Consider the following 72,089-nt stretch of genomic DNA (forward strand, 5'->3'; position numbering starts at 1 on the left):
ACATCTTCATCCATCGCGGGGGCGTCTTCAATCTTCATCCCGGCGGTGCAGAGGGAAGCTATCCAGGACCGGCGATGACATCCTGCGCGGATCGTCCTCCATATACGATCACCGCTGAACACTGAAGTTGAATGCAAGGCACCTTTAAAAAATGGCGTACCTTGCATTCCTATTGGCTGATTTGATTTTTCAAATTCAAATCAGCCAATAGGATGAGAGCTTCTTAAATCTTATTGGCTGTTTAAAACAGCCAATAGGATGAGAGCTACTGAAATCATATTGGCTGATTTGAACAGCCGATAGGATTTCAGTAGCTCTCATCCTATTGACTGTTCAAATCACTGTTCAAAGCACTGTAAAAGAGCTGAATGCCCTTTTAAGGGCAGTAAAAGAGCTGAATGCCCATTAAAATGCCCCTTTAGTGGCAATATGTAGTTTATGTTTTATTAAGACTTAGTTTTTTTGGGGGGGTTAGTTGGGTGGGGGGGTTACTGTTGGGGAGACTTTGTATTTTTTTTTCTAGGTAAAAGAGCTGTTTAACTTAGGGAAATGCCCTACAAAAGGCCATTTTAAGGGCTAGTGGTAGTTTATTGTAAGTTAGGGGGTGTATTTATTTTGGGGGGCTTTTTTGTTTTTTATAGGGCTATTAGATTAGGTGTAATTGTTTTTATTTTTGATAATTTTGTTTATTATTTTTTTGTAACTTAAAGTTTTTTTATTTTTCGTCATTTTAGTGTTTTTTATTTTTTGTAATGTTAGATTTTTTTATTTTTGTTGTTGTATTAGGTTTTTTAAAATTTGTAATTTAGGTTTTTTTATTTTTTGTAGTGTTAGTTTTTTTTAAATTGTAATTTATGAATTTTAATTGATAGGTTTTTTTTTTATTATTTTTTTAATTTCACAGGTAAGTTTTTATTTATTTTAAGATAGTTATATTGTAACTTTTAATTTAAAGTTTTGGGGGGTGTTAGGTTTAGGGGTTAATAGGTTTAGTTTATTAGTTACAATGTGGGGGCTAGTTTAATTTAGTTTCGGCGATGTCGGGGAGCGGTGGATTAGGGGTTACTAGATTTATTTAGTGTTGGCGATGTGGGTGGGCACGGCGAATTAGGGGTTAATAGGTTTATATAGTGTTGGCGATGTGGGTGGACGGTGGATTAGGAGTTAATAGGTTTATTTAATAGTCGTGATGTGGGTGAGCGGCAGATTAGGAGTTAATAGGTTTAATATAAGGTTTGCGATGCGGGAGGGTGGCGGTTTAGGGGTTAATAGGTAGTTTATGGGTGTTAGTGTATTTTGTAACATTTTAGTTATGAGTGTTGTGAAACATTTTTATTAAGCAAAATCCATAACTACTGGTCTCAGAACGCGGAATGGCTCGTGTCGGCATAGGCTGTAACGCAAGCATGTTAGCCGGACCGCACAACCTGTAATACAGTGCTATGGAAAATCCCGCACTCAAACGTCATTTTTTGAGTGCGGAATAGACGTTGCATTAAGGCTAAAATGCTTGAGTTACAGTCTATACCGCTGCGACTCGTAATATGCGTTACCGGCCATTACAGTGCAATGGCCAATTTTTCAGCGGTAATAGCCGTACCGCACCGTAACTCAAAACTCGTAATCTAAGCAATTTAATTTTATTGCCTTTGAATTCATTTGCCTTTATACCAGGGGATGTGACTGCACACATGGTTTATTACAGTGGGAAGCACAGTAGGTACATAGGTTACAATTAATATCTCAATTAGGATTAGATGAGAATCTTGTACTCACCTGCTATCTCTATGTTAAACGCTTCTGTGAATTCTTTAACAGCCGTGACAATAGTTTATCACTTGGTTCAATAAATATGAAGGTATTTTAGTTTTAACTGTAAGTATATTAATATTGATTTGTAGAGTTAAACAGTACAGAATTATACAGTAAAAATATTGAATTGCTTTGTTTTCCATGCGTTCATTGCACGGTTGTTTTGTTTTTTTAAATGTAATTTGTTTTCCCTACAGGGTATAACAACGTTTAATCCATCTCTGTGACAGACAAATTGAAGTCATTTGCATTTTCATAACATCACAAACTCAAGACCACAATACTGATGACTAATTAAATATGGTAAGCAAGTACAATTAAAGTTGTTATATTATGAATATTTTCAGTAAACCTCTTTCTCCTATCTAATTAGTCACAATGCTTCAAGTTTTCTATACAACTTGTGCAGGCCTATGAAATGATGTCTATTTGCAGACTGCACTAAATTATGCAATTCATTAGCGCTGCAGAATCTGTTGGCGCTCTACAAATAACCGATAATAATAATAATAATAATAATAAAGCATAGATATGTTTGGTATCTGTGTGCTCAGGATATAGAGGCATTCTTTATTACCAGGGCCGCCACTAGAAATTTTGGGGCCCCTGACTTAACCATTGATCAGGGCCCCCCCCCCTTTGACATGTGCAATTTTTGACCAAGTGACTAAAACGTATATGCACTTTATTCTTAAGTGTCTATTTAAACTTGGAAATGTTGTAAAGGTAGTAACATACAAACACACAGACACACTCATACACTGAAACATACACACACACACACATAAGGATTCACATATAGACACTCTAGCAGACACGCAAAGAAACACACTCAGACACAGACACTCAGCACTTGTTTACATTGACCTGACAAGTAATGAGGTAAACTACAGTTTTGTAAAAAAAAAAGAGATTTAGAAAACAAAATATGGAGTTCTGATTATCTTTTTGTAAAGGAAGATGCCAACTAAATGATGGCAACGGCATGCAGTGGCTGAAAGGAAGGCCCCTGAACTGTCTAAACAATAATTTAAAGGTTAAATGGTAGATTGTTGACTTCCGGAAAGGTCTCATTAGTCTCAAAGTCTGTAGAAAGATGTGAATAATCAGTAGTAAGGTCAAAATGTCCTAAAAAGGAACAGACAAAGGACACACACACAAACTCAAACTTGCACATACACCCAAGGAAACACCGACAGAGACAGCCTCAGAAGTCACACAAAGACATACACATACACACAGAGACACCCACAGAAAACACACAAAGACATACACACACACAGAGAGATAACCACATAAAACCCAGATAGATAGACATACATACACACACCCTCACTGAGACATCCACAGAAAACACACAAGGACATACACACACCCTCACAGAGACACCCACAGAAAACACACACCCTCACATAGACATCCACAGAAATCACAGACAGACATACATACACACACACACACACACTCACAGAGATATCCACAGAAAACACAAACATACACACCCACCCTCACAGAGGCATCCAGAGAAAATAAATACACAAAGACAAACATACACACACCCTCACAGAGACCCCCATAGAAAAAGCTCAAAGGCATATGCACACACCCTCACAGACATCCACAGAAAATGCACAAAGAGATACACCCCCACCCTCAGAGAGAGACCCACAAAAAAAAAATACATACACACTCATATAGACACAAACCAAAGCACAAAGACAAAAACACAGACACCCACAGAAACACTCACAGGAGGAAACATGTCTGCACCTTGCATCCCCTAAATCAACAGTGTGTGACATGCATGATAAAAAAAATTGCAGAAATTAAGATATCACTTTTGAAAGAATCATATTTGTAAATGGGCAAACAAAAATAATTCTGTGAATTCAAAATTGTACATTAATGATCTGGGTAGATGGCTAGATGAAGAAAGTAGGAAAAGGTTGACATATGTTTGATTTTTCCCCAACCAAGAGCACCACTTCAAATATAGTGTACAAATGTTCCCATCTGTCAGCTGTACTTATGGATTTTAAAAATGCTGTACTCTATATGGTCTTGGTGGAACCATAACCTGTGGTACTCATACCACAAAATGCAGGATTTAGGCATGTTGGTATGTATTTCAAAATTAAGTTAGCTGTAGTGTAAACAGAACAGTTTTAAGTTAACCTGACTCATTTCAAACACTGAGCAATCTTAGTCTGAGAGTATATATATGCAGATGTAAACATTTTAGATAAAATGCCTCCGCATGGTTTTAAATATAGAAATTCAACAGTATTGTCAAATAATCATAAATACACTGCTGCTAAAAATATGTTTTTATGGACACCTGGCCCCACCATACAACTACTACCACACTGAAGTTACAATCTGAAATTGCACAAAGAAATAAAAAAAACATTTGCTAAGTATGTCCTACCTCCTCTGCAAATTAAAGTGATTTGCCGTCTGACTCAGGCACACACTGTACAAACAAAGTGCCTAGTCTGTCTCACACTGTGCATAGTGGTTGAGTGCACACTCAGAAATCCTCTCAAATGCTAATACTTTACTCCTTTTAATAACATTTCCCATGCTCAATTAGCACTCTGCTGTAGTACCCACTGGTGGCTGCCAAAATTTAAAAAAAATTTTTTTTTTTTTTTAGTTCTTGCCTCATGGGGCCCCCCTGGCCCATGGGGCCCCTGACAGGAGTCACCCCTGTCACCCCCTGATGGCGGCCCTGTTTATTACCACTTTCTTTCTCCTTACTACTATGTTCTGAATAATATATCAAGACAAATATATTAAGAAGAAACATGAAAATGTCATTGGACAGATATTTTATGAATGGAGACCTGCATTGTCTTTATTGCTTAAAGGGACATAATTAGGGATAGGCACAGACGAAGGCTGTGGCGGACATTTTCCAAAGTACAGACCTTAGTGAAGGACACCAAGGTATATTTGAAATTAAAAACATTATTTTATAGTGCTTGGTGTTATTATACTGATGCAGATACCACTAATCGAATAACCAGCCCTCCTCTAGCTATACCCATGTGCCAGTGTCACTACTGTCTCATTACATAGTGCTGGGTGTTATTATACTGATGCAGATACCACTAATCGAATAACCAGCCCTCCTCTGGCTATACCCACGAGCCAGTATCACTACTGTGTCATTATATAGTGCTGGGTGTTATTATACTGATGCAGATACCACTGATCCTATAACCAGCCCTCCTCTAGCTATACCCATGTGCCAGTGTCACTACTGTCTCATTACATAGTGCTGGGTGTTATTATACTGATGCAGATACCACTGACCCTATAACCAGCCGTCCTCTGGCTATACCCATGTGCCAGTGTCACTACTGTCTCATTACATAGTGCTGGGTGTTATTATACTGATGCAGATACCACTGACCCTATAACCAGCCCTCCTCTAGCTATACCCATGTGCCAGTGTCACTACTGTGTCATTATATAGCGCTGGGTGTTATTATACTGATGCAGATACCACTGATTCTATAACCAGCCCTCCTCTAGCTATACCCATGTGCCAGTGTCACTACTGTCTCATTACATAGTGCTGGGTGTTATTATACTGATGCAGATACCACTGATCCTATAACCAGCCGTCCTCTGGCTATACCCATGTGCCAGTGTCACTACTGTCTCATTACATAGTGCTGGGTGTTATTATACTGATGCAGATACCACTGACCCTATAACCAGCCTCCTCTAGCTATACCCATGTGCCAGTGTCACTACTGTGTCATTATATAGCGCTGGGTGTTATTATACTGATGCAGATACCACTGATTCTATAACCAGCCCTCCTCTAGCTATACCCATGTGCCAGTGTCACTACTGTCTCATTACATAGTGCTGGGTGTTATTATACTGATGCAGATACCACTGACCCTATAACCAGCCGTCCTCTGGCTATACCCATGTGCCAGTGTCACTACTGTCTCATTACATAGTGCTGGGTGTTATTATACTGATGCAGATACCACTGACCCTATAACCAGCCCTCCTCTAGCTATACCCATGTGCCAGTGTCACTACTGTGTTATTATATAGTGCTGGGTGTTATTATACTGATGCAGATACCACTGATTCTATAACCAGCCCTCCTCTAGCTATACCCATGTGCCAGTGTCACTACTGTGTCATTATATAGTGCTGGGTGTTATTATACTGATGCAGATACCACTGATCCTATAACCAGCCCTCCTCTAGCTATACCCATGTGCCAGTGTCACTACTGTGTCATTATATAGCGCTGGGTGTTATTATACTGATGCAGATACCACTGACCCTATAACCAGCCCTTGTCTGGCTATACCCATGTGCCAGTGTCACTACTGTGTCATTATATAGTGCTGGGTGTTATTATACTGATGCAGTTACCACTGATTCAATAACCAGCCCTCCTCTGGCTATACCCATGTGCCAGTGTCACTACTGTGTCATTATATAGCGCTGGGTCTTATTATACTGATGCAGATACCACTGACCCTATAACCAGCCCTTGTCTGGCTATACACATGTGCCAGTGTCACTACTTTGTCTTTATATAGAGCTGGGTGTTATTATACAGATGCAGACGCACATCCAGTATTTCACTCAGGCTTTATTTATTCCATAACTTATCACCCAATATCGCTAGCAGTCTCTTGACAAGCCACTAACTTTATTCACACTACATATTTTTTTCTTCCTATTATTTAATCAGAAAGAAAAGATATACTAAGGTTGTGGTGGACACTGCAAGGGCTAGTCACGGACACCAGTGTCCGTGTACGGACACCTTGCCTATCCCTGGACATAATACTCATATGCTAAATCACTTGAAAGTGATGCAGTATAACTGTAAAAAGCTGACAGGAAAATATCACCTGAGCATCTCTATGTAAAAAAACCAAGATATTTTACCTCACAATCTCCTCAGCTCAGGAGAGTAAGTTCTGTGTAAAAAGTTATACTCAGCTAAAAAAAAATTAAAAAAAATAAAGAAATGAACAGCAGCCAATCGGCATCAGCAGTGCTGAGGTCATGAACTCTTTTACTGTGATCTCATGAGATTTCATTGTAAACTTCCCTACACCGAATAGGGAAATAAGATGAGAGTGCACGAGAATCATCCCTTCGACTGTCCCGGGACAGACATACTGATTTGCTGCTTAGAAGTCCTTTACAATGGGATGTGGCTACTGAGGAACTTTTGAGGTAAAATATCTTTCTTTTTTACAAGTGTTTAAACATTTGGGTATTATGGCCCTTTAAGGTACTTTTAGAAAACATATCAAACTTTTTATGTGTTTTCATCTAGTCTATGAAGTAGTTGACATTGTAAGCTAGATAAAGATGATTTTGTGCTTAACAAGTAGAGAAAATCATTTTGTTTGCTTAGTAAAGTAGTTCATTATTGCCACTAAAAGTTTTAATAGCTATATATATTCGGTGCTGAGCTATTTAGAGGAACATAGTTTTTATTTTTTACTTTTATTGAGGATATTGAATTTGATAAAAATAAGTTGTACATATTTACATACATTTTGTATTATTTTTCACGCTTAGTCCATTGTATCTTAAAACAAAAATACAGTTGATGCTGAAAATAAAATATATGCAGTTCCTGTATACTTGTATAACTATATTCACTTGTGACATCTAAATAGATACATAGAAACAAATTTGTCTAGGCATGAGGAGTACAAACATTTCTCAAACACCTGGCACTGAAGCGTTTAAACAAGTTAAAAAATACTACTTTTTCTACCTGTCCTTGAAGGAAAGGAATATGTCTCCGCAAGTATGAAAAAACAGTGTATTTTTTTAAGAGCAGGGACATCTGTTTTTTAATTTAATATATTGTAAATATTCTTATTTAGATGCAACAACAAATGATTTAATGTACCTTTAAATACAGTAGCGTTGCATAACCTACAAATGCATAAACAGACAAGTTTAAATAACCCTTAAAGGGACACTAAAGTCAGAATTAAGGATTCATGATTTAGATAAAAAAAACTTTCCAATATACTTCCATTATCAAAAGTGCACATTCTTTTTATATACTGTGTGTGTGTGTGTATATATATATATATATATATATATATATATATATATATATATATATATATATATATATATATATATATATACACGCTTTCTGAGGCTCTAGCTCATACTGAGCATGTGCAAAAGTGCATAGTATATACATATATGCATTTTGTGATTGGGTGATGGCGGTCACATGGTACAGGGAAAGGGAAGATTGGAATAACTTTGAAATTTGCCAGAAAATATTCTACTGTTCATTTCCAATTCAAAGCAAATGCTATTGCATTGTATTTTTCTTGTGTATTTGTTAATTATTCAATTCTACTGTATTTAGTGGTCCTTTCATTTTAATTTCAAAAGAGCAGTAGTTAATTTTTCTAACAAATATTATTTTCCTTTAATTTCCCTGCCCCCTGTATCATGTGACAGCCATCTGCCAATCACAGATTCATATACATATGTACTGTGAACTTTTGCACTTACTCTGTAGAAGCTGTTCCCTCAGTAAATGTGCACATACAAATACTGAGCTGCTTCTTATCCCCCCCTCTTCGAGAAATCCAACACCTGACATTTCTCTGATGGTTGGAGACTCTATTCTCAACATCTCACCCCAGGTCCACTGTCTTGGGGTCACACTAGACTCATAACTCACATTCAACCCACATATACAAGCGCTTACCAAATCCTACTGTTCACACCTACGTAACATTTCCAGAATTCGTCCCTTCCTTACTCAAAAAACTACAACATTTTCTCCAACATAGGTGTGTCCGGTCCACGGCGTCATCCTTACTTGTGGGATATTCTCTTCCCCAACAGGAAATGGCAAAGAGCCCAGCAAAGCTGGTCACATGATCCCTCCTAGGCTCCGCCTACCCCAGTCATTCTCTTTGCCGTTGTACAGGCAACATCTCCACGGAGATGGCTTAGAGTTTTTTAGTGTTTAACTGTAGTTTTTATTATTCAATCAAGAGTTTGTTATTTTAAAATAGTGCTGGTATGTACTATTTACTCTGAAACAGAAAAGAGATGAAGATTTCTGTTTGTATGAGGAAAATGATTTTAGCAACCGTTACTAAAATCCATGGCTGTTCCACACAGGACTGTTGAGAGGAATTAACTTCAGTTGGGGGAACAGTGAGCAGTCTTTTGCTGCTTGAGGTATGACACATTCTAACAAGACGATGTAATGCTGGAAGCTGTCATTTTCCCTATGGGATCCGGTAAGCCATTTTTATTCAGACAGTAAATAAGGGCTTCACAAGGGCTTATTAAGACTGTAGACATTTTCTGGGCTAAATCGATTAATATATTACACATATTTAGCCTTGAGGAATCATTTAATCTGGGTATTTTTGTTAAATAATATCGGCAGGCACTGTTTTAGACACCTTATTCTCTAGGGGCTTTCCCTAATCATAGGCAGAGCCTCATTTTCGCGCCGGTATTGCGCACTTGTTTTTGAGAAGCATGACATGCAGTCGCATGTGTGAGGAGCTCTGATACATAGAAAAGACTTTCTGAAGGCGTCATTTGGTATCGTATTCCCCTTTGGGCTTGGTTGGGTCTCAGCAAAGCAGATACCAGGGACTGTAAAGGGGTTAAAGTTAAAAACGGCTCCGGTTCCGTTATTTTAAGGGTTAAAGCTTCCAAATTTGGTGTGCAATACTTTTAAGGCTTTAAGACACTGTGATGAAATTTTGGTGAATTTTGAACAATTCCTTCATACTTTTTCGCAATTGCAGTAATAAAGTGTGTTCAGTTTAAAATTTAAAGTGACAGTAACGGTTTTATTTTAAAACGTTTTTTGTACTTTGTTATCAAGTTTATGCCTGTTTAACATGTCTGAACTACCAGATAGACTGTGTTCTGAATGTGGGGAAGCCAAGGTTCCTTCTCATTTAAATAAATGTGATTTATGTGACACTGAAAATGATGCCCAAGATGATTCCTCAAGTGAGGGGAGTAAGCATGGTACTGCATCATTCCCTCCTTCGTCTACACGAGTCTTGCCCACTCAGGAGGCCCCTAGTACATCTAGCGCGCCAATACTCCTTACTATGCAACAATTAACGGCTGTAATGGATAATTCTATCAAAAACATTTTAGCCAAAATGCCCACTTATCAGCGTAAGCGCGACTGCTCTGTTTTAGATACTGAAGAGCATGAGGACGCTGATGATAATGGTTCTGAAATGCCCCTACACCAGTCTGAGGGGGCCAGGGAGGTTTTGTCTGAGGGAGAAATTTCAGATTCAGGGAAAATTTCTCAACAAGCTGAACCCGATGTGATTACATTTAAATTTAAGTTGGAACATCTCCGCGCTCTGCTTAAGGAGGTATTATCCACTCTGGATGATTGTGAGAATTTGATCATCCCAGAGAAACTATGTAAAATGGACAAGTTCCTAGAGGTCCCGGGGCTCCCAGAAGCTTTTCCTATACCCAAGCGGGTGGCGGACATTGTAAATAAAGAATGGGAAAGGCCCGGTATACCTTTCGTCCCTCCCCCCATATTTAAAAAATTGTTTCCTATGGTCGACCCTAGAAAGGACTTATGGCAGACTGTCCCCAAGGTCGAGGGAGCGGTTTCTACTTTAAACAAACGCACCACTATACCCATAGAAGATAGTTGTGCTTTCAAAGATCCTATGGATAAAAAATTAGAAGGTTTGCTTAAAAAGATGTTTGTTCAGCAAGGTTACCTTCTACAACCAATTTCATGCATTGTCCCTGTCACTACAGCCGCGTGTTTCTGGTTCGATGAGCTAGTAAAGGCGATCGATAGTGATTCTCCTCCTTATGAGGAGATTATGGACAGAATCCGTGCTCTCAAATTGGCTAATTCTTTCACCCTAGACGCCACTTTGCAATTGGCTAGGTTAGCGGCGAAGAATTCTGGGTTTGCTATTGTGGCGCGTAGAGCGCTTTGGTTGAAATCTTGGTCAGCGGATGCGTCTTCCAAGAACAAACTCCTTAACATTCCTTTCAAGGGGAAAGCGCTGTTTGGCCCTGACTTGAAAGAGATTATCTCTGATATCACTGGGGGTAAGGGCCACGCCCTTCCTCAGGATAGGTCTTTCAAGGCCAAAAATAAACCTAATTTTCGTCCCTTTCGTAGAAACGGACCAGCCCCAAGTGCTACGTCCTCTAAGCAAGAGGGTAATACTTCTCAAGCCAAGCCAGCCTGGAGACCAATGCAAGGCTGGAACAAGGGAAAGCAGGCCAAGAAACCTGCCACTGCTACCAAGACAGCATGAAATGTTGGCCCCCGATCCGGGACCGGATCTGGTGGGGGGCAGACTCTCTCTCTTCGCTCAGGCTTGGGCAAGAGATGTTCTGGATCCTTGGGCACTAGAAATAGTCTCCCAAGGTTATCTTCTGGAATTCAAGGGGCTTCCCCCAAGGGGGAGGTTCCACAGGTCTCAATTGTCTTCAGACCACATAAAGAGACAGGCATTCTTACATTGTGTAGAAGACCTGTTAAAAATGGGAGTGATTCATCCTGTTCCATTAGGAGAACAAGGGATGGGGTTCTACTCCAATCTGTTCATAGTTCCCAAGAAAGAGGGAACGTTCAGACCAATCTTAGATCTCAAGATCTTAAACAAGTTTCTCAAGGTTCCATCGTTCAAAATGGAAACCATTCGAACAATTCTTCCTTCCATCCAGGAAGGTCAATTCATGACCACGGTGGATTTAAAGGATGCGTATCTACATATTCCTATCCACAAGGAACATCATCGGTTCCTAAGGTTCGCATTCCTGGACAAGCATTACCAGTTCGTGGCGCTTCCTTTCGGATTAGCCACTGCTCCGAGAATTTTCACAAAGGTACTAGGGTCCCTTCTAGCGGTGCTAAGACCAAGGGGCATTGCAGTAGTACCTTACTTGGACGACATTCTGATTCAAGCGTCGTCCCTTCCTCAAGCAAAGGCTCACACGGACATAGTCCTGGCCTTTCTCAGATCTCACGGATGGAAAGTGAACGTGGAAAAGAGTTCTCTATCTCCGTCGACAAGGGTTCCCTTCTTGGGAACAATAATAGACTCCTTAGAAATGAGGATTTTTCTGACAGAGGCCAGAAAAACAAAACTTCTAAACTCTTGTCAAACACTTCATTCCGTTCCTCTTCCTTCCATAGCGCAGTGCATGGAAGTAATAGGTTTGATGGTAGCGGCAATGGACATAGTTCCTTTTGCGCGCATTCATCTAAGACCATTACAACTGTGCATGCTCAGTCAGTGGAATGGGGACTATACAGACTTGTCTCCGAAGATACAAGTAAATCAGAGGACCAGAGACTCACTCCGTTGGTGGCTGTCCCTGGACAACCTGTCACAAGGGATGACCTTCCGCAGACCAGAGTGGGTCATTGTCACGACCGACGCCAGTCTGATGGGCTGGGGCGCGGTCTGGGGATCCCTGAAAGCTCAGGGCCTTTGGTCTCGGGAAGAATCTCTTCTACCGATAAATATTCTGGAACTGAGAGCGATATTCAATGCTCTCAAGGCTTGGCCTCAGCTAGCAAAGGCCAAGTTCATACGGTTTCAATCAGACAACATGACGACTGTTGCGTACATCAACCATCAGGGGGGAACAAGGAGTTCCCTGGCGATGGAAGAAGTGACCAAAATCATTCAATGGGCGGAGACTCACTCCTGCCACCTGTCTGCAATCCACATCCCAGGAGTGGAAAATTGGGAAGCGGATTTTCTGAGTCGTCAGACATTACATCCGGGGGAGTGGGAACTCCATCCGGAAATCTTTGCTCAAATTACTCATCTGTGGGGCATTCCAGACATGGATCTGATGGCCTCTCGTCAGAACTTCAAGGTTCCTTGCTACGGGTCCAGATCCAGGGATCCCAAGGCGACTCTAGTAGATGCACTAGTAGCACCTTGGACCTTCAAACTAGCTTATGTATTCCCGCCGTTTCCTCTCATCCCCAGGCTGGTAGCCAGGATCAATCAGGAGAGGGCGTCAGTGATCTTGATAGCTCCTGCGTGGCCACGCAGGACTTGGTATGCAGATCTGGTGAATATGTCATCGGCTCCACCATGGAAGCTACCTTTGAGACGAGACCTTCTTGTTCAAGGTCCGTTCGAACATCCGAATCTGGTCTCACTCCAGCTGACTGCTTGGAGATTGAACGCTTGATCTTATCAAAACGAGGGTTCTCAGATTCTGTTATTGATACTCTTGTTCAGGCCAGAAAGCCTGTAACTAGAAAAATTTACCACAAAATATGGAAAAAATATATCTGTTGGTGTGAATCTAAAGGATTCCCTTGGGACAAGGTAAAGATTCCTAAGATTCTATCCTTTCTTCAAGAAGGATTGGAGAAAGGATTATCTGCAAGTTCCTTGAAGGGACAGATTTCTGCCTTGTCTGTGTTACTTCACAAAAAGCTGGCAGCTGTGCCAGATGTTCAAGCCTTTGTTCAGGCTCTGGTTAGAATCAAGCCTGTTTACAAACCTTTGACTCCTCCTTGGAGTCTCAACTTAGTTCTTTCAGTTCTTCAGGGGGTTCCGTTTGAACCCTTACATTCCGTTGATATTAAGTTATTATCTTGGAAAGTTTTGTTTTTGGTTGCAATTTCTTCTGCTAGAAGAGTTTCAGAATTATCTGCTCTGCAGTGTTCTCCTCCTTATCTGGTGTTCCATGCAGATTAGGTGGTTTTACGTACTAAACCTGGTTTTCTTCCAAAAGTTGTTTCTAACAAAAACATTAACCAGGAGATAGTCGTGCCTTCTTTGTGTCCGAAACCAGTTTCGAAGAAGGAACGTTTGTTGCACAATTTGGATGTTGTTCGCGCTCTAAAATTCTATTTAGATGCTACAAAGGATTTTAGACAAACATCTTCCTTGTTTGTTGTTTATTCTGGTAAAAGGAGAGGTCAAAAAGCAACTTCTACCTCTCTCTCTTTTTGGATTAAAAGCATCATCAGATTGGCTTACGAGACTGCCGGACGGCAGCCTCCTGAAAGAATCACAGCTCATTCCACTAGGGCTGTGGCTTCCACATGGGCCTTCAAGAACGAGGCTTCTGTTGATCAGATATGTAGGGCAGCGACTTGGTCTTCACTGCACACTTTTACCAAATTTTACAAGTTTGATACTTTTGCTTCTTCTGAGGCTATTTTTGGGAGAAAGGTTTTGCAAGCCGTGGTGCCTTCCATTTAGGTGACCTGATTTGCTCCCTCCCTTCATCCGTGTCCTAAAGCTTTGGTATTGGTTCCCACAAGTAAGGATGACGCCGTGGACCGGACACACCTATGTTGGAGAAAACAGAATTTATGTTTACCTGATAAATTACTTTCTCCAACGGTGTGTCCGGTCCACGGCCCGCCCTGGTTTTTTAATCAGGTCTGATAATTTATTTTCTTTAACTACAGTCACCACGGTATCATATGGTTTCTCCTATGCAAATATTCCCCCTTAACGTCGGTCGAATGACTGGGGTAGGCGGAGCCTAGGAGGGATCATGTGACCAGCTTTGCTGGGCTCTTTGCCATTTCCTGTTGGGGAAGAGAATATCCCACAAGTAAGGATGACGCCGTGGACCGGACACACCGTTGGAGAAAGTAATTTATCAGGTAAACATAAATTCTGTTTTTTATTCATTCCCTCATATTGTCATGCATTGATTATTGCAATCTACTCCTAAATGGCCTTCCAAAACACAGCCTCTCCTCCCTCCAATCTATTATGAATGCTTCTGCTAGACTCATCCACCTAAGTTGCCGATCTACATCAGCTGCTCTGCTCTGCCAGTCGCTACACTGGCTCCCCATACAATCCAGAATACAATTTAAAGTATTAACCCTAACTTACAAAGCACTCAACAGTCTAACGCCCAACTATATTTCCTCTCTCATCGTGAAATATTCACCATCTCGTCCTCTTCAATCAACCTCTGACCTACGTCTCTCCACTCCTGTTATCTCTACGTCCCACTTCCGCCTCCATGACTTTGCACGTGCTGCTCCTGTCCTCTGGAACTCTCTACCCCGCTCCATAAGACTGTCTCCAACCTTGTATAGCTTCAGACGCTCCTTGAAAACTAACCTATTAAGAGAGGCTTACCATCTCCCCTCCATCCCTCATCCGAACCAAACTAATACATGAACTGCCTGACTCACTGCTGCAACTACAACCGATGTGACAAGCTACCCCAACCTTATGTCTCTGCACCCTAAACCTGTATACTGTGAGCTCTCCGGAGCAGGGCCCTCTTCCTCCTGTACTAGATTTGTTTAGTTTTGTTATGTTTTGTATTTTATCATAAATCCTTGTCATTGTATACCCCTATCATTGTACCCAGCAATACGGAATTTGGCGGCGCTATACAAATAAATGATAATAATACAGTGCACAATTAGATATTGGAAGTTGGAATGTTTTTTCTTTCTAAGTTTGTGAGAGCCCACAATTCCTAACTGTTGGGAATTCATCACCTGACCACTAGGAGGAGGCAAAGACACCCTACACCAGAGCTTTCATATCCCTCCCACTTTCCTGACCCTCCCAGTATTTCTTTGCCTTGTTCATAGGAGCAGGTGAAGGTAGAGCTGCTCAAGATTTTATTAGATTAGAGTACTGGCTGTGCAATGTAAATCTTCTCTCTGGAGTTGTAGTCAGAAGCCAGCCACTGGGGTTGCTAGGACAGTTCCTTTAGCCTCCTCCTGCTTGGCCTTGATGATATACTCCATCAGTATATCCTCTACTGTTAGTTACAGTACAGGATGGGCTTCTGCTGCACCTTGTGGAATCAATAGCTGAAGGGTAAGAGCAGTGGAGTGGGATCGTTATTTGGGTAAGTACCCAAATGTGTCACGTAGCCCACAGGCTACATTCAGGTACACAGTTAGTACTGTTAGCCGGACACAGCAATTTTAGATTTTATTCCAAACTTGTAATACCCCCTTTACTCTGTGCAGGAACAGGTTTGTGCACAGGAGGGTTTGGAGCTTAAATATAAAGATCTATATTTATACACTCTCTATTCTAGGTTTTTGGCTAGTGTGCTTATGGGGACGTTATTAAAGGGACATTGGTGTTTGCAATCATATAAGGCAGAATTTATTTTCTGTATTTACCCCCCTGTTTTTCTTGTGGACTTCACAGCTTGGGTATTAATTCCCAACAGTAAGGAATCATAGACTCTCACCAAATTAGAAAGAAAACACAATTTATTCTTACCTGATAAATTCCTTTTTTTCTTATTGTCGAGAGCCCGCATACACACCCGATTTCTTTCTTAAGTAGTGGCAGTTCTAGTTTGCACCTCTTTACTATCTTTCTCACTTCTTCCTCTTTTTCTCAGCTACACAAAATACTGACCAGGTGCTGAATCCCAACAGTAAGGTCTCGTGGACTCTCATTAACAAGAATGAAAGGAATTTACCAGGCAAGAATACATTACTTTTATTTCATGCTCTGTTTGGATCAAGATCTGGACTTTCATTTCCATTTAGACTTTTAGGGTCAGATTACAAGTGTAGCGCTAGCAGTTTCGCATGAGTGATAAGGGGTTTATCGCGGGTGTTTGCGCATGTCGGGTTTTCTTCAAGTTTTACAAGTTGAAAGTAAATCCAATCGCTTTAGCGTAATTTAAGTAAATGCGCATCAGGTTAGCGCATCCTCAGCGCTTTGGTTAATTGTTTCACAAAACAAAAAAGTGTCACATCATAAATAAATTATAAAGTACAGTTACAGTCATAATAACACCATCTAATAAAAATGAATCAAAACACATATTTCACCAAAATGTTATAAGGGCTCAATGATATGAGGTCTCAGGTGTTAGAGAAAAAAAAGGCTGCAAAGGGCTTTTACATAGACATAGATACATATACATCTCTAAAGATGTATATGTATGTGTGTGTGTGTGTGTATATATATATATATATATATATATATATATATATATATATATGTGTGTGTGTGTGTGTGTGTGTATATATATATATATATATATATGTGTGTGTGTGTGTATTTCTAGACATATATACTTATATAAACACATAAATACATATGTACATATATATAAGTGCATTTAGAGCCATTTGCAGTTTAGTGGATGACAACATGAAAAAACATATTTATGCAATATTAATTTTTAATAAATGTTTTATCAATGTATTTACTGTAAATATTTCACATTCCTATGTTCTGAACATAGCAGAATATGTTCTAAATAGGTATAACTCCTAGAAACAGCTGGGAGGTGCTAAAAAAACAAGGGTTAAAGGAGATATATCAACCAATGTCTGATATACAAAATACACAATTTACTAAAAAGCAATAGTCACAAAAATAATTACAATATAAAATAAAGTTGTGGCCACAAGAAAAAACAATATGCCATAAAAAAGCACCCAGAAGGTTAAAAAGGGATATCCCACAATGTCAAGTTATGACAACTCTGTTCAATACAAAATGCTTGTGCCGTCCAGGGAGTGAAAACAACCAGGTTCACCCGGGAAATCTTACTGGACCTCCGATAGTGTTCAACACAAATCCTTGTATAAAGGACAGTATTCAGCAATGCCACAAGAAGATCCTCGCCGAGCTTACCAGCTATTCTGTTATTGTTCTCAGCACAGCCTCAACGTCTTCTAATTTCACGGCATCTCGATCTCGATCACGTGTCTTCCTTATCATGTGTCTAAAGAACACCAATCAGGTAACCGGATTACAGATTTCTCTTGTCTTTATCAAGAGATATCTCTTAATAAAGGTGCAAGCATAGCGCCGAAACGCGTAACAAATATCTGTCAAGACTGCAGCTGTACTGAGTTTAAGTGAATGTTCAAGGACTGCCTTATGAGTTGGAGTGTATACACAAGAGTATACGTATATGCATTTGTGATTGGCTTATGGCTGTCACATGGTACAGGGGGAGTGGAAATAGCCATAACGTTGAAATTTGTCAGTAACAAATCTGCCACTCATTTAAATTTCAGACTAAGTGCTGTTGCAATTGTGTTTTTATCATGCATTTGTTGATTATGCAAATCTACTATATTAAGTGGTCAATGGTGTGTATGCAAATCTACTATATTTAGTGGTCACTGGTGTGTATACAAAGCATACATGGATCCTGCATCAGACTAGGAAAACATCTGGGGGTCTTTCTGCAGTAGCATCCTGTTTGGATACCTGATCGATGTTACACTTGTGGATTATTGTGGCTACACTCAGGCATAAGAGTGGTAAATGCTTCCCACAGGTTTGGGGGCCATGACAATGCAGCTAATGATGGAACTTCAGCAATGTACAGAACATAGGTCAAAGTCTGAACAAGCTGTGAGTCCAGATTGCTTTGTAATCACTTGCACATGATTACAGGTAATGCACAAAGCTGCAGTCACTGTTATCATCTCCTTGATCTGTGCTCAGTACCATCTTGTGAAAGTTACCAGGCACTTCTGCTTTGAAGTAAACAGCAATATAAGTAATTCAAGTAGCTGTTTACAAATGGTAACTGCTTTGATAACAACACCACGGTCTGGCCTATTTTTTTCTGAATAAGCAATAAGACAAAGTGTTGATTAGCGTATCTCCTCTTTGTTTCTTGTAAGCGCTTTATAATCTAATGTGCAAGATTATCGTGTGCCACAATACAGCCCTTGTACACCTCTCATTTTACTCACCTGCTTTTTTATTGGACTTAGATAATCACATTGTTATTTTCTGCAGAACAGTTTATATTTTAGTAAGACCTGATTGTATTGTTTCTTCTTTAGTTTATTTAAAGGGGCAGTAAAGTCATAATTAGACATTTATGATTTAGACAGACTATACAATTTTAACCCCTTAAGGACCAGCGACGTACCCTGTATGTCACTGGCCTTTTTTTGGGACTTGATTGTTTTATAGCGCGGTCTTGCCACCAGCGTTGAGACTGCTCTATTCCACAAAGCCTGCTGGAGGGAGGGCATTAATAGCGTGTTCTTGCTAGACTTGTGCTATTATGTCCTGAAAAAACCCTTAACGACCAGTGACATACAGGGTACATTAACTCAACCAAGAGAACGAAGCAAATTTGATAATAGAAGTAAACTGGAAAGTTGTTTAAAATTGTACATTCTACCTAAATCATGAAAGAAATATTTTGGGTTTCATGTCCCTTTAATGCATTTATTATAGTGCTGCGGAATCTGTTGGCTCTCTACAAATAACCAATGATAATAAAACTATATTTTCTATTTTATAAACACAGTTGTGCCTCTTATACCAGTGAATAGGGAAATATTTTGGCACATTTATTAGAGGGACATTGTACTGTAACTTGTCCTCCCTTTTAAAATGTTTACAGCTATCCATTTTACCTGCTGGAGTGTATTCAGTTGTTTCCGAATAGCGTATTTACCTTTATTTTGTCATTTGAAACAACTGCTTTTGCCTGTTAAAACTACAACTTAAACAGAAACTTCCAATACGGCAGATTTGGCTATAGAAAAGCTATGTAAACAAAAATCAGCTACAGAAGTTACCCTCCCAGTGGGGTGGGTGGGAGATAACTCAGCCCATTTGAACAGGTGATCATGCAGTAACTTTGAATACAATAAACTCTTACCAGCATCAGAACAGATACAGTCTGTTTCATTTGGCACTGTGCCAGAACCTCATTTCATCAGCGACTAAACAAATGTATTTACAAAATGCTGCAAAGATGTATAACAATAAACTATCTTGTTACCAAAATTAAACTAAGCTTCCTTAAAGGGACAGTAAAGTAAAAAACAAACTTTATTTACTTGATATATATATTCAGCCAAGTGCAAACATTTTTAAAATAAATTAAGATCTTGTTTGCTGCAATTGCTTTTCAGCAGCCAACCTCCACTTGCCACTTGCCTTGAAGGAGCCAATCTGGGTCTGCAGTAAATAAACAATAAATAAATAAACAAGGTTAGCCATGGTCATCATGTTAGTAGAAGTGAATTCTTTTGCCATTCTTATATGTTAAAGCCAATCAGGGAAAGGTAGGTAGAAGAGTTAGTCTTGAGAAATCTTCAGGGTGCTTTTCCAGCTCTGAGAATTAGAAAATCCACAATTTCCCAGCTAAATTGCATGAAAAATGGGGCAAAAGTAATAAGGAAAGTATACTGCAAATCTGTTTTATTAAACATAACTAAACATTTTATATAATAATCTCAAGGCGTTCACTGCCCCTTTAAAGAGACTTTAATCCATGTAAATACCTGCTTCTTCTGCTTGGCTTGTATATAACTTTTTCTGCTTGTTTACATAGTTTTTCTATACAGTATACTGCAGTACTTTGTTCAGTGTAGGTGGCGCTTTCAACACGCTAACGCAGCTATTTTGAATGACAAAATAGAGGTAATTGAGCTATTTGTATACAATTTAATACATCCTAGCAGGTAAAATGGATCATTGGGAACATTAAAGAAGAGAACATTATACAGTATCCACTGTCCCTTTAACTTCTCTATTTATATCCCCTCTGCTTTAACTGGCCATAATAGTGGAAGCAAATATTTGCATTAATTTGTTATAATGTATTTTTAAAACTATCAACCTTACACTACTATGGGTTAAAAAAACCACTAGTAGTACCACTACTACTGGTTCTGCAGAGCACTGCTGGTCCTTTGTGGAAACCACTGCCATACCTCTACTGTCTGTTTAACCCCTTTGTTAAACACACAGTAGTGTAGGGTTGCTAGGCACTGAACCCATTTTTTTTCTTTTGTGATTCAGATAGAGCAGCAATTTTAAGCAACTTTCTAATTTACTCCTATTATCAAATTGTCTTCATTCTCTTGGTATGTTTATTTGAAAAGCAAGAATGTACGTTTAGATGCCGGCCCATTTTTGGTGAACAAACTGGGTTGTCCTTGCTGATTGGACAGCACCAATAAACAAGTGCTGTCCATGGTTCTGAGCCCAACATTTGCTGGCTCCTTAGCTTAGATTCCTTCTTTTTCAAATAAAGATAGCAAGAGAATGAAGAAAAATTGATAATAGGAGTAAATTAGAAACTTGCTTAAAATTGCTGCTCTATCTGAATCATGAAAGAAAAAAATTGGGTTCAGTGTCCCTTTAACATTGCATGTAATAACAAATGAGAGCATGTCATTTATAAGTCTTCTCAGTAAAACAATGTTGTTTTTCTAAAACCTCTTAGTAAATCTGTGATTTGTTAAGCCTTTTATTAGACGGCTGCCTGTTAACCCTGCAGTATTAGCCCATCTTATTAGAGCAATGCTTGTTTCCACATCTCTTTACGTTGTGTGTAATCCCCCTTGTTAGTGCCTCAAGCTATTTCAATAAGTAGCTCGTTAGCCTATCTCATGTTACTAACTTCTCTAATGTAAACTATTATCATTAGATCAGTGATTTGTTGTCTGTAGATCCATAGCTAATTAACCCTTTTTATAATAATCAGTAACTCATTAACCTCTGCCATGGAAAATCAAGTGTCCTGACACTTCTCTCTTTAAATCAGTGTCTCATTAATTTGCTACTTTTATGTCTGTGTTTGTACCCTCAGGTTAGATCAGTGGCTCGTTTACTTATTTTAATGCCTTTCATTAGATCAGTGGCTCACTCATTACCCTCTCTCAGATTTAAAATGCTGTGCTCTATCTTTTTATATGCACACTTTCTGAGGCACTATCTCCTACTGAGCATGTGAAAGAATTCACAGAGTATGCATTTTGTGAATGGCTGATGCATGCATTGGAAAGGAAAATGTAAATAACTTTTAAATTTGTCATAAAAAAATGTACTCATTTGAAATTCAAACTAAGTGCATTTTCACATTAATCGATTATGCTATTCATTTAGTGGTTCTTTAATGAACCTTTCTCTATATATAGTAGCTATGTGCATCCAGCAGTTTTGTTCACTGCCGAGTGCGGAAGAAAGCAGCCACTTGTGGCATTCGTATCTTTTCGAAACCGGATTTCCTCTTGTGAATGTGCACAGGGATTTGCACGGATCTTAGTGTTCTGCACTTTCACAAGAAGGAATCTGACTCCGAAAAGAGCCGAATGCTACGAGCGTCTTCCATCTTCTGCATTTAGATCATCAGATATCTGAATGCTCATACCTAGCGTCTATAAATTATCTTTAGCCCTTTCCCTTTACAGGTGGATAGTTGTAGTTCGTCGCCAACGCTTTCAATTAGAAATGACCGAATACCTAAATGAAATTATTATTATTGTGGTAATAAAACTATTCCCGTTGTAGTAGCACTCACAGTGGTGTAAAATGTAAATCCAGATCTTTGTGTTGCACTTTCATAACAAGAAATCCGTCTCTAAAAAAGAGCTAAATGCCGCAAGCGTCTGCCTTCTGCATTCAGCGTTAAACGAAACTGCCAAATGCACATGTCTAATATATAGTCTTGGCTCATTGACCACTGTATTTAGAACAGTGGCTCTTGAAAGGACATCTAACACCTTGTAATTAAAAGAGTTTTCTGTAGTGTTGCAATAAATTAACATACTAGCCATGTTTGAAAAAATAAATAGATTTACACCTTGTTTTCTGCAATTATTTTCAAGCATCAATCTACTCCCACTAATTGTCTTATTTGACCCAAACTTCTTACTGCTGTTAACAAAACCATTGTCATTATGTTAACAAAGATTGTACTGTTTTGTAGTACTTTATCTCCTCTTCTGAGTCTAGTTATGGACAGATATGTAGCAAAGTTAGGCATGTGAAGTCTGCCATTTTTTCAGGATTGAAAATTACAGGAAAATGTGGTAATATAATAATAATATAATATAAATAAATAATAAAAATATATTGCAAAGTGTTTTTTTTTATTATGCATAATTAACCTTTTTATATTGCAATGACAATGTGTCTATGTCCATTTAGGCACTTTTGTAAGGAAGGGAAGCGCAGTCTTTTTCAAATGAGAGACCATATCTAAGAACTTAGAAGTAGGCAAATTCATTCTTTATGGAAGTTTATTTACAAAATGGTACAAAGATATATAACACTAAAGCAACTTCTGATTATTACATTTATGTGGAAAATATAAAAAAACACTATGAGCAAAAGATAAAGATATATATATATATTTAAATAAATTTGTTTATATAAATACAGTAACAAAATAAGCAGATATTTTTATAAAATAAATTATATATATAAATAGTGCATTTAAAACCAAGTGCTTACTCTAGAGAACACTTAATTTAAAGGGACATGAAAACCCAAAAAATTCATTCATAATTCAGATAGAGAATACAATTTTAAACAACATTCCAATTTACTTCTATGATCTAATTTGCTTTATTCTTTAGATATCCTTTGTTGAAGAAATAGTAATGCACATGAGTGAACCAATCACACGAGACATCTATGTGCAGTCACCAATCAGCAGCTACTGAGCATATCTAGATATGCTTTTCAGCAAAGGATATCAAGATAACTTAGCAAATTAGATAATAGAAGTAAATTAGAAGGTTGTTTAAAATGGCATGCTCTTTCTAAATCATGAAAGAAAAAAAAATGTGAGTTTAATGTCCCTTTAACAATAGTAACAATTCTATTTAAACTTACAAATAAAACCTTTAATCCATTTGATTATCATTTAACTGCATCTTTTACTTGTATAATTGTTTGTACAAGTAGTGGTTCTGTTATGGTTCTGACATCTACTCAGTTACAAAACATGCCAGTTTTCTAGAGGGAATGGTGTGTTCTGGGTAAATCCATTTTAATGGTCAAAACTGAAAGTTTAACATAGGAGCTGGTCTCTTTGTGCTTCCTTAGTCGTAAAGGTCTCACACAATTGTGCCCATTGACCTGTGTCCCAGCCTGCACACTATCTAATTACCTGAAGTGTAGTATAATAACTTTGATGGTCACTTTGCACGCCCCTCTAACATGAAAAGGGACACATTTTGTTCTCAGACTTTGTATGGCACATTTTGTGAAACTTTAGACTCCAGTATTACAGATTAAGAAGCAGGTTTTGTTTTCCACGAGATTCCAATTTGTGTCTTGAAATAAACTGCCGGCTTTAGCATAGGGGGAAGCAAAATGAAGTGAATTTACCATTTTTGTTCTACACCTGATGGCTAATAAATAATCCACAAGGATTTACTTTACTAGCTCCCCCAGACTGAAAATATCATTTTATAAACAGCTTTTCCTAGTAATGTCACAGAACAGCCTATACATCTCCTAGTACAGTTTCTGCATAGATGAACGAGGCGAGTAATAGTGCGGAACAAGGATTTTAAGCTGATAGGGAGTGCAATGTATAGTTTTATCTTGTGCTGACTTAGAAAGATGTGATTTACCTCTTGTTAGTATGCTATATTGCCTAATGAGAAGATCAGCCCTGATTTAATCCATAATGAATTAGTCCAGCGATGGTTCTTGCATGTGCAGTTACCTTGATATCGCTTAGTAGTTAACGTCTAGCATGAAAAGCAGACTGACACCAAAAGCAAATGTTTGCCGGTAGCCATAGATGTTTACAAGGTTGAACGCTTTTGGCACACACCAGTTCATTGGGGTCTTCCAATCAATAGAGCCATCAAGTTGACTGTGGATTTTGACTCTTCCACATAGCAGTGCCTGTAGTATTTAATAGTCTCAAATAGTCTAAATATATATACATTTTTACTTATTATAACTTGCGAGATCTTCAAGTCCAAAAACATCCATAGTGTCAATAAAAGGAGCTATTTTTTCTTTAAATTGATGAGGATATTCATAGTCTTTCTCATCAGGTGAACTTATGTCGTCCAAGGGAAACCAGTTCCTCACGGGGAGGAAGTGGGAGAGCGGCAGGAATCCCTTTCCTCTGTTTTGCTGCCTTTGCTTGTCCTTAATTAGGGACACTGCTATCCCATGTTTGTGTGATTTATACATGTTGTATCCATCCGGAAGCAGTTCCTCTTTAAATGAACAGTCTTCTGGGGAATATTTGTCCTGTGAAGATAAGAGATAGGAATTAACCTTTTTGATCTCAAAAGAAGATAGTTTTAGGCCAAAAAAAGTGTTTAGAACAGACATGGGGGGAAGAGTTTTGAATGCCTAGGGCAGCACAAAACCTAAATAGGACACTGGTTACACAGTTAGCTGTTACAATTTAGACCAGTTGAACATCATTTCCTTAAATAATTATACTAATGTGCTTATTTAAAGGGTTGTGGAAATGATGTGTTAACATTAAAGGGAAACACTGAAGCCAAATGTTTTCTTTCGTGATTCAGATAGAGCATGCAAATTTAAGCAACTTTCTAATTTACTCTTTTTATCAATGTTTCATTATTCTCTTGCTATCTTTATTTGAAAAAGAAGGCATCTAAGCTTTTTTTTTTTTTTTTTTTTTTGGTTCAGTACTCTGGACAGCACTTTTATATTGGTGGGTGAATTTATCCACCAATCAGCAAGAACAACCCAGGTTGTTCACCAAAAATGGGCCGGCATCTAAACTTACATTCTTGCGTTTCAAAAAAAGATACCAAGAGAATGAAGAAAATTTGATAAAAGGTGTAAATTAGAAAGTTGCTTAAAATTGCATGCTCTATCTGAATCACGAAAGAAAAAAATTTGGGTTCACTGTCCCTTTAATGCATCACTTCTATCCCTAGATGTATAAAATATCTATCTATTTTCTTTTTCAAAAGTTCATGCTTAGTGCTAAATAGAGCTGGGTCAAGCTTTTTAATTAAAACAAAACAAAACACAACAGATCAGTTCATCCACTCATAGGCTGCCTTATCCAGCCTATAGTATGACTGAAAGTGAGCTCCAGTTTGCTATGATGAATACAAAAGCCATTGGCTTGCATTTATTTCCCCTTTTTCATGTTTAACCCCTCACTTCCCATGTTTAATGATAATACAAGCAACTGCCTGGGTTTTCAGTAATACACATCAGCCTGGACGGTGAGTGGCTGTATAGATGATTTCTTTTTTTAATTGGAGGATGGAATGGATTGAAATAAAGGTAGTCTACCATCATTATTTTGTAAAAGTAAACAAACAAACAAAATACAGTTATTCAAGTGTGACTGAAACTAGTGCTTTAAAGGACCAGTCAACACATTAGATTTGCATAATCAACAAATGCGAGATAACAAGACAATGCAATAGCACTTAGTCTGAACTTCAAATGAGTAGTAGATTTATTTATAACAAATTTCAAAGTTATGTATATTTCCACTTCCCCTGTACCATGTGATAGCAATTAGCCAATCACAAATGCATATACGTATAGTCTGTGAATTCTTGCACATGCTCAGTAGGAGCTGGTGACCCAAAAAGTGTAAATATAAAAGATTGTGCACATTTTTTTTAATGGAAGTAAATTGGAAAGTTGTTTAAAATTACATGCTGTATCTGAATAATGAAAATTTAATTTGACCTGAGTGTCCCTTTAATGTTCCATGTCTCATTTTTGGCTGCTAACTGACTGACAAAGAATGCTGAACTAAGATCACTCATATTTAAAGGACCATAATAATGAAAAAATGATATACTCTAATTTGTTAGAGAATGTAATTTCAACAGCAGCAATGCCCCAGCTCTATGTGTTTAACCTTAACAAAGGGGTAAACACATAGTTAAATTACCACTTGGGACCAGCAGTGCCCTGTTACTGGCCACCCAATCAGCAGCGGTAGTCTTACAGCTGGGTCATCATCAGTGCTCACCAGCTCCTGAGTGCTACTTTAACTGTGTGTTTAGAGAATTAGAGTATGTAAATGATTCATTCTGAATAGTTTGTGTTTAGATATCCTGTGCTGCAAATATATAGACATATTAGGTGATCTATATAAAAACGGATGTATTCTATATTTTTGAGTAGTACACACAATGCACCTGTCATGCCAATACAAACTGCACTCTTATAAAAATGATACAAAACTGCTCTTATATTGTCCTATTTGTAATAAACCACATTATATGAAAGTGACTTAATGCTACTTTATTTCAATCTGCATTCTTTTCTACAATCAAACCCCATTTCCTTGCTAGAAACAAATGTATATATAATTGTGACAGCTCATCTTTGATTTCATTTCTATAAATTATTTTAGTTTTATTTTAACAAATTTGACTTAGAATATGTTGTATTAAATTGTTTTATTTTTTTTCTGTGTGATTTTTGCTGAATATTTTTTTTCCCACCACTGTGTGGAATCTGTCTAAATATTAATCATATTTATCAGTTTGCACTTTTTATTTATTATTACTAATATTACTAAATGTTTAGAATTTAATGTATTTTCCTATCTGTTGCATAGACCTGTTTCACATGTGTTTTATTTGACCCTGAGTTCATTCACCCATTGTTACTGAGCCAAAAATAAACTGCAAGTTGTAAGAAAGATTGTGCAAAAGGTAAAATAAAGAGGTCAAGTGGTAAATGAGTGTAGCGAACGTCTAACTGATATGTGATATGTAAAATGCCAGAGTGCCATTCTGATGTGGCAGATTATTGACCTTAAAGGGACACTAAAATGAAAATGTATTTCCACATAAAATATTTAATTATGTATTTGAAAACAATTTGCCTGATTTTTCTGTTATTTAAATAATGAAACATTTGTAGTTTTTCCAGTAATCCCAGAGAGACTAGAGTGCATTCAGTGGAATGCAGAACCCTTACACTCCTACCTGTTACGCAGTGATTGGTTGATATGTGCAGGTAGCTCTAAGCCTTTAATACCAACTTCAAAAGAAATAAAATATACAGGATGCACAAAATTACTGGCACTAGTGGAAAAAGGTCTTTGGTTCAAATATCATTTTTAAATATTTTATTTTTTTTGGCACCAAAGATTTGTTTAATATTAAAATGTTGTCACAAGTTAGAGCCTTGTTTTACTGCACTTTTTTGCCCCTTTAGTCTTGACGCTTATCCCATTACGAATACTGCATGTGAGAAAATGAAAAGTGTTTTTAAATGTGTAAAAGATAAAATTGTAAGTTCTATGAAGGGCCTTGGCAAATTCCATGTCACGGTCCTTGTGCCCTCCGTGAATGCTTGATCCTTACAGTACCCCTGCTCTGTCTGCTGCCCATTTCACAATCTGCTCATGTAGCCTCATGTTTAGTCTTGATTACTATGCCCCTACTGTTAGTGATTCAGCTTACACATTCCTCACTCACTGGTGCAACTTTACTCACATTGTCAAGTTATCTTCTTTGAATACATTGTTACTGTGGTGTCCTGACCTCGTTATTCCTACTCACTGTCACATTGCCTCATACTCACTACTACTACTCACTGGCACATTACTTCCTGCTTGCCCCTATTCCCCAATACCACATTGCTTAATATGCACCGCTGCTACTCACTGTCACATTGCTTCCTACTCACTGTCTACTACTCACTGTCAAATTACTTCATACTCACCCCTGTTACTCACTGTCACATTTCATCATACTCACCCCTGCTAATCACTGTCACATTGTATCATACTCACCCCTACTACTCACTGTCACATTGCATCATACTCACCCCTACTACTCACTGTCACATTGCATCATACTCACCCCTACTACTCACTGCCACATTGCTTCATACTCACCCCTACTGCTCACTGTCACATTGCTTCATACTCACCCCTACTACTCACTGTCACATTGCTTCATACTCACCCCTACTACTCACTGTCACATTGCTTCATACTCACCCCTACTACTCAATGTCACGTTGCTTCCTACTCATCACTGCTACTCATTGTCACATTACTTCATACTCAGCCTTACTACTCACTGTCACATTGCTTCCTACTTACCCCTGCTACTCACTGTCACATTGCTTCCTACTCACCCCTGCTACTCATTGTCACATTGCTTTATACTCACCCCTGCAACTCTCTGTCACATTGCTTTATACTCACCCCTGCTACTCACTGTCACATAGCTTCATACTTTATACTCACCCTTGCTACTCATTGTCATACTCATCGCTGCTACTCACTGACTCATTACTTCCTACTTGCCCCTACTATCCAGTGCCACATTGCTTCCTACTCCCTCATGCTACTCACTGTCATATTGCTTCATACTCACCCCTGCTACTCACTGTCACATTGCCTTCTAGTCACCCCTGTTACTCACTGTCACATTGCTTCATACTCACCCCTGTTACTCACTGTCACATTGCATCATACTCACCCCTACTACTCACTGTCACATTGCATCATACTCACCCCTACTACTCACTGTCACATTGCATCATACTCACCCTTACTACTCACTGTCACATTGCTTCATACTCACCCTTACTACTCACTGTCACATTGCTTCATACTCACCCCTACTACTCACTGTCACATTGCTTCATACTCACCCCTACTACTCACTGTCACATTGCTTCATACTCACCCCTACTACTCACTGTCACATTGCTTCCTACTCATCACTGCTACTCATTGTCACATTACTTCATACTCAGCCTTACTACTCACTGTCACATTGCTTCCTACTTACCCCTGCTACTCACTGTCACATTGCTTCCTACTCACACCTGCTACTCATTGTCACATTGCTTTATACTCACCCCTGCAACTCTCTGTCACATAGCTTCATACTCACCCTTGCTACTCATTGTCATACTCACTGCTGCTACTCACTGGCACATTACTTCCTACTTGCCCCTACTATCCAGTGCCACATTGCTTCCTACTCCCTCATGCTACTCAATGTCATATTGCTTCATACTCACCCCTGCTACTCACTATCACATTGCCTTCTAGTCACCCCTGCTACTCACTGTCACATTGCTTCATACTCACCCCTGCTACTCGCTGTCACATTGCTTCATACTCACCCCTGCTACTCACTGTCACATTGCTTCATACTCGCCCCTGTTACTTACTGTCACATTTCTTCATACTCACCCCTGTTACTCACTGTCACATTGCTTCATACTTACCCCTGCTACTTGCGGTCACATTGCTTCATACTCAGCCCTGTTACTCACTGCCACATTGCTTCCTACTCATCCCTGCTACTGACTTTCACATTGCTTCTTACTCACCCCTTTTACTCACTGTCAAATTGCTTAATTTCTACCCCTGCTACTCACTGTCACATTACTTCCTACTCAGCCCTGCTACTCACTGTCACATTGCTTCCTACTCAGCCCTGCTACTCACTGTCACATTGCTTCATACTCACCCCTGTTACTCACTGTCACATTACTCACTGTCACACCCCTGCTACTTTGCATTCACCTGTCATGTTGCACATGTCTTCCCTTATGACAACATGCACTTTTTTACTCTTGCGATGCTAGCGTTCTTCAATCAGATGCATGACATTAATATTTCATTTATTTTATAGAAAATGTGTTTTATTTAATTGCATGTAGCATTATTTTATAGGTATATATGATGATATGATGTATGATATTAAGTAAATGCTTACATCCAATTGTATATTAATAATAGTGTGCATAATTAAATTTGTGCGTTATTCTTTTCAGATTAATATATCAGTGAAGGGACATGATACTCAGAAATGTTCTCTGTACCATTTAAAAGAGAATGTTTTGAAATGTATTGCAGTGCCTTTTTTATTTTAAATAGCTGTGCTAAATAGAACCAATTTATTTTTTTATGAATTTACCCTATCAGCCAATGAACAGTAGAGCCCTTTGACTAAGCTGCACACACGTTTCACATCAAATTTAAAACAGCTTTTACTTTACTCTTTTTATGCAACAAAAAAAATGTGCACATAGTCAAATCAACAGCAAAAGGAAAGTGAGTTGAAGATATATTACATGATGTTGCTATAAACCATTGATCTTATGGCTGAGGACACTTACCATTCCATAAAGTTTGCCATCAGCATCCATACACAGATACAGGGAGCTATGGTAACCTTTAAAGGCAACAATTCCAACTGCAACTGCTCTGATTTCAAGTAAACCTGGATAAACAGACACATACAGAAGTGTTAATGTACAATAGCTGGTGTTCTGTGTTTGTAAATGATGCTCTATAAGGAAGTAGCACAAACTATTGCTCATTATAAAAGTACAGTATTTCTTGCACTTACTTTGAGAACTTTGCTGACGATCTCCATCTACTCTGCCATCGTTGTGTATCCTGAGGAAGAAGCTTTCTTGTCCCTGTTTCCTCGCTGTATACAGGTGCCGCAACCTAATCGACTCTCCCCAGTCTTGCACGTGTGGTCTTGCATCAAAAAGTGCATAGTGTGAGCCACCAGGACAAAGTATAGGGTTAAAAGGGATGAAAGAAAACACAGTCTGCTTCAGCCTCCTCCACATTTTCCCACAGTTGAGAGCTCTCAAACACTCAGCAAATCTAAACTTCTAGAGACAGACAAGCAGTGCTTTTTTTAACCTAATTGCCTTAGGGCCGTAGTAAATACAAAGCCAATCCCCTGCCTTTTATAGGTCTCTTATCAGCTCAATAGATAAGGTCATTCTATTTTCATAGTAGTCCAAAGACCGCCCAGGAACATTGATTAGCATTACATCAGTCTAACAGGAGTATAATTCATTTTTTTTCCAATTAGCTGTTTTTATTATTTTTTTGTTTGCTTTATTACAACCTCCAAATTTTGTAATACTTAAAGTGACATTCCCAGCTTTAAATGGATTGTAGATATGAGGATAAGTAAGAAAAAAAGGTATAAAATGATTAACGTTGCAGCATCTTAGCTATATGTGATTTATGAAATTGTACATTCTAATCAGTTCTAAATAGACCATACTTTAGTGAGAGATTTCAGTTTTTATCCTTGGTATCGTAGGTGTATAACAACAGTGCACTATATATAATATATACAATATCAATTCTAGTTCCTGGATAATATTGATTTTTTTAAAACTGATATGAATGTAGACTAGTAAAGATTTCCAGCTCTGTAGGTGTGTGTATGTATGTATGTATGTATGTATATGTATATATATGTGTGTGTATATATATATATATATATATATATGTGTGTATGTGTGTGTGTGTGTATATATATATATATATATATATATATATATATATATATAATATATAAATATATATATATAATATATATCCCCCTGAACAAGTAATAAATTTGCAGTGAATGATTATAAAAAATGTCTTTTTTATAGTATTACCTTTTAATATTATATAAGTGGTGTGTGTATATATATATGTAAATATACTGTATATATATATATATATATATATATATATATATATATATATTATATATATACACACACAGTATATGAAATTAAACAAAAAAGAGAGATACAGATTGAAAAGATAATCTTCTTTATATCCAAAGTAAGGGAACTCAGCACTCTTTATATTTGAAAAGATAGGGCTTTCTATTTCCATTCTGTTACTCTTAGCCATCCACCTGTTGCAAATTATCCTCCTGACCGAGGTTGCTACAAACTCATCACAGTGCAATATACAAAATAGTGATTTTCACATATTAAATGTTTACCCTCTAAACCATAAAAACATTATAGTGTAATCCAACTTGCTTCTTGCAAGAATAATGCCCTTAAAAAGCGTGTAGATCTTGATACATAACAATTCTGCCTTGTTACAAATAAAAGCGTAACTATTGCTTTAAGAGAAGTGAAATCTTAAATTTCAAAACATATTAGATGCTCATTATCTTAATTTTATAGGCATCCGTTTTCATCAAAGGTAGTCCCACATATAATCAAAAAGAGGTGCACCTCATGTTAGTTGAGTTGTCATAGGCGATTTTAAGAAAAGCTGACTTAGTGATTTTTATGCCTGCTGATCGCGGTATCCACCGCACTTAAGGTCTATAGGCTCCTTCTTTCAAATAAGTCACTTTGCCAATTAATTTCCAATAGTTCTTAAAAGGTTATCCACATAAGATCAATCCTAGGGCAAGTCACTATAAGTGCACATATTACCTCCACCGGAGCTGCCTTATTCGTCCACTGCTCCCCAATGACTCATCCGTTATGCTGCTGACTGCGGTTTCCACGCTGTTTGAACATACAGCTCTGCAACAAACGCTCACCTGAGCTGATTACTGGTCTTTTAGAACATATTCATCTGGACAAGGTTAGATGCGCTCAGCCATAGAACGCCCGGTGTGCAACGTCATCCTTTGTGCTTCACGCGGTTACTTTTAAAACCCAAACGGATCCTATATTCTGCAGACTTGTGAGGCAATCTCCTCCTCAGTTCTTTATGCTTGCATCATTGGTAGTATCTTTACAAGTCCTCTCATGAAGACGTTTTGGCTGTAAATCTTGATACATAACAATTCTTCCTTGTTACAAATAAAAGTGCAACTATTGCTTTAAAGGGACAGTCAACCATAGAATTGTTATTGTTTTAAAAGATAGATAATCCCTTTATTACTCATTCCCCAGTTTTGCATAACCAGCACAGTTATATTAATGTACTTTTTACCTTTGTGATTGCCTTGTATCTAGGAACCTTCTTCCAGCCCCCTGATCACATGACTGTGACTGTTTATTATCTATTGTCTTAAATTTAGCATTGTATTGTGCTAGATCTTAAATAACTTTATGTGCCTGAACACAGTGTTATCTATATAGCCCACGTGTACTTTCTGTCTCTTTGTGTTGAAAAGAGATTTTAAAAGCATGTGATAAGAGGCAGCCCTCAAAGGCTTAGAAATTAGCATATGAGCCTACCTATGTTTAGTTTAAACTAAGAATACCAAGAGAAAAAAGCAAATTTGATGGTAAAAGTAAATTGGAAAGTCGATTAAAATTAAAAGTCCTATCTGAATAATGAAAGTTTAATTTATACTTGACTGTCCCTTAAGAGGAGTGAAATCTTACATTTCAAACATATTACATGCTCATTATCTTAATTTTATAACACCCAAATGTAAAAAGAAACCTTTTTTTTTTTTTAAAGTAATTCTTAACTTGATTTATGAATGAATGAAGATTTTTGCCCTTTAGCTGATGAAGAAGAGATGGTCCCTCTTACGTCGTGGTCTTATACAATACTCCTTACTCCTATAGGACCAAATCTCTTGATCTCTCCGTGACAGGATTTCTAAATCACAGGTGCCAAATCTCACCCAATTTTTATCGAGATTTTAGATTTGCTTTTTCTCTTTTTAGGTGTACTAATTAGTTGTATGTAGAACAGTACATGCCATTTAGCTAGACACATCTGCTTTTATTTCTAATATTTATTCTATGAAATGGTGCTCCAATTCTTCTTGCTAGTGACACTTGGGGCTCAATTTATCAAGCCGTTCGCCCCAGCTCCGAATGCAGGTTCTCACAAGGTGTTGTACAAGAGTGCAAAATAGCAATGCTGAGGCGTGCTGGGGAGGACAGGGGGGGGGGCATATGTACGCCCCTGTCCGCCCTAGCTAGATAAATTGAGCCCTTGGTAGTCGTTGCAACTTGAACTGTGCTGTTGTTGAAGAAATAAAATAAAATATGAGCTTACAAGCTTTTAAGGGTGCGTTGGAATTAAAGGGACATAAAAATGAAAAAAGAAAATGTTTTAATGTTAGAAAATGTTCTTAGTCTATTATTGTTTGCATGTTGTGTTTATCGCCTGCAGATGGGTAAGACACATCCAGAACAGCAATGCACTACTGCGCCCTTGAACATATCTGGCAACCAATGACACGATGCATTTATGTGCAGCCTCTAATCAGAAGCTAGCTCCCAATAGTGCATTGCTGCTCCTGAGACTACCTAGTTGTGATTTACAGCAAAGGATACAAAGAAAATAAAGTCAATTTGATTATAGAAGTAGATTTAAAAGTCACTTAAAAGTGCATGCTCAGTCTGAATTATGAAAGTTTTACTTTCACGTCCCTTTAACTGAAACATGTCTTCCATTCAGCCAGTTTTAGGTGTATGGTCATTATTCTCAAATGTGCACTGATACCAGCATCAAGGTGTCTTCCATACTGGTTACGTATATAAGTTATAAACCATGCTTTGTGGTTCTGCTCTGAAATCCCCAGTATCATTTTAGCAATTATCAAAACATGATTAACTAAACAAATATAAATAAAACTAACACTAGAGGACTCTGATACATTTCAAGCCAATATCAATGAACATGGAGGGCGGTCCTGGTTTGCTATGTATGTATTGGGTACTTGTAAAGTGCGGCTAATAACCCGTAAGGGTCTCAAGGCGCTGCTCATTTTATCAACCTCGGAAGGATGAAAGGCTGAGTGTACCTCACCGGGGATCGAACCTGCAACCCTTGGGTTGCCACAGAACTCAGCCACAGTGCCTTAGCATGCTGAGCTATGCAAAACCCATTTGCAAGACCTGATAAAGGTGTGGTTGTCTTTCCAACTTGATGTAATCTCAGATGTCTCACTTGTTATTTATGGGACATGTGTACATATGTTGATGATATGATTAGGCATTTTTACTGTATATGATATCTGATAATGTATTTCGAGGATTTTCACTGAAGGTTCCAGCATTGGGTGGTCAGTTTGGTGAAACACAATCTCTGTATGGGACATAAAGTTAAAAATCTCCACTGTTCTCCAGAGAAAATTGTGCCAGCCTGGGTGGCATTATGAAGAAACCGGACGAGGGCAGTTTAATACTTGCAATATTGTTACATTTTCTGTTATTTATAAATGTTAGTTAAACTATCCAAAGCACACATGAATTGCATAATTTAGCATAAATTGATTTAATGTTCATTTGTGCAACAAAAATTGAAAAACTTTAATATTTGTTAATTTTAGCTTAATATTATCTGAAATTTTAGCTGGTTGGTCAGTAATATCAACCGGGTTGTGTGCTCATTATACATAGGTCCTCGGGAAGAAACTGATCTCTATAATCCCTTACTCTATAGTTAGTGTTTGTCACCTTCTATCACCTGATCAATACTCCTTGTCTTTGTATTCTCATTTTTAAATCAGAAGAAAGAATTAAAAAGTTTAAACAACATATTGTTTACAGTAAATAAAACACCTGGTCTAGTTAAAGTTATTTCTGCAGTTATAGACCGGATTTCAGACCCAGTTTTAATTTGTACTTACAACCACTAGATGGCAATCCCCACACACATTTCTAGATTACAGGTGCAATAGACAATACCTTTATCAGGGACAGTAAACATTGTGAGATTGTAATATAAAATGCTTGATTATATTTAGTAAAATGACTTTGTTATTTATTTTACCGCTTTTTGCTGTAATTTAAAGGGACATGAAACCCACATTTTTTCTTTCATGACTTAGAAAGAGAATGCAATTTTAAACATCTTTCTAATTTACTTATATTATCTAATTTGTTTTATTCTCTTGATATTCTTTGCTGAAAAGCATATCTAGATATGCTCAGTAGCTGCTGATTGGTTGCTGCACATAGAAGCCTCGTGTGATTGGCTTACCATGTGCATTGCTTTTTCTTCAACTAAGGATATCTAAAAAAAATGAAGCAAAATAAATAATAGAAGTAAATTGTAATGTTGTTTAAATTTGTATTCTCTATCTGAATCAGAAAAGAAAGATTTTGGGTTTAGTGGCCCTTTAAGTGTGAAGACTTTACATATTATATACAGCTGCACTTGTTTGTGATTTGTTGTGTACCAGAGTTATCTGATAAAACTCCTGGGCATTTTATCTGGTGTTCCGTCACTTCTTCAAACTGCACTGCCTCATTTGCAACACACATTTGTATCCATTCTTATGAACCTTGTTTTGTTTTTTAGTTGAATATGCAGCTGTTACAAGTTAGTTGTCATTGGTTAGAATATAAAGCTAAAACTGATGGAGCCAAGATCTAGAAAATAATGTGATACATAGAAAAAATACAACTGGATGGTTTTACTGTTGCATTAGTTAACAGTGTAATCTAATGGGTCTATATTTGCACTTCTTTCTATAAATTACACTCAAATGTAACCAGTGCTTGGTGTTTTAATCGTGGCAACAGAATATCTTTATTAAAATATATTTTATTGATTTGTTTATAGTTTTGTTGGAAGTTTTATGCAGATTATAGCAAGAAACGATCATAATTTAGAGTCTCAAACTAAAAAAATAAACTTTTATGATTTATGTAGAACATAGAATTTCAAACAAATTTACATTTCACTTTTATGAAAAAAAATTTATACTTAGTTCTCTTGGTATCCTTTACGGAAGAGCATCCCTCGGTAGGCTCAGGACTGTGCACATGTTCAGAGCACTATATTGTAGGAGTGTTTGTAACAATGTTTTTAATGATGTTATACATTGTTGTAAAAATTGCTACCATATAGCACTCTGGAGACGTGCAGACTTCTGAGCCTACTTAAAGGGACACTAAACACAACATTTTCTTTAATGATTTAGATAGAGCAGCAATTTTAAGCAACTTTCTGATTTACCTGTATTATCATTTGTTCTTTTTTTCTCTTGCTATCTTTATTTAAAAAGCAGGAATGTAAAGCTTAGGAGCCGGCCCATTTTAGGTTCAGCACCCTGGATAGCACTTGCTTATTGGTGGCTACATTTAGCCAACAATAAGCAAGTGTAACCCAGGTTCTGAACCAAAAATGGTCTGGATCCTAAGCTTTACATTCCTGATTTTTAAATAAAGATAGCAAGAGAATGAAGAAAATTTGATAATAGGAGTAAATTAGAAAGTTGCGTAAATTTACATGTTCTATCTGAATCCTTAAAGAAAACAATTTGGGTTGAGTATCCCTTTAAAGTGAATGTAAACTTTCATGATTTAGTGCCCGGTTTTTAAAAATACTATTAAAAGCAGGGGCACTTTCATTCATAAAAGTTTACATTGCTGCGTATTTTTACAAATACCTTTTTCTTGTGCAAAGCCGGATCACTGATCCCCCGCCTACTTCTCCTGCTGTACTTGCACAGCAATGACAAAACCATCTTCCTCCAATCACGGCGTGGCCTCACAAGATGGATGCTCTGGGGGGGAAGCCATGATTGGAGGAAGCGGGTTTCATCATTGGTGATGTAAGTACAGAAGACCTCCCAGCGGGGGGATTGCTTATCCGGCTTTGCTGAAGAGAAAGGTAAGTATTTGTAAAAATACGCTGCAATGAAAGTGCCCCTGTGTTTAATAGTATTTTTAAAAACCGGGCACTAATTCATAAAAGTTTACATTTATTTTAAGTATACTTTTCAGTAAAAGGATTCCTAGAGAAGCAAGTCAATTTGATAACAGAAATCAAATAAAAATGTGCTGAAAATGACATGCTCTGTCTGAATTCTGAAAATTACATTTTGACTATTAGGTCCCAATAAATTCCAGACTGAATGTGTTTGATCCATGTCTTGCTGAGCTTACTTCCACAAGTATATCCTGTCGGGGTTGGCTGGAGGATCACTGTAGTAGCTGACACATATCCTCCTCAGGTGTACTAGGGAGTATTGACCTGGAATAGTGTTTGCAGAACAGCTGTACTCATAACACAGGCAGGTGACAGAGAAGGTGAGGCAGCTCATGGGAATTCCATTGACAATTTGTGTAACAAGACAGTGCTTTCCTCCTGTGTCATTACTCAGCAACATATAGCTGAGGAAATACGTCCTCTCACAAAGAATGCCCATTTCATCACAAACAATGGTAATTATATAGATCATGGATAAATACATTGTTAGAGACACTATACAAGCAACATATCAGTTCCAAATATATTTTGTAAAAAATAAAAATGTTTATTAAAACATTATTTTGGAAACTACAATAGAGATAATTATTTTTACCTTAAAGGGACATTAAATACTTTGAGCTGGTAATATAAAATGATAAACTGTATATATATATATATATAAAAGTTGCAATATACTTTCATTATTTATTTTGTCCCCTTTTGCTGTAGTTCCATTCTGAAATTGTTAGAAATGGAAGTGCAGAACACTTATATTCCATACAGCCATTGGCTACAGTGCACACTCTATTGACCTATGTATAACTGTCCCTTATTGGCCACAGCAGAGAAGGTAACCTAAGTTACAACAGGGCAGCTCCCATTCTTTTATAGACACTAAGCGGTATATTTATCATAGTGCGAGCGGACATAACATAACATAGTAGATAAGGTTGAAAAAAGACTGAAGTCCATCGAGTTCAACCTATACAAATCTAAAATACTTACAAAAAGATCCAGTTAAGCTTAAATAACCCCATTAAAATGTGACCCATTTAATACTAGCAATCATATCCATGAATTTTGTTTGTATACAGAAACTTATCCAGACTATTTTTAAATGTATCTATGGTATTGGCATTCACTACCTCCTTTGGTAATGAGTTCCACAATTTTATTGCTCTCACAGTGAAAAAAAACGTTTCCGTTGCAGGAGATTAAATCTCCTTTCCTCCAACCTTAAATTATGACCTCTTGTCAGAAACAATTTTCTTGGAATAAACAGAGCTTCTGCCATCTCTGTATATGGGCCTTGAATATATTTATATAAAGTAATCATGTCACCTCTCAAGCGCCTTTTTTCTAAAGAAAACAGACCCAGTTTGGCTAGCCTCTCCTCATAGGTTAATTTCTCCAATCCCCTTATTAGCTTTGTGGCCCTTCTCTGAACTTTTTCTAGTTCTGCAATATCTTTTTTAGCAATTGGTCCCCAGAACTGCACTCCAAACTCAAGGTGACCAGGGCTTTATATAATGACAGAATTATGCTTTCCTCCCTTGAATCAATGCCTCTTTTAATACATGCTAGTATCTTATTAGCCTTTGAAGCCGCTGCCCTGCATTGTGCACCCATCTTTAGCTTGTTATCTATTACTACTCCCAAATCCCTTTCCTCCTGTGTTTGGCTAAGTCTTGTCCCATTTAAAAATACTTAGCCTGCTTATTTTTACTTCCAAAATGTATAACCTTGCATTTTTCCGTATTAAATCTCATTTTCCATTCACTTGCCCATAGTTCTAATTTTAGCAAATCCCTTTGTAAAGACAGTTCGTCCTGCTCTGACCTTATGACCTTACTTAACTTAGTATCATCTGCAAAAATAGAGATGTCGCTATTTAATCCTTCAAAATATAAAATGAGAGGGCGCTAAAAGCAAGAATAAATACCACACTTAATCTCTAAAAAATTCTGAGTTTAATAAACATAATTAAACATATATATAGCAAGTAAAAATTACTAAGAGATTAAGTGTGGTATTTATTCTTGCTTTTAGCGCCCTCTCATTTTATATTTTGATACTCTGTTTTCTATATAGCCATTTAGAGAGGTGGTTAGGGAGAGGCCTGGATTAATTTTTAGACCTTAGCGCTTTATAACACTTGCTATTTAATCCTTGCTCCAAGTCATTTATAAAAATATTAAAAAGAACAGGGCCCAGTACTGATCCCTGGGGGACGCCACTGATAACCTTTGTCCAATCTGAGTATGATCCATTTACTACTACTCGTTGCTCCCTATCTTTTATCCAGTTATTTATCCATGAGCTAACATTTTCAGCTATTCCCAGTCCCTTAATTTTGTGCATTAATCTCTCATGTGGCACTGTATCAAATGCCTTTGCAAAATCTAAGTATATCACATCCACTGATTCCCCTTTATCTATATTTTTACTTACTTCCTCGTAGAATCTAATTAGATTAGTTTGACATGATCTATTTCTCCTAAAGCCATGCTGATTAGAACTCATAATCTTGTTTACACGAATATGCTCCTCAATATAATCCCTTATAATCCCTTCAAATATCTTCCCCACTATTGATGTCAGACTAACTGGTCTATAGCTTCCTGGATCATCCCTGCTTCCCTTTTTGAAGAGTGGCACCACATCGGCTTTACGCCAATCCTGGGGTACCATGCCTGAGGATAATGAGTCTTGAAAAATTAAGAGTAAAGGTTTGTCTATAACAGTGCTAAGTTCCCTTAACACCCTTGGGTGTATTCCATCTGGGCCTGGAGTTTAATTTACCTTAATATTTTCCAGTTTTTTCCTGATATCCTCTAAACAAAACCCAGTTAGTGGTATGGACTGGCATGTTCTATTCTGTTCCAAAGTATGATTCAATGGTTCCTCTCTTGTGTACAGGGAGTGCAGAATTATTAGGCAAGTTGTATTTTTGAGGATTAATTTTATTATTGAACAACAACCATGTTCTCAATGAACCCAAAAAACTCATTAATATCAAAGCTGAATAGTTTTGGAAGTAGTTTTTAGTTTGTTTTTAGTTATAGCTATTTTAGGGGGATATCTGTGTGTGCAGGTGACTATTACTGTGCATAATTATTAGGCAACTTAACAAAAAACAAATATATACCCATTTCAATTATTTATTTTACCAGTGAAACCAATATAACATCTCAACATTCACAAATATACATTTCTGACATTCAAAAACAACACAAAAACAAATCAGTGACCAATATAGCCACCTTTCTTTGCAAGGACACTCAAAAGCCTGCCATCCATGGATTCTGTCAGTGTTTTGATCTGTTCACCATCCAACATTGCGTGCAGCAGCAACCACAGCCTCCCAGACACTGTTCAGAGAGGTGTACTGTTTTCCCTCCTTGTAAATCTCACATTTGATGATGGACGACAGGTCTCAATGGGGTTCAGATCAGGTGAACAAGGAGGGCCATGTCATTAGATTTTCTTCTTTTATACCCTTTCTTGCCAGCCACGCTGTGGAGTACTTGGACGCGTGTGATGGATTATTGTCCTGCATGAAAATCATGTTTTTCTTGAAGGATGCAGACTTCTTCCTGTACCACTGCTTGAAGAAGGTGTCTTCCAGAAACTGGCAGTAGGACTTGGAGTTGAGCTTGACTCCATCCTCAATCCGAAAAGGCCCACACAAGGCTCATTCTTTGATGATACCAGCCCAAACCAGTACTCCACCTCCACCTTGCTGGCGTCTGAGCGGACTGGAGCTCTCTGCCCTTTACCAATCCAGCCACGGGCCCATCCATCTGGCCCATCAAGACTCACTCCTCATTTCATCAGGTCCATAAAACCTTAGAAAAATCAGTCTTGAGATATTTCTTGGCCCAGTCTTGACATTTCAGCTTGTGTGTCTTGTTCAGTGGTGGTCGTCTTTCACCTTTCTTACCTTGGCCATGTCTCTGAGTATTGCACACCTTGTGCTTTTGGGGCACTCCAGTGATGTTGCAGCTCTGAAATATGGCCAAACTGGTGGCAAGTGGCATCTTGGCAGCTGCACGCTTGACTTTTCTCAGTTCATGGGCATTATTTTGCGCCTTGGTTTTTCCACACGCTTCTTGCGACCCCTGTTGACTATTTTGAATGAAACGCTTGATTGTTCGATGATCACCGCTTCAGAAGCTTTGCAATTTTAAGAGTGCTGCATCCTCTGCAAGATATCTCACTATTTTTTACTTTTCTGAGCCTGTCAAGTCCTTCTTTTGACCCATTTTGCCAAAGGAAAGGAAGTTGCCTAATAATTATGCACACCTGATATAGGGTGTTGATGTCATTAGACCACACCCCTTCTCATTACAGAAATGCACATCACCTAATATGCTTAATTGGTAGTAGGCTTTCGAGCCTATACAGCTTGGAGTAAGACAACATGCATAAAGAGGATGATGTGGTCAAAATACTCATTTGCCTAATAATTCTGCACTCCCTGTATACTGAAGAAAAAAACTGGTTTAGTACCTCTTACTTCTCCCTGTCATTATTTATCATGCTACCCTCCACGCATTTTAATGTACCTATATTATCCTTCTTAGATTTTTTGCTATTTATGTACTTAAAGAACCTTTTAGGGTTAGACTTAGAATCCTTAGCAATTAATTTTTCATTTTCAATTTTGGCTAATTTGATTGCTTTTTTGCATGCTTTGTTACATTCCTTATAAATATTATATGCTGAGTCTGTACTATTTTCTTTTAATAATTTAAATGCCCTACGTTTTTTCCTAATTTCTCTTAACACATTTTTATTTAGCCATAACGGCTTTGTTTTTTTATTTTTACTTTTATAACCATATGGTATGTGTTGATATGTATATTTATTTAACACATTTTTAAATATTATCCATTTATTCTCTGTATTTTTATTAGAAAATACATTGTCCCAATTTATATTATTTAATGATTTCCTTAAATCGTTGAATTTTGCTTTCTTGAAATTAAAAGTCTTAGTTAAGCCTTTAAACACTGCATTTGAAAATAGATTTCAAATGTGACCATGTTATGATCACTGTTACCCAAATGTTCTTTAACTTCTATGTTTGAGATTATATCTGTATTGTTTGATAGCACTAAATCCAATATAGCTTTACTCCTAGTTGGCTCCTCTATTAATTGTGACAAGAAGTTATCCCTGAGAACATTTAAAAATCTATCCCCCTTAGCTGAATTACTCAGTTTCATTGGCCCAGTTTATAAAATCTCCCATAATTACAGCACTGTTATTAGCAGACTTACCTATTTGGATAAGTAGTTGAGTTTCCTCCGGGTCACTGATGTTGGGAGGCTTGTAGCATGTTCCTAGTAATATTTTTTTAGGATTTTTCCCCCCACTCTTTATTTCAACCCACAGGGTCTCTACATTGTCACTTGTATCATAAATATCTTCCCTTATTGTAGGTTAAGGTCAGGTTTAATATACATGCAGATTCCTCCACCCCTTTTATTATTCCTGTCCCTCCTAAATAATGTATACCCCTCTAAGTTAACTGCCCAGTCATGTGAATCATCCCACCAAGTTTCAGTTATACTGATAACATCATAGTCCTCTTCTGCAACTAAGAGCGTCAGCTCACCCATTTTACCTGTCATGCTTCTTGCATTTGTTGTCATACATTTAATTTTCATGTGCTTTCTGCTGCTACTCAGTGTGCTTTCCTCTATATTTTCTAATGTGACATTTCTTAAGTCATCCCTTCCTTGAGATATTAAGGGATTGCCATATTCACAGACTGATCTCTCTGTTCTATTTTGTTCTAACTGACCCTCCCCCCCTTTGCCTAGTTTAAAAGGTTCTCTAAACGTGCTACCATCCTTTCCCCCAACACACCTGCACCCATGCCATTCAGGTGCAATCCATCCTTACTGTACAAATTGTACCCTAGTGAAAAATCAGCCCAGTGTTCTAAAAAGTCAAACCCCTCATTTTACACCATGTCTTTAAGCCATGAATTAACAGACCTTAACTCCTTCTGCCTTACTGAAATTAGCACACGGGCACTGGTAATATCTCAGAAAATATTACTTTGGAGGTCCTTGCTTTAAGCTTGCTACCTAACTCCCTGGAAGACATTTTTTAGGACTCTCCATCTCCCACCAATTCCTTCATTTAGTACCAATATGCACCATGACTGCAGGATCAGACCCCACATCCCTCTAACAATCTATCAATACGCTCCACAATATGCCTAACACGAGCCCTGGAAGACAGCAAACTGTTCTATGTAAAGGGTCTGGATGACAAATTACCCTATCAACCTTCCTAATAATAGAGTCTCCTACCACCAACATCTGCCTCTGGCCCTGACTTGTATGCCCCTCTGTCCATGACTGAAGGACTTGCCCACCTAGTATTGCTCCTCTTCCACAGCTAAAGGACTGTTCACTATACTAGGCAACACAGCCCTCTCTGACACACTGCCACCCCTGAACTGATATCCCCAACATCTTCACTTAATCTGGCAAATTCTATTGGGGTGTACCAGCTCAGAACTGGCCTGTCTCTTCCGCTTACCTTTACTTCGCCCTCTGACTGTGACCCAGCTACATCCTGGGGTCTCCTCATCTGAATCCTCCCCATTCCCACTGCTGGAACCATTAACAACCAGCTCAGGTCCTATCCATTTCCCTTTCAAGTGGTCCTGAATTTTCATGTAGTGTTGCAATTTTTTCTTCCAGATCCCCAATACGAGTTTCTAAGAGACAATAGGCTCACACTTGCCACAAACATATAATCCCAGAAGCGGGTGCTCCTAGTGATGCAAACATGTGGCAAGCTGTACACTGAATGAGATTCTCACACATTCTTAATAAAAGGTTTAACTTAAAAAGTATAAAATATATTTCCCCTTGGTTACCCCAAAACCTTGTTTGCCTAACTACCTTTGTTAGCTAACTATAATACTTAAACAGACAATCTTACTTTAACAGAGAATCAATACAGCAAGCCTGAAAGAGCAAGCTCCCAGAGTAAATGTGCTAAATTTATAATCTAGCTAGGCCCAAACAGCTGAAAAAAATCCCACCCCTAATTACCCACACAGGAAACAAGAAAAAAAAAAAAAAAGTTTAGATACAAACCAACAGTTATTTTGTTTTATAAAATGCAACCCTTGCAAAGCAAAATATTTATGATACACTGATACACTGTCAGCATTTATCATTGCACCAGCAGTTCTTGTGAACTGCTGGTGCAATGCCGCCCCCTGCAGATTCGCGGCCCGCTAGCAGGGGGTGTCAATTAAACCGATTGTATTCGATCGGGTTGGTTTCTGTCCGCGGCCTCAGAGCAGACGGACCTGTTATGGAGCAGCAGTCTTTAAAACACTGCTTAATAACTTCTGTTTCCGATGAGCCTGAAGGCTCGCCGGAAACAAGGGGCATCAAGCTCCATACGGAGCTTGATAAATCGGCCCCTAAAACTTTACATTTATTTTGTCACTATTTAAACAGCTAATGAAACTTTAAAAAATACATCTACATGTTATTATCAGGCTAATCTTTTCTTTAAATGCTTCATTCTATAGGGCATTTATTTTGTTTCCTTTTTGCCTTTAGCATATTTAAAAGGACCTTTAACTGCTGGGTGAAACTACAATTGCATGGTTACTACATACTCTGCTATTGTTTCCCTCCTGTACCCGCAGCTCTCTTTATAGCTGTTCTCTGGTGAAGCTTTGCATTTTATACTGGGTGCCGCCATTTTGTAGCTCGCATATTGCTGCATCCTGAGTGAGAAACAGTTAGAGAGAGCGGAAGACTTATATTTTTGCAGTTATTTCTTTCATAGAGGTGGTGAAAGTCCACAATCCATTACTCCTTAGAATTACTCTTCCCTACCACTAGGAGGAGGCAAGCAAAGATTCCCAAACTCTAAGAACTCTATAAAACCTCTCCCACCTCACCAGTACCTCAGTCTTGTCTTTGCCTCCGCCTGAGGTGGTCAAAGAATGAAGATGCACATTCTTTAGTGAGAGGGGTTCTCAGATCAAGTTGAGGCCTGTCTCCCCTCAGAGTACAAGTTGCTTGTTAGAAGGATGTATTTGGAGTATTGGAAGTGACATATATTTCACTGGTTGGGATTTAGTCACAAGCCTTGCCAAAGGGGTCACAGGGACTTCTCCTTTGCCTCTGCCTGTTGGTTTGTTGATATACTCCTATTCCTGTTTCTCTGCTGCTATGTTTTAGCACTGGTCTTGGCTTCCTAATGGTTTCCTCTAGTAGCAGAGTGCCTTTGTGGTAAGTACTATATTTTTACTTACTTGGCACTCTATAAGCCGTTTAGGTTATTACTATGTATATCGTTATATATGTACATATGTACAGCCTTGGGATATTTATATATCTTGCCCTCCTGGTAATACTAGTAAGACCCCACCTCCAGAGGGCCATGGAAATAACAGTCCACTCCCCTAGTTACCTATTAGAAGTAGCACAGACACACCACCCCTTCCTCCTTAGCCTTAGGGTGGACAGGACTAGAAGTCCCTCTCCGTTTCCATTATGTTTTTTGGCAATGGCTGTTTTTTCCCCCCCAAGTGTTGACTTACCTGTTAGCCTATTGAGCTTCTAAGCACTCCGCCACTAATACTTTTATTACGGTCACTAATGTGGCGGTAGGCGGTGGAAACTGTTCCCTGCGATTTTGTTGTGGGAGCTGCTATATTTCCATGATGTCATAGGTGACGGACGTGCATGGGGGTTTTGTCTGAGGGCAGCCTTTTTTTTGCGTGCGCAATTTTCAATTTATCTTTGTCGGGCCTTGAATAAGCAGCGTTTGTTTCTTTGCCCACAGCTCTGATTTTTGCCGGATTTAGTCTACTGACAGTAAGTCTTGGTTTTTGCAGCATGGGGATAACGATTTGATTTTTCTATGCAGCCTGTAATTTAATATCGGACCTGAGGATCCTTTGCCTGCTAATGCCCAAGGATAATATGTAGTGACTTCAAGGTATGTTTTATTTACATTTTGTATTTTAATATTTTTATTCAAGGCATACAAACAATATGTCAATGAAAATCATAGAGAAAAGTTGTTTCAAGTCACATATACAAAATGAGCTAAATAAGATAAACATTACAATTTTCAATAATTGTATACAGAGACGCTTGCCATTCAGACTATATATACCTTCAAAATAACAAATGAGGCCACTTTTGGACCTTTCATTGGTATGAAATGTGTAAAGCTACAGAAGGTAGTCTTGAACAAAAGGGGACCACTCTTGGATCCAAAATAACCTTATTTTAGTTATTTTATAAAGTACCCAATATGTAAAATTGGATGACACAAATATTGTAGCTTACCATTCTGGTACTTAAAGCGTAAGTGAATGAACTCCAATGACAAAGTATAATATAAACTAGTATATTATCCTATAGTGTAGTAGTAAAATTTAGGATAATAATAAAACCAGAGCCATGGTATAATAAATAATATTTGTATAGTAAGACTCTATGACTCCTCATGGTTTAACATTACAATAGAGGCTGCAGAATATAAGTGCAAACTGCAGAGAAAACACCGGATAAACAGGGGATTTATAGAAAAATATGTCACCCATAGGCTACATAGAAAAAGACTTATGATACGAAGTACTGAGAACCATGATAAAACTATAGTAGCAATCACTAGTGTACTCTATGACATTAGGGAGGGCTTACAATGTAGGATTCCTAGATTTTATAAACCGTTGATGCTCAGCAATATTTTATTATAGGAGAGTTAGGTAGGCAGTGTCAGTATCACAAGTATATGGTATTTCCTCGCCTAGAGCACATAATCAAAGTTTAATAATTCTTAACATCTTAATATAAAAATCTAAGGTATGCATAACCATTTAGTAAATATGGAGAGATAATCCTGCTGTGTTGTGTCAATATAGATGTTAAGTTTTCATAATATAACAGCATTGGAAATCGCAGCAGGTTAACCATAACCACACTAACATTTAAACCTTCCCCAAGAAATTAGACATTAACAATAGGCTATACCTCTATCATAGTAGAAAAAAACAAAAAATGGCTATGGACAGTAAGACATATAGAACCTAAAGCTCAAGTATCTAAGTCTTGTGGAAAATCCTACATATTACAAAAGTTCAGCTCTCGAAATAAAGTTTATTTCCCCATTATTCAAGGAAAAAATATCAGCTAAAACATATAAGGAAGGGGGTTGTCGGGTCTCTTTGATCATGGCTGGGCAAATGAACAGCATCAGAGCACAATAAACTCAGCCTATGGCCATTTTCCGGTGTCTGTCCCCATGTATGGCTTACACAGAAATGCTTCAAGGCAGGTGTAAGACCCAACAGTTTACTGCTCACCGCACTTTTTCATAGGATTTTCTACCGGAGATAATCTTGGAAAAGTCCACCGCCACATAGGATTCTCCAACACTGGTAGCCATTGAACTCTCTCCTTAGTAATCTGGTTTCTCTTAATTTCGTTGTGAGCCTCATCTTTCATATTTATTTCTGCTCGCCCGGTAATAGAGGAGTGGGATATAGGTGAAACCAGTAGGTTGTTAATTCTCCGATATCTTTATTTGAGGGAATTTTGGCCAAATCCATCTGCTGATTACTTGTTCTATTGACCTGTGTCAATTGAAAACAGCATGTATTTCTGTAAGAAAAACTTAAAAATATTGAATCTATTGTAGGAGCTCCTGCAGCATACGTCTAGCCGTTCCAGCGGTCAGCTCCACCCCCCTCTTATTTACATTTTTTATTGCAAGGTCTATGTTGCTTTTTACTTTTTACATAAACATTTATTATAATATAATTTATTTATGGCTAGTTGTGTATATTTTGTTCATAGTTATTCAGCCCAGCCTTTTCCCACCTGTTCCCTATGTGCAAACCCTCGATGGCAAGAAAAGAGATTATTTAAAGTGTGTATTGGACAAAATGGTGGAAGCTTTTCTGATGCACCTATAGGCTCTTTGGATAATATTCAATCCTGTGATTCTGCTTCTGAAGGGGAAAATCCTACCCTTTAAGGGGGACATGCATTTTAGAAAGCAATTAGATATTTTTACTTTTCTTCCTAAATGGAAAGAGTCCACAGCTGCATTCATTACTTTAGGGAAAATAAGAACCTGGCCACCAGGAGGAGGCAAAGACACCCCAGCCAAAGGCTTAAATACTCCTCCCACTTCCCTCATCCCCCAGTCATTCTTTGCCTTTCGTCCCAGGAGGTTGGCAGAGAAATGTCAGAAGTTTGTTTTGTCTCTTATGGAGGGTAGTACTCTTCGACATGCGATGGGAGTTTTAAGTAATCCTATCAGTCTCTCAGTGAGGGCTTGGATGAAAGTTAGAGTCCAGAGATACAGGGAGAGTCTCTCTGTGAAGCCATCCTGACTCATATTAACAGCTCCACAAGCAATCAGTGCTGTCGAACTTCGCTTCGCTGCCTGTTTCTTCTCTCAAGTCCATGGCGGAGGCTTATTTGCCACACTTGAAGGGCCGTGTTCCTGTTTCACGGCGTAGATTCCGGTAAGACCGTTTCATTTTACTTCATCAGAATGTATTGTAACTTATTATGTTTTCCCATAAGGAACTATCTTGCGGGACTTATTAAGTATTTTTATAGGGCCTCAGTGAGGCTCCTGTGGTATCTTGGAATCAAGGGTAAATATCTCCAGAGGGGGATTTTTGAAGAGGGTTTTTTTAATCATGTTTGTTATGTGATTTAATCTGCTTATGTGTAGTGTTAACTGGGCTCTTGGCTTAGAACATAAAGGCCTTTGGAAGTGACGCAACCTTATGGTTGGGCGTGCTTTTTTTGGACTGTACGGTTCACCTTGTGACTGGATGTGTTTACGTTCTGGTCTTCCATTTCCGCATTCCTGACCGTTGTGGCGACTGAAAAATTAGAGTCTGCTTGTGTCTGCTTCTAGGAGGTGGTTAGTGCCCCAGCCACTGTGTCAGGGTGCCGTTTAAGTTTTTTCTTAGTCCATATTCTTATATTCTCTATCTAGTTATGGAGGATTCTGATGCTGAGACTGTTCAAATTTCAGATTCAGATTCTTTGACTTGTGAAGAATGCGAATTGGCCCCGTTGACACAGGTCAATCAGCTATGTTTGATATGCCGTATTAGAGCGCCCTGTTCCTCAGTCTCAGGGAATCAGGTGTCTGCTGAGCCATCCGCCTCTGGGGGTTCTGTCCTCCATGAGGCGAGTTCCCTACCGATCCCTACTACTACACATGCGGGTAACCCAGATTATGTTTATCCCTCCTTACATGGCGGCTTGTTCCCCCCCCCCCCCCAAAAGGTTGCAGCTCGTTTTCGCTTTCACATATTATTGGCGATTATGCTTCTGCAAAGTCCAGACGTTTATTTGCGTTTATGCTCGTGCCCGATCGTCCTGGGTCTACCGGCCTTGGGTGGGCCTATACAGTCCCTGCGGGTGTAGCTGTCCCTGAGTGTTGTGCCTTTTGTTACAGAATAGTGCGTCTTCGCGTTTTACTCAGACACATTTTTGAGTTATTAGAGGATCCTATCCTTAACGGATACAGGAATCCGCAGTCTTCTACTTCGAATGGCTCACCTCATTAGACATAAGGGGTTTGACGTAAATTCCAAATTGTCCGATTATTGAGATCTTTCCCAGTTTTTTGTTGGAAGATCGGGGTTCTGTTTGGCTGGTCCTGTGGGTATGCCTGCTTTCTTCCTGGGCGTTAACCTACGGGTTGCCTTATATTTTCTTTTATCCGGTTAGGATGTCTTTTAATTTCGATTATGTGTTTCCTTCGGGAACTTCTGGGATCGATTCTCTCTGGTTGCTTCTTCGGAAGTATGTTAAGGGACACGTTACCTTCCCCTTTGAGGGAGGATTTAGCCACCTTTACAGTTATGGCCCCAGCTGCGGCTGGTCCTGCTGGGATTCAGATCTTCTGTCATGTGGCTTATTCAGACACGTGGTGCCTATTCTGCCTGGCTGATCCAGTGGGGCGCTGAGTGCTCACATTATTATTTGTGTTTTGTCTTGTTTTTCTTTACAAGTTTAGCTAAACACTCTAAAAGGATCCGTATGGCTGGAAGGATTGGGTCAGCATTCAGTCTGGTGACCAGGTCAGTGGAGTTCCACTGCGTCACTCTCTTGGCTCCGATTTACTCAAGACCTAGAGTTTCCTTCCTCTCTTGGGAGGATTGGGGGCTTAGCGCCCCCTTACTGCTGTTTTGAGCGATTTGGCCTTCTAAAGCTCTGGAATTGTCCTTGAACTTGTTCCTGCTGTGGCTCTCTTCTTGACACCTTTCAGACTTCGTCTGTTCCTCGGGTTCCTTCGGGGACCTGGTTCCCTTTGGAAGTTGTTTCCTTTTTAGGGACATGGGCAGTGTGGTCTCCTTGAGCTCTGTTTAGGGTTTCTTCCCCGGAGCTGGGGGATGCTCTGCATCCTTCTTTCATCTTCTCCTCTGATTTTTTGGGGGTGATTTTTTTTGGGGGTGATGTGGAGACTAGCCTTTGTTCGAGTGACTTTGTCCTCGAGGTATCCCCTTGTTCTGGTTGTAGTGTGGCTATTGCGCCTAGGGCTCTAGTGGCCTTGTTTTGATCTTTGCTTCCTTAGTTCTTTGGAGCGTTGGACTCTGGCAAGGGGTGTCTCGTCTTCTGGTTGGGACTTGCAAGTTTTTCTCGTTGTCCATTTTACTTTGGACATTGTATGGTATCTCCCGGGGGTCTGGTTTTATATCAGATGGGGGATTTCAGTTGCCGGGTTCTTGTTTATTGGGGGCTCGGACCTCTCCTATCTCTGGTTCTTCCAGTGGCCGAGGTTTTTATCAGCATTTCCTTGGTGGATCCCGTTGCGGGTTGTACCGGACTGTTAGGATCTAGAGCTCGTCCAGGGTTCCCCAGTTCCAGGAAACTTGGGCAGTGTCCTTGATTGGGGTAGTTGAACTGTTTCAGTTGACCAGGTTTTCTGGGCCCCATTGCCCCCTGGGCTTGCCTTTTGCCTTGGTCAGTTTCCCTTGGTCAGCATGTTGAAAGAGTGTGATGGCTTTGCTGCTCTGCAAACAAAGGGCTTCACGGTGGTACCACTGCAGCTATGATCTTTGTGCTAGCCAGTTAAAATCTTCAGGGGATTCCTTCCAGGTCAGGGCATTGGAGAATTGTTCTCTTGGTTCAGCCTATGGATGTGTCCTGGCGGCAGGTGCTCTGTCCTTCTGGCCCGTTTGCTGGCCCCCCTTTGTCTTGGGGGGCTTATATCCTTGTTTCTGAAGTGTGGTCCCTTTCTTAGGGCTTCTCCTGGCTTCAGGAGGTTAGGACAGACGGGTTAACCTATATCGGAGAGAGGTACGCTATCTGGGTTGTTCTGTCTATTTGGAGAGTTGCTGGCTCTGCCTTGAGTCTATGTTGGGCCTTTAGCTAGATCTCTAGGTTTATGGCCTTGTCAACGGTCTCCATGTGGTATTTCTGGTTGGCACCCGAGCACTATTGTAATGGACGTGCCATTTTTTCCACTCATTGTTTGAGTCGGGGGTTTTTCTGGTCCCCTGGTTTCAGACCTGCCGATGTTTGGGCTGGCCGGCTGGAGGTAGGTCCTTAGATACGTTGTTTTCTAAGATCTTTAAGGCGCATTGGTCCTCATTGAGGTTTTGGGCTCTCCTTTTATTTTGAGACCTATGTGTAGGTCTGACGGTTTCGGTTCCCTAGAGTGTGCCTTCTGTAGTGGAGGTTTAGCACTCTTTTTTTGTAGCCGCTTCTAGCTGGTATTTCTTTTGTGTCATCCTGAGGATGGCTGCATGTTCTTAACTCAGGTGTTTACCTTTGTCTGGATCTGCTACATGTAATTTTGCCTGAATTCCTCAGGGTTCTGAGTTCGGATGATGTTTGGTCTCTGTTTTCAGTTGTTCCTAGGCGCCAGTTGTTTTGCTGCCTGGCAAGTAAAGGGTTGCTCTTTGAAACCATCTACAGCTGTTTGTACCTTGATCGAGTGCTAGCTAACTGTTCCACTCCTTGCATGATGTTGGGAGAACTTTTTCTCTGTTCTGCTACCGGTTCTAATCCTTTGTGGTTTCTATTTGGATTGGGCTTTGCCTCCCCTTGTTGTCAGGACCCATTTAGGTCTTGCGAGCTTGGTTTAATGGGGTTTTTTCCTTTTATGGAGTTTGTGGTAACCTTTGGTTCCCATTTGGTTCTTCCTTGCCTTATTCCTTTGGGAGTTTCGGCGGGGGTTCCCTTTGCTAGTAAAGGGTGTGTGCTGGGGGAACGACTGTTGGGCGACGGTGTCACCCGGAGGACTGTTGGCTCAGTTGTGACTGATGTTGCGGTCTCTAGCTAGGCTTCCGGGCTATCTGCTGGTCAGTGTCCTTGCGGCCTTTTTCCCTTTTTTGTTTTCTTGGCTTCGGACGAAGCAGGGTTTTTTGTTGGGAAGTGGTTTCAGGCCTGGTGCCCTCTGAATGGGCCGCCTATATATACCCTCATGTTTTGGCATTCAGTGTCCTCTATAGCTTGGGTATTGTTTTCCCAAAAGTAATGAATGCAGCTGTGGACTTTTTCCATTTAGGAAGAAAAACATAAATTATGCTTACCTGATAATTTTCTTTTCTTCTGATGGAAAGAGTCCACAGTTCCCCACCCGTCTTTTTTATGTGGGGTGTCTATGTTTTTTATTCTTCTGGCACCCTTTCACCCAGATATTTCTTCTACTGTATAGTTCATTATTATACTTTTGGTGTGTTTGACCTAAAAATAAAATAAAATTAAAAAAACAAAACAAAGCAAAAAAATCTAGTATCTGGGTAGTTCGTTTCGCTCCATTGCTGTTTCTAGGAACACTGAACCCTTGAACGGGGATATCACTTGTATCTGCATTGCTCTAGGATAAGACAGGATCAAGCTTTTCCATTTATTAAAGAAACGTTTAATTTTACTTTCGTTATCAAGATTTATATAAAATTGCTCCAAAATTAGTTGGTTGTTTATTTTCTGTGTATGCTCAGCTAGCGTAGGTACTTTTTTAGAGTTCCAGTATTTTAATATTAGGGTCCGTCCGTTAAGTATTACTGTATTTACAAAACTTCTATTTGTTGTTTTCTCCTACATTGTTGTATCCGGTCCACGGCTTCATCCTTACTTGTGGGATATTCTCAATCCCTACAGGAAGCGGCAAAGAGAGCACACAGCAGAGCTGTCCATATAGCTCCCCTCAGGCTCCGCCCCCCCAGTCATTCTCTTTGCCGCTCTAACTAGTAGCATCTCCACGGGGTGGTAAAGAGTATGTGGTGTTAGTTGTAGTTTTTTATTTCTTCTATCAAGAGTTTGTTATTTTAAAATAGTGCCGGCTTGTACTATTTACTCTGCAGCAGAAAGTGATGAAGATTTCTGCTAAGAGGAATATGATTTTAGCACCAGTAACTAAAATCCATTGCTGTTCCCACGCAGGACTGTTGAAACCAGAGAACATCAGTTGGGGGGAACAGTTTGCAGGCTTAACTGCTTCAGGTATGATCAGTCATTTTTCTAACAAGACCATGTAATGCTAGAAGACTGTCAGAAATTCCCTCTGGGATAGGTAAGCCATTTTTCTTAGACTCTGTATAAAATGATGGCTTATATTAAGGGCTCTATGCTGGTTGACACTATTGTGGGCTTAATCGATTGCTTTTTAGCATGTTTTTCACTATAAATAAGGTGTTTTTTCAGACTTTAAAACACTTTTGGGGTTTAATTTGCGCCTGGCACTTATTTGGACACATAATCTAGTCAGAAAGGCCCCTCCACTCTGGAATGCAGAGGGAGGAGGCCTCATTTTCGCGCCTCAATTGCGCAGTTGTTTTGACTAGGCAGTTCATGCAGCTTCACGTGGGGAGTCCAGAGGCATTAGAAAGGACTTCAGAGAGGCTTATTTTCTACTTAAATAATCCCTAAGGAAGGTAAAGGCCACAGTGGAAGCTGTGGCATAGTACTGTAGTGTGTTAACCGGTTAACTGCTGTTATTAGCTCCGGTTTGGGCATTAAGGGGTTAATTGGTCTGAAAATTTGTGTGCAATCTTTTCAAAGCATTAAGACACTGTGGTGAAAATTTCATTAAAATCGGATGTTTATTTGATGGTTTTTTGATGTTTCAGTAATAAAGTGTGCACTTTTATTATTTAAAGAGACAGTAACTTTTTTGTCAAAAATAAATTTTATTGCATTGAAGTTCTATTTAAGTCTGTCAAACATGTCTGAATCTTCAGATAGCCTATGTTCTGTATGTTCAAAGGCCAAGGTGGTTCCCCCATTAAATTTATGTGTGAAGTGTGCCATAGCGTCCAAACAGCTTAAGGACCGTACAATCACACTTAAAGATATAGCCCAAGATGATTCTTTAGCTGAAGGTAGTGAAGATAGCTCGCTATCCTCTCCTTCTGTGTCAACACCAGCTATGCCCGCGCAAGCGATGCCCAGTACATCTAGCGCACCAATTGCGATTACTATGCAACAGTTAGCGGCAGTAATGGATAATTCTCTCTCAGCATTTTTATCCAAACTGCCAGCTTTTCCTAGGAAGCGTGATTGCTCAGTTTTAAACACAGAAAATGAGCAAGCAGACGCAGAGGATAATTTATCTGTAGTGCCCTCACATCAATCTGATTTGGCGGTGAGGGAGGGCCTGTCTGAGGGAGAAATTTCTGACACAGGAAAAGTTTCTCAGCAGGCAGAGCCTGATACCATAGCATTTAAATTTAAGCTAGAACACCTCCGCGCCCTACTTAAGGAGGTCCTAGCTACACTTGATGATTGTGACCCTTTGGTGAGCCCAGAAAAATTGTGTAAAATGGACAAATTCTTAGAGCTCCCAGTACACACTGATGCGTTTCCGATACCTAAGAGGGTGGTGGATATCGTGACTAAGGAGTGGGAGAAGCCAGGTGTACCTTTTGTTCCCCCTCCTATATTTAAGAAAATGTTCCCAATTGTTGACCCCAGAAGGGACGTGTGGCAGACGATCCCCAAGGTAGAGGGGGCAGTTTCAACGCTAGCTAAGCGCACGACTATACCAATAGAAGACAGTTGCGCTTTCAAAGACCCTATGGATAAAAAATTAGAAGGTTTACTTAAGAAAATTTTTGTTCAACAGGGTTTTCTTCTTCAACCAATTTCTTGCATTATTCCTGTAACCACTGCAGCGGCTTTTTGGTTTGAGGAACTAGAAAACTCGCTCCAGAAGGAGACTTCTTATGATGAAGTCATGGACAGAATTCATGCCCTGAAGTTGGCTAATTCTTTCATTACAGATGCCGCTTTCCAGTTAGCTAAATTAGCGGCGAAAAAGTCTGGTTTTGCAATCGTGGCGCACAGAGCGCTTTGGTTAAAATCTTGGTAGGCGGATGTGTCGTCCAAAACAAAATTGCTTAATATTCCTTTCAAGGGTAAGACCCTAATCGGGCCAGAGTTGAAAGAAATTATTTCAGATATCACTGGGGGAAAGGGCCATGCCCTTCCACAGGATAGACCTTTCAAAGCTAAAAATAAGTCTAATTTTCGTTCCTTTCGCAATTTCAGGAACGGACCAGCTTCTACCTCTACAGCCACCAGGCAAGAGGGTAACGCACCCCAGCCCAAACCAGCATGGAAGCCATTGCAAGGCTGGAACAAGGGTAAACAGGCCAAGAAGCCTGCTGCTGCTACCAAGACAGCATGAAGGGGTAGCCCTCGATCCGGGACCGGATCTAGTAGGGGGCAGACTTTCTCTCTTTGCTCAGGCTTGGGCAAGAGATGTCCCGGACCCCTGGGCACTAGAAATTGTCTCTCAGGGGTATCTTCTAGAGTTCAAGGACCTTCCTCCAAGGGGAAGGTTCCACATGTCTTGCTTGTCTTTAGACCAGATAAAGAGACAGGCATTCTTACATTGCATAGAAGACCTTTTAAAAATGGGAGTGATACACCCAGTTCCAACAGCAGAACAAGGACTGGGTTTTTACTCAAACCTGTTTGTAGTTCCCAAAAAGGAAGGAACTTTCAGGCCAATTCTGGACTTAAAAATTCTAAACAAATTCCTCAGAGTTCCATCATTCAAAATGGAAACCATTCGGACAATTTTACCAATGATCCAGGAGGGTCAATATATGACTACCGTGGACTTAAAGGATGCGTACATGCATATTCCTATCCACAAAGATCACCATCAGTTCCTGAGGTTCGCCTTTTTGGACAAGCATTACCAGTTTGTGGCTCTTCCATTCGGATTGGCCACTGCTCGCAAAATTTTCACAAAGGTGCTAGGGTCCCTTCTAGCGGTGCTAAGGCCAAGGGTCATTGCAGTAGCACCTTACCTAGACGACATTTTAATACAAGCGTCGTCCTTTCACAAAGCAAAGGCTCATACAGACATTGTTCTAGCCTTTCTAAGGTCTCAAGGGTGGAAGGTGAACATAGAAAAAAGTTCTCTGTCCCCGTTCACAAGGGTTCCCTTCCTGGGAACAATAATAGACTCAGTAGTAATGAAGATCTTTCTGACAGATGTCAGGAAGTTAAAACTTCTGAACACTTGTCGAGTTCTTCAATCCATTCCTCAACCCTCCATAGCTCAGTGCATGGAGGTAATAGGACTAATGGTTGCGGCAATGGACGTGGTTCCCTTTGCTCGAATTCATTTAAGACCATTGCAACTGTGCATGCTCAAACAGTGGAATGGGGATTATGCAGATTTGTCTCCCCAGATTCAAATGGATCAGAAAACCAGAGACTCACTCCTCTGGTGGTTGTCTCTGGATCACCTGTCTCAGGGAATGAGTTTCTGCAGACCGGAGTGGATCATTGTCACGACCGACGCCAGCCTCCTAGACTGGGGCGCGGTCTGGGAGTCCCTGAAGGCTCAGGGTCTATGGTCTCAGGAAGAATCTCTTCTCCCGATAAACATTTTGGAATTGAGAGCGATATTCAATGCGCTCCAGGCATGGCCTCAATTAGCGGAGGCCAAATTCATCAGATTTCAGTCGGACAACATGACTACTGTAGCGTACATCAATCATCAGGGGGGAACAAAGAGTTCCCTGGCGATGAGGGAGGTATCCAAGATCATCAAATGGGCAGAGGATCACTCCTGCCATCTATCAGCAATACACATCCCAGGAGTGGACAACTGGGAAGCGGATTATCTGAGTCGTCAGACTTTCCATCCGGGAGAGTGGGAACTTCACCCGGAGGTTTTTGCCCAGTTAACTCAACTATGGGGCATTCCAGATCTGGATCTGATGGCGTCACGTCAGAACTCCAAAGTTCCACGTTACGGGTCCAGGTCCAGGGATCCCAAGGCGACATTGGTAGATGCCGTAGTAGCGCCTTGGTCGTTCAATCTAGCTTATGTCTTTCCACCGTTTCCCCTTCTCCCCCGGCTAGTAGCCAGGATGAAACAGGAGAAGGCTTCTGTAATTCTGATAGCTCCTGCGTGGCCACGCAGGACTTGGTATGCAGACCTGGTGAATATGTCATCGGTTCCACCATGGAAGCTACCTTTGAGGCAGGACCTTCTAATTCAAGGTCAATTCGAACATCCAAACCTAGTTTCTCTGCAACTGACTGCTTGGAGATTGAACGCTTGATTCTAGCTAAGCGTGGGTTTTCGGAATCAGTTATAGATACCCTGATCCAGGCTAGAAAGCCTGTCACCAGGAAAATTTACCATAAGATATGGCGGAAATATCTTTGTTGGTGCGAATCCAAGGGTTACTCATGGAGTAAGATTAGGATTCCAAGGATTCTATCTTTTCTCCAAGAAGGATTGGAGAAAGGTTTGTCAGCTAGTTCTTTAAAAGGACAGATATCTGCTCTGTCTGTTTTGTTACACAAGCGTCTGGCAGCAATGCCAGATGTTCAGGCGTTTGTACAGGCTTTAGTCAGAATCAAGCCTGTCTATAGACCTGTGGCTCCTCCATGGAGTCTAAATTTAGTTCTTTCAGTTCTTCAAGGGGTTCCGTTTGAACCTCTACATTCCATAGATATCAAGTTACTATCTTGGAAAGTTTTGTTTTTGGTAGCTATTTCTTCTGCTAGAAGAGTTTCTGAATTGTCTGCTTTGCAGTGTAATTCACCTTACCTGGTGTTCCATACAGATAAGGTCGTTTTACGTACCAAACCTGGTTTTCTTCCAAAAGTGGTTTCCAATAAGAATATTAACCAGGAAATAGTTGTTCCTTCTCTGTATCCTAATCCAGTTTCTAACAAGGAACGTCTGTTGCACAATCTTGATGTGGTTCATGCTTTAAAGTTCTATCTAAAAGCAACTAAAGACTTCAGACAAACATCGTCCTTGTTTGTCGTCTATTCTGGCAAGAGGATAGGTCAAAAGGCGACTGCGACCTCTCCGTCCTTCTGGCTGAAAAGCATCATCTGGTTGGCTTATGAGACTGCTGGAAGGCAACCCCCTGAACGAATTACAGCTCACTCTACTAGAGCTGTGGCTTCCACATGGGCTTTCAAGAATGAGGCTTCTGTTGAACAGATCTGTAAGGCAGCGACTTGGTCTTCACTGCATACATTTGCCAAATTTTACAAATTCGATACTTTTGCTTCTTCGGAGGCTATTTTGGGAGAAAGGTTTTACAAGCAGTGGTGCCTTCCAATTAGGTTACCTGACTTGTTCCCTCCCTTCATCCTTGTCCTAAAGCTTTGGTATTGGTTCCCACAAGTAAGGATGAAGCCGTGGACCGGATACACCAATGTAGGAGAAAACAGAATTTATGTTTACCTGATAAATTTCTTTCTCCTACGGTGTATCCGGTCCACCGCCTACCCTGGCATTTTAGTCGGGTTTAAATTTATTTTTGTAAACTACAGTCACCACTGCACCCTATGGTTCTCCTTTTTCTCCTAACCGTCGGTCGAATGACTGGGGGGGGGCGGAGCCTGAGGGGAGCTATATGGACAGCTCTGCTGTGTGCTCTCTTTGCCACTTCCTGTAGGGATTGAGAATATCCCACAAGTAAGGAGGAAGCCGTGGACCGGATACACCATAGGAGAAAGAAATTTATCAGGTAAACATAAATTCTGTTTTTTGGGGCTCCTCCATCAGAAAAAGGACATGATTATCTTGAATTTTTAAAGGGCTTTGCAATATTTTGTTCATCCAAAATTCAATATTATTCCAGAATTTTTTAATTTTGGGCCAATTCCACAGACAATGATAAAGATCAGCTGACCCATAACTACACTTATAACACATTGTCATTGTTACTCCACTTTGATTTCAAATATGGTGTTATATTAGGCTTTATTTACTATTTTAAAATGTGATTCTCTTAGTGAAATTGCTATTATAGCTAGCTTAAAACTCTTCTGAATCATGTTAATGGGATTTTTACACTTCGCCGCTATTTTAATAATATTCTCTGGACCCTGAAATGCCTTCAGAGTTTTATATAGCAAGGAGATAGAGAAATTACCTGCTTTATATATACCTATCACTGATTCTATCCCTGTCCAACCTATCTCAAATAGGCTTTCTTTCATAGCTTCGATCAGTGGATGACGTATCTGTTAATCAAGTTAAAATCCGTTTATAATTCTGCAAAGACTTAACATCTACACTCATCATAACTCTTTTAACTTTTTTGTCTTTTTAAGGAGCCATTACTGGCGATTTAACTCTAACAGTATGTACAAATATATGTAAAGTGAACAAAAACGACAATGATCGTGAAAAGTGCTATGCACAAAAATATCCCACCTACAGTTGTGGAATTAATATTTTGCTTTTACTTATTAGTGTCTATATTAAGAGCCATTTCCCTTTTCACAACTTCTACTATCTTAATCTAATTATAACTTGCAGTAAACAAGTGCTACGTTCGGGACGTTCAATTAGATATCCCAACTCGCATACCTTAAATATAAAGAGAATTACTTTTCTATTACTTATTAGTGTCCGAGATGCAATCTCCTTTATCCCACCTTCTATTATTTATATCTAAATTCTAATACACAGTGAATGCGTGCAAAGTTCAGGCAAGTCAATTAAGTAACCCTGCCCAATTACCTTAACTATGTGCAATATCTATATATATATACCTGGAGAATCTGTTTCTATACAAGTTTAAATTTGAGCTATATCCAACAAAAGGTCCAATACCTCTAAACATGCAAAATGGTAACAATAAGATAAGATTTTGAACCAATAATTTCAAAAAACATTAGAGCCTAGTGAGACTATCATATGCAAATGACAATGGCCTCTAGTTATGAAGCAGTCTACTTACCTGCATTCGCCGTCCCAGTACGCTCGCCTAAGCTCGCCTACCTTCGCCGCCGTGGACCTGAATACGTTCGCCAAAGTTATAAAAAAAGCTGTCAAGAAGCCTCGCACCAAGTACGGAGCGATGAGCAGTGGATTGTTGTTAACTAACAGTGATCGATCTCGCTGCTCATCGGCTTCTTCGCAGCTTTCTTGATAGCCTGTCACTAAGCACCCACACTAAACTACACTGTTTTACTCCCTAACCCCTAAACCGCTGCTCTCGGAGCCCCCCGCACCTAAATAAAGTTATTACTCCCTAAACCGCCGCTCCTGGACCCGCCTGAACTATAATAAATGTATTAACCCCTAAACCGCCGCTCCCGGACCCCGCCGCCACCTACATTATACTTATTAACCCCTATCCTGCCCCCCACTACACCGCCGCCACCTATATTCAAGTTATTAACCCCTATCCTGCGGATCCTGGACCCTGCCGCCACCTATATTAAAGTTATTAACCCCTATCCTGCCCCCCACTACACCGCCGCCACCTACATTAAACTCATTAACCCCTAAACCGCCGCTTCCGAACCCCGCTGCAACTAAATTAAATGTTTAACCCCTAAACTGCCGCTCACGGACCCCGCCGCAACTAAATTAAATGTTTAACCCCTAAACCGCGGCTCCCGGACCCCGACGCCACCTATATTAAACTTATTAACCCCTATCCTGACCCCCTATACCGCCGCCACCTATATAAAACTTATTAACCCCTAAACGTAAGTCTAACACTAACACGCCCTAACTTTAATATTATTTTAATAAATCTAAATAAAACTTACTATTATTAACTAAATTATTCCTATTTAAAACTAAATACTTACCTATAAAATAAACCCTAAGATAGCTACAATATAACTAATAATTATATTGTAGCTATTTTAGGATTCATTTTTATTTTACAGGCAACTTTGTATTTATTTTAACTAGGTAGAATAGTTATTAAATAGTTATTAACTATTTAATAACTACCTAGCTAAAATACTTACAAAATTACCTGTAAAATAAATCCTAACCTGTTACAATTAAACCTAACACTACACTATCATTAAATTAATTAAATAAATTAACTACAATTACCTAAAATTAAATTAAATAAACTAAACTATAGTACTGTAAGGGTTAACTCCCTGTGCTGGAGTTAGGATCCTCCTTCTTACTGATTAAGCCTATTTAAGCACTTACCTCCTAGCTACCTTTGCTGGTTAATTGAGATACATTCGTAGCTAGAAGTGCTCAAGCTGCCTGCCGCTACTAAACACTGGTCATCCAGTTATTTCTCAGACCTTGGATTCAACCTCATCCTCTATCCTGTTTGCTTGCCAAGTTGTGGGAACTTACCTGCTACCGGAGCGCTCCGAAGTCGTCTGCTTACTCTGTTCTAACGTATCCGCGATACGTCATCAGCTACCGCCCGCAGCACATCTCTGCCTCTCAGTGACTTTCAGCTTGTTACCGCTCACACGCTGCTGCAGCTCTCCGGTTACACAGCTTCTTGGGATCAGGTTTGATAGTAAACTTTCTACTCTGCTTAACTTTATTATTGCAAGTCTGTTGTACTTTGTATGAATCCAGCCTCACAAACATCTACACATATTTTGCAGTTATTAATCTTTATACTGTTGCTTATACGAATCCTTTGATTGTTAAACCAAACAAATTGCCACATGAGGTTGTGATGTGTTCAAGCCTTAACATAGCCAAGACCAAAATAGTGGCTAATATTAACTCTCACCTTGGGGAACCTAAAACCTTAATCGGTATTCCAGGTGAAACAAAACCTATTTTTCCCTTAACTATTTATGTCATTGCTAACTGACTGCCTATTTCTAGAAAGAGTATTCAATAGGGTTTTCAAACATATGTGTTTATTACAAGTACAACCCCCCCCCCCACTAAATTACAGAAAATAAAAAAGAATTACAAGAAGTTTAAACTAATTACACCTAATCTAAGCCCCCTAATAAAATAATAAAGCCCCCCCAAAATAAAAAAATGCCCTACCCTATTCTAAATTACAAAGTAACCAGCTCTTTTACCAGCCCTTAACCCCTTAGTGACCAGAACACTTTTCCATTTGTTGACCGTTTGGGACCAAGGCTATTTTTATATTTTTGCGGTGTTTGTGTTAAGCTGTAATTTTCCTCTTACTCATTTACTGCACCCACACATATTATATACTGTTTTTCTCGCCATTAAATGGACTTTATAAATATACCATTATTTTCATCATATCTTATAATTTACTATTAAAAAAAGTATAAAATATGAGGAAAAAAATGGAAAAAACACAATTTTTTCAAACTTTGACCCCCAAAATCTGTTGCACATCTACAACCACCAAAAAACACCCATGCTATATAGTTTCTAAATTTTGTCCTGAGTTTAGAAATACCCAATGTTTACACATTCTTTGCTTTTTTTGCAAGTTATAGGGCCATAAATACAAGTAGCACTTTGCTATTTCCAAACCACTTTTTTTCAAAATTAGCGCTAGTTACATTGGGACACTGATATCTGTCAGGAATCCCTGAATATCCTTTGACATGTATATATTTTTTTTTAGAAGACATCCCAAAGTATTGATCTAGGCCCATTTTGGTATATTTCATGCCACAATTTCACCGCCAAATGCGATCAAATAAAAAAAATTGTTCACTTTTTCACAAATTTCTTCGCAAACTTTAGGTTTCTCACTGACATTATTTACAAACAGTTTGGAGAAGTATAGCACTCACAGCGCTTAAAGGACCAATAGCTCCTGTCTAGGGTGGGCCCCCACTGCCCACAAGAATAAATACTGTTGGATATGGGTTTAGACAAGAGCGCCAATAAAGTCAAGGTCTGGTGTGTGTGTGAAGGATGTGTTCACACTGATATAGATAGAACCCTTAAGTAAGGGCTAAATTCCTATGATAAACTGCAGAGACTATAATACTTATAAAATGTGGATAAAAGTTATAATCACAATTTTAATACATACATAAACTAAATAGCTAAACACGGATCCAAGGTATATAAAAACATATGAGCTTGAAAACAATATAAGCTTAAAAACAATATAAAATAATGATAGGGATAAATGTCCCTACAGGGGCAAAGTGTCCCAGATCTAATAGTAGCAGTACCGTTATATTATTATGGGTATGAGAATGGTATACAGAGAGTGGTAGACGTTTGTTAGACTTAACTACCCTCTACTCCATAGGGATTGAGTCTATCCAAATGGGTGATACAAAAAATTGGTAGATTAGTGTCTACTAGTATAGTAGATACAGTATTAACAGATAGAAAAGCAGCAGAACATATAATTCACATGTGAAGAAAAACAAAAATGAGAGAGGGTGATTAAAAAAATAGAAAAAATGTAGTAGCAGGAGTCCCAAGAGATAGATAAAAAAAACAGGCTTTATTGATTCAAATTTAAAAAAACAGCGAAAAAGTATCTAAAAGACTTAAGAGAAGAATGTGTAGATCAGTCTTACGCGTTTTGGCTAGCTGGTGCCGTAATCATAGACTGTAGCAGACAAACATTCTAAGGTCTTTATATACATGTGTAATCAATTACTTAATTAATTAAACTAATTCAGCTGTATTCTAGCAAGCAAAGAACAACAATGTTATAGGTATAACGGAAAGCATAGGTATTAGCTGCTACATGTAACTGTCATTAGTTATCTGCTACAAGAACATGTTATGCAGACAGAAAAGATATTGAGGAACATATGAAATTTTGTACAATGGTCGTTTTGATATACATACATATAAAGCTCTCATTTTAGAGAGTGATGTACGAAATTTACATTAATCCATTATGTATAAAATTTATCAACCAATATACATATTTAGGGATATATTTTAATCTTATAGACCAGATTCGAACCAGCAACCTGTGTGTTCAGGGGCAGTGAACCTAACCACTAGGCTATAGCAGCTCAACAATATAACATGATCTGAAAGCAAGGGCTTAAAGGAGACTAAAGACAATTAAAGTAGTTCTGATGTCTCTTAAAAATACATGACATTTTGTTAGATTTAGTTTAAGAGATACTATCATATTAAACGATATATTATCCTTTAAAATTGGTTACAGTGAAACAACAATGAAGTTGAAACCAGAGAAAATGTACACAAACAGTTCATGAGTAATTGTATAGACTATAAATAAACAGTATAAAATGGTTTATGTAGGAAATATATAGCCACAATGAACAGGTAATTTTCTCATAAATTAAACTTCATGTATTTAGATAAACACATTAATACATATGTCTTGTGTTTAACTCCAAAAATCAATAAGGTCAAACTCTGAATTAAATCCATGTGGGATCTGTGTCTTGAGCTTGAACATCCAATAGACTTCTTGTCTTCCCAAAATTTGGGACCTATCACCTCCTCTCACTGGGGTCTTAATAGCCTCAATTATATTCCAACTGAAGGATCTTACTGATTGATCATGTACTTCTATAAAGTGTCTACTCAATTCAGAACAGGGGACTTTATTTCTAATGTCCCCTAGATGTTCTCTGATGCGTGTTCTCACATCACGAGTAGTGAGTCCTACGTATTGACCCCTACACAATTTACATTCTGCAAGATATACAACATAAGTGGAGCTGCAGTTTAAGCAGCCCTGTATTTTGAAAGATTCTCCCGTCACATATGACGTGAATGTGTCTGTTACATTATGGTATTCACATGCTTTACAGCGGTTACTACCGCATTTAAAGCTTCCATTATGTTGTAGCCATGAGCTAGAGTTAGTATGTGTTTGTGTGTTCCTTAACATACTAGGAGAGAGAGTGTTAGCTAAGGTATTGTTTTTGGTATAGACAAATCTACAGCCATCACCAATAATTCCTTTTAATGTTTCGTCTCCATAAAGGATCGGAAGATACTTATTAACAATGCCACAGATGTCATTGTACTGGTTAGAATATTTAGTGATGAATGTAGGTCTGTCATCATTTTTTCTTTCTTTTTTATTTCGTAGTAGATCTTCTCTCTTGTATCCATCAACTTCCTTCTTAATCTTAAGAACCTCCATTTTATGATAGCCTCTATTAATGAGGCGATCAGCCAATTCATTACTTTCCTTAATGTAATCAGTATTTTTTGAACAATTGCGTTTTACCCGCATCATTTGTCCTTTGATGATGCCTTTAAAGACATGTTTAGGATGACTACTGGTTGCATAAAGTAATGCATTACCGGCAATAGGTTTACGGTATAAAGTAGTGTTTACACAATTGTAATGAGTTTCACCAAGGAGTGTAATGTCCAAAAAATTAATTTTGGTTTTGTTCCACTCCTTTGTAAAAGTTAACCCCATCTGGTTGCTATTAAGATAATTCAGAAATTCATTTAACAAAAGAGAAAGGAGACAGGAGCGCAAGGGACTGATCTGAGTGTAGTATAGTAAAACTTAAATTTTAATACAAAAGTTACAGTGACAAAAACACACTCACACTTTCCAACCTCAAACAGAATGAGGTATGAATATGGCACAAGAAGCAAAAAGCCCCAGGCACTTGCTCACCACGAACCCTCTTCCGGTGCAGTGGGTCTCCCCTTCCGTCACTGTATGTGCAAACTGCAGCTCCCAAGTATAGCCGAGCACTAGTTCTCAAAGGTCCGTGGTCTCTGGTCAGGCTGTCACAGGTAAAACCGCATACCCATAGTCCCAGAGTCTCTTGGTAAATATTGCCGTGTCCACAGGGTCTTTTAGGCAAAACAAAGTACAAACAGTAGTTCACGCCGGGTATGTTCAGAATCCCACTAAACACTCACAAGCCGGCTAGAGTGTCTGTGGATCTGACTCCTCGCAGCGTGTGTAGATGTGGGCGTGGCCTTACGCGTTTCGTGGGGCTCCTCCCCACTTCATCAGAGGCATGCCCACATACCTGTAACCTGTCAATTTATAGCGGAGTCACATATCTGTTTGACATAATCAATCGGAACAATAAGCCGGTATATTCGTAGCTATCACCCTTATTTCAAACTTTTTAAGTTTCATATTACATAATACATAATGTTTGTGTTTTATTTCAATGTGATCACTCCTATTATCAATAGCACATATTTTGTACATATTTTGTACAGATAATCAGTTAGTTTCGGTGCGCTTAAATCCAATATTGTACAATATATATGCGCAAAAAAACACATACAGTTTATACAAACTGATCATACATGCAAAAATTAAACTAAAAATATATATTTCATTTATATAATATCTTAAAACTTATAAATATTATAAAATCTACATTCAAGACACTTTCAATTACATAAAAAGTTTAAAAATTCATACGGTAAAATTTAATATATTTTAAGTCACTACTTGGGGGACTCAGTAAATTATTTAAAAGTACATATTATCCAAATTGTAAACCAAGTTAATATATATACACACACACCCGCATGCATATAATGCTACATGTCCCATACATACAGCGGCCATTCAACTCATAAACATATGTATGGGATATCCTGTATGTGTAGTAAAAATACAGTATAAAATATGATATATTATATCTTTCCAATATATTGTATATCTTTGTAGTATCAGTTTGGACCTAAAATAATGGGTCACATATTCACAGAGATTTTATTATACTGACTAATCGAATAAATACCCTTACTAGCCTACCCCAACCATTCATCTTCAGGGATAGTCTATTATTACCATTAAAACCCAACAGATTGATCGCTTATATAGATTAACTTAAAATGGATTGAGTTTCTTGATTATCAGTTTCACTAAATCAAGTTTATTTCATCTCTTGATATTTAGATATTAAAATTTTGGGATAATTTTTTACATGTTGTATAAAAGAGAGATAAGGAAGATATTTTAGTCTGGAGACATGCACTAGGATTCAATAAAGGCCGCTAGATCAACCTCTCTATTCATACCATATGGCTCTAGGGTACCCAATGCATGAATCCAGAAAGTCTCTCGTTGTCTTAGGGTCCTAAGGCGATCCCCACCCCTTTCATCTCTTTTTACATGTTCGATGGCTTTTATTCTTAAACTACTATTATCCCTCATGTGTGCTTCTAAAAAATGTGCTGACACTCCATGGGAAGTAAGTCCTATGTCGATATTCCTTAGGTGTTCAGTTAACCTATACTTAACTTTTCTTTTTGTTCTTCCCACATACTTTTTCCCACACGAACATTCTAATAAGTAGACCACGTAATTGGTCTTACAGTTCATTAGTTCCTTAATGTCGTGTTTTTTTCCATCTTTACTAGAATAGAAGTATTTATTATCAGGGTGTATATGGGTACAGCAAGTGCAGCCTTTTCTCCCACATCTAAAAAACCCTCTTGTATGTTGTCTCAACCAATTACTTCCAGTTTCTTTCTTTCTAAGTTTACTTGGAGCCACCAAATTTCTTATAGATTGTTTTTTTCTGTATATCACCTTACCCTTATTGGGGATAATATCTTTTAACACTGGATCTTGCAAAAGAATAGGCCAATATTTATTTAGGGCCTTCTCAATATTCTTGTGTGCATTATTATATTTTGTAATAAAATTTACCCTATTATCCCTACTATCATTCTTGATTTCTTTTCGTCTTATCCCATCTGGAGGTAGATTGAATTCTAATCGTCTGGCCCTTTCTCGTGCTTTGGTTACCAGTTCCCCAGAATATTCTTTGGCCCTAAATCTTTATGATCTCAGCTTCCTTATCATATACTTCTAAGTCTGTACAATTTCTTCTTGCTCTTTGAAATTGACCATAGGGGATATTTCTAAGCCATTTCATATGGTGACCACTCTTTGCATGAAGGTAGCCATTGGTGTCAGTTTCCTTCCTATAGAGTTTGGTAACTATTTCCTTTCCCCTATGTGTCAATTCCAAATCGAGAAATGTGACTTTTTCTTTATCAATAGTGTGGGTGAAAGTTAGGTTCAAGGTGTTTAAATTGACATATTGTACTAATTCCTCTGCTTCCTCTACACTTCCATGCCAGATGACCAAAATATCGTCGATATATCTGAACCATTCAATAACTCTTTTTTCAAATGGATTTCTACTATTGAAGATAAACAGATCCTCCCACCACCCCATGTACAAATTTGCAAAATCAGGCGCAAACTTAGTGCCCATTGCGGTACCCCCTATCCCCGAGACAATAGGTCTCCCTGGGGGGTCCACCAGTCTTTTGTGGACCTTTGGTAGATGGTAATATATGGGTATTACTGGGTGTATGTTAGGGAGTCTAACTTCGAACCTTTCAGAATATGTGGACCACATTTTAAAACCGATGGTACCATGTTTGAGATCTTATGTAAGAGATACACCACACATGTTAGATTTACTTAAAAAGGTGCAGTGGGAGGAAGGTTACATGTGGCTAACCATGGATGTGAATGCACTATACACATGTATCCCACACAGCTTGGGGATAGCTGCAGTAGATTACTTTTTTGATAAGGCTAGAATTATCAATGAAAACCAAGGGAATTTTGTTAAGAGAGCTATAAATTTTATTTTAACAAAGAATTTTTTTCTCTTTGAAGATAGGTATTTCCTCCAAACCACCGGTACCGCAATGGGCACCAAGTTTGCGCCTGATTTTGCAAATTTGTACATGGGGTGGTGGGAGGATCTGTTTATCTTCAATAGTAGAAATCCATTTGAAAAAAGAGTTATTGAATGGTTCAGATATATCGACGATATTTTGGTCATCTGGCATGGAAGTGTAGAGGAAGCAGAGGAATTAGTACGATATGTCAATTTAAACACCTTGAACCTAACTTTCACCCACACTATTGATAAAGAAAAAGTCACATTTCTCAATTTGGAATTGACACATAGGGGAAAGGAAATAGTTACCAAACTCTATAGGAAGGAAACTGACACCAATGGCTACCTTCATGCAAAGAGTGGTCACCATATGAAATGGCTTAGAAATATCCCCTATGGTCAATTTCAAAGAGCAAGAAGAAATTGTACAGACTTAGAAGTATATGATAAGGAAGCTGAGATCATAGAAAAAAGATTTAGGGCCAAAGAATATTCTGGGGAACTGGTAACCAAAGCACGAGAAAGGGCCAGAAGATTAGAATTCAATCTACCTCCAGATGGGATAAGACGAAAAGAAATCAAGAATGATAGTAGGGATAATAGGGTAAATTTTATTACAAAATATAATAATGCACACAAGAATATTGAGAAGGCCCTAAATAAATATTGGCCTATTCTTTTGCAAGATCCAGTGTTAAAAGATATTATCCCCAATAAGGGTAAGGTGATATACAGAAAAAAACAATCTATAAGAAATTTGGTGGCTCCAAGTAAACTTAGAAAGAAAGAAACTGGAAGTAATTGGTTGAGACAACATACAAGAGGGTTTTTTAGATGTGGGAGAAAAGGCTGCACTTGCTGTACCCATATACACCCTGATAATAAATACTTCTATTCTAGTAAAGATGGAAAAAAACACGACATTAAGGAACTAATGAACTGTAAGACCAATTACGTGGTCTACTTATTAGAATGTTCGTGTGGGAAAAAGTATGTGGGAAGAACAAAAAGAAAAGTTAAGTATAGGTTAACTGAACACCTAAGGAATATCGACATAGGACTTACTTCCCATGGAGTGTCAGCACATTTTTTAGAAGCACACATGAGGGATAATAGTAGTTTAAGAATAAAAGCCATCGAACATGTAAAAAGAGATGAAAGGGGTGGGGATCACCTTAGGACCCTGAGACAACGAGAGACTTTCTGGATTCATGCATTGGGTACCCTAGAGCCATATGGTATGAATAGACAGGTTGATCTAGCGGCCTTTATTGAATCCTAGTGCATGTCTCCAGACTAAAATATCTTCCTTATCTCTCTTTTATACAACATGTAAAAAATTATCCCAAAATTTTAATATCTAAATATCAAGAGATGAAATAAACTTGATTTAGTGAAACTGATAATCAAGAAACTCAATCCATTTTAAGTTAATCTATATAAGCGATCAATCTGTTGGGTTTTAATGGTAATAATAGACTATCCCTGAAGATGAACGGTTGGGGTAGGCTAGTAAGGGTATTTATTCGATTAGTCAGTATAATAAAATCTCTGTGAATATGTGACCCATTATTTTAGGTCCAAACTGATACTACAAAGATATACAATATATTGGAAAGATATAATATATCATATTTTATACTGTATTTTTACTACACATACAGGATATCCCATACATATGTTTATGAGTTGAATGACCACTGTATGTATGGGACATGTAGCATTATATGCATGCGGGTGTGTGTGTATATATATTAACTTGGTTTACAATTTGGATAATATGTACTTTTAAATAATTTACTGAGTCCCCCAAGTAGTGACTTAAAATATATTAAATTTTACCGTATGAATTTTTAAACTTTTTATGTAATTGAAAGTGTCTTGAATGTAGATGTTATAATATTTATAAGTTTTAAGATATTATATAAATGAAATATATATTTTTAGTTTAATTTTTGCATGTATGATCAGTTTGTATAAACTGTATGTGTTTTTTTGCGCATATATATTGTTCAATATTGGATTTAAGCGCACCGAAACTAACTGATTATCTGTACAAAATATGTACAAAATATGTGCTATTGAAAATAGGAGTGATCACATTGAAATAAAACACAAACATTATGTATTATTTAATATGAAACTTAAAATGTTTGAAATAAGGGTGATAGCTACGAATATACCGGCTTATTGTTCCAATTGATTATGTCAAACAGATATGTGACTCCGCTATAAATTGACAGGTTACAGGTATGTGGGCATGCCTCTGACGAAGTGGGGAGGAGCCCCACTAAACGCGTAAGGCCACGCCCACATCTACACACG

General features: G+C 38.6%; 1 protein-coding gene across 1 annotated transcript; it reads right to left on the bottom strand.

Annotated features, from left to right (window-relative positions):
- Positions 1-24,509: 24,509 nt before the first annotated feature.
- Positions 24,510-31,148, bottom strand: FGF19 (fibroblast growth factor 19). Its single transcript, XM_053689333.1, has 3 exons — positions 30,917-31,148; positions 30,684-30,787; positions 24,510-24,821 (listed from the first exon to the last, which is right to left on the bottom strand). The coding sequence occupies exons 1-3, from the start codon at positions 31,146-31,148 to the stop codon at positions 24,510-24,512; spliced, it is 648 nt and encodes a 215-aa protein (XP_053545308.1).
- Between the last annotated feature and the right edge of the window lie 40,941 nt (positions 31,149-72,089).

The sequence above is a fragment of the Bombina bombina genome, chromosome 7 (assembly GCF_027579735.1).
Source record: "Bombina bombina isolate aBomBom1 chromosome 7, aBomBom1.pri, whole genome shotgun sequence".
Classification (NCBI taxonomy): domain Eukaryota; kingdom Metazoa; phylum Chordata; class Amphibia; order Anura; family Bombinatoridae; genus Bombina; species Bombina bombina.

Coding starts and splice junctions, on each gene's coding strand:
- FGF19 (XM_053689333.1), bottom strand. CDS start 31,148: ATGTGGAGGAGGCTGAAGCAGACTGTGTTTTCTTTCATCCCTTTTAAC. Junction 30,788..30,916: donor TCGTCAGCAAAGTTCTCAAA/GTAAGTGCAAGA, acceptor CTGTTTATCCAG/GTTTACTTGAAATCAGAGCA. Junction 24,822..30,683: donor ATGGCAAACTTTATGGAATG/GTAAGTGTCCTC, acceptor TTATCTTCACAG/GACAAATATTCCCCAGAAGA.